The sequence below is a fragment of the Populus trichocarpa genome, chromosome 12, assembly GCF_000002775.5.
Source record: "Populus trichocarpa isolate Nisqually-1 chromosome 12, P.trichocarpa_v4.1, whole genome shotgun sequence".
NCBI lineage: Eukaryota > Viridiplantae > Streptophyta > Magnoliopsida > Malpighiales > Salicaceae > Populus > Populus trichocarpa.
The window spans coordinates 8,347,898-8,419,986 of record NC_037296.2 but is presented as its reverse complement, the minus strand read 5'-3'; the positions used below and the strand labels follow the sequence as shown (position 1 = coordinate 8,419,986).

General features: G+C 32.3%; 4 protein-coding genes across 5 annotated transcripts in view; 2 read left to right on the top strand and 2 right to left on the bottom strand.

Annotated features, from left to right (window-relative positions):
• Positions 1-5,087, bottom strand: part of LOC7484728 (PLASMODESMATA CALLOSE-BINDING PROTEIN 3) — a 12,183-nt gene extending 7,096 nt beyond the window's left edge. Inside the window, exons 1-3 of the mRNA XM_024581763.2 lie at positions 4,913-5,087; positions 4,215-4,451; positions 4,072-4,105 (exon numbers count right to left, since the gene is read on the bottom strand). Of these exons, the coding sequence (XP_024437531.1) occupies positions 4,072-4,105; positions 4,215-4,451; positions 4,913-4,964 (323 nt within the window). The 5' untranslated portion in view covers positions 4,965-5,087. The remainder of the gene's footprint in view (positions 1-4,071; positions 4,106-4,214; positions 4,452-4,912) is intronic.
• A 14,108-nt stretch (positions 5,088-19,195) lies between these two features.
• LOC7487124 (protein LEO1 homolog) lies at positions 19,196-25,027 on the top strand. The gene is made up of 11 exons (XM_052445929.1): positions 19,196-19,446; positions 19,716-20,053; positions 20,217-20,352; positions 20,459-20,644; positions 21,440-21,616; positions 21,696-21,827; positions 22,582-22,761; positions 22,852-22,983; positions 23,081-23,182; positions 23,392-23,622; positions 24,633-25,027. Exons 1-11 carry the CDS (start codon positions 19,333-19,335, stop codon positions 24,765-24,767), a joined length of 1,863 nt encoding a protein of 620 aa, XP_052301889.1. The 5' UTR covers positions 19,196-19,332; the 3' UTR covers positions 24,768-25,027.
• A 14,434-nt stretch (positions 25,028-39,461) lies between these two features.
• LOC7484727 (protein Asterix) lies at positions 39,462-47,786 on the bottom strand. Of its 2 annotated transcripts, none has more exons than XM_024581932.2 (3): positions 47,546-47,767; positions 47,359-47,459; positions 39,462-39,862 (listed from the first exon to the last, which is right to left on the bottom strand). In XM_024581932.2, the coding sequence occupies exons 1-3, from the start codon at positions 47,702-47,704 to the stop codon at positions 39,799-39,801; spliced, it is 324 nt and encodes a 107-aa protein (XP_024437700.2). In that variant the 5' UTR covers positions 47,705-47,767; the 3' UTR covers positions 39,462-39,798. The 2 variants fall into 2 exon arrangements, with proteins under 2 accessions (XP_024437700.2, XP_002317962.4); XM_002317926.4 differs by lacking the exon at positions 39,462-39,862 and adding an exon at positions 46,362-46,668 and having other exon boundaries at positions 47,546-47,786.
• A 6,830-nt stretch (positions 47,787-54,616) lies between these two features.
• LOC7487123 (uncharacterized) lies at positions 54,617-57,136 on the top strand. The gene is made up of 5 exons (XM_052445784.1): positions 54,617-54,784; positions 54,890-54,972; positions 56,229-56,332; positions 56,530-56,584; positions 56,668-57,136. The coding sequence occupies exons 1-5, from the start codon at positions 54,674-54,676 to the stop codon at positions 56,753-56,755; spliced, it is 441 nt and encodes a 146-aa protein (XP_052301744.1). The 5' UTR covers positions 54,617-54,673; the 3' UTR covers positions 56,756-57,136.
• The last annotated feature ends 14,953 nt before the right edge of the window (positions 57,137-72,089 follow it).

Sequence of the window (72,089 nt, the reverse complement as noted above, 5' to 3'; positions counted from 1 at the left end):
ATCTCCTCTCTTATCTCTCTATCGTTACGACTCGAGAATCACAGATGACACTTGTTACTCATAAATTATTAATGTCATTTACAACTGTTTAATCTAGTGTTATTTCTCTAAATATTTTTTATATTGTATTTTTTTTAATTTAACACGTTAGAATCCCAAAAAGAACTGCATGCCTCATTTGTTACACACGCTTATTCACAACTTTTTACCATGGAGACAGACTCACGTTTTGACGAGCATAGATTTATAGTTTCGATAGAAAAGAAACCATCAAGGCATTGTAGACTGATAGTTAAAAAAAATTTCACATGACGGAATCTCCATCGCGAATTGCTCGTTTTCTTTTAACTGAAATAATATTACAGTTTGCTAAGTTGCAGTTTAGTATTGTGATTGCGGGTAAAGTTCAATTACAGCCATAAATATTATTATTTAATATTGCAACAAAAATAATTTTTTACTGGTAGGGCCCACCATCAACTGTGGTTGTGCCACAGATTTACAAGAAGTAGCTCTTTGCTGCTTCTTGTGCGGAGAAAACCCATGAACAGTGGAGCCATGCTCCACTGTTCCGGTCGGACCGGGTATGGTTCAAAGCTAAAAATGCATTGAACCGGGTCCGACCCAGCAAAATAAAATATATATATATTTTTATTTTTAATTGTGTTTTATTCAAAAAACTAGTGTAAAACATTATTCAATGACACCACATAAATTAGACAGAGATCGCTTGATGACGTAGCATTTGCAGAATTTGATCGCAATCCCAATTTTGTTCCTGATTATATTTTACCTAATGTTGTTGCGCTCTTAAATTTTTTTTTTGAAAACTAGTCCTTATCGGATGTATTTCATACGTGATGAAATTGTAGATAGTTTAATGAAACAATAAAAAATATTTTATATAAAGTATTATTTATTTCATGATGTAATAGCAATAGTTAAATCTACAATATTTAAATTAAAAACCATCAATATTAATATATATATTTTTAAATTATTTTATAACCTCAATTTCAAAAGCATTCTTAACCAAATACATTAAACTACTTTTTATTCAACCTCAATTTCAACCACAATTTTAACCGAATATATTTTTTTCAAACAAACTTCAACTAAAAATATTTTTTATAAAATAAATTTTTTCAAACTATGGCAGTACCATTCACACTTCTAATTAGAAAGTAATGAGGCGGTATGTTTTTGAGGTACATTATTGTCCTTGCATGTAATGTCTTTTACATTGAGATGCTATCCCCGTTACGTTCCAGTGACATTTTAACTTTATCGAAGGGCATTCGATCTGAATTATTGCAGCACCATGCTTTTATCGAAGTGAGAAGAGTAGCCAGCAATGAATGGTTAAAATGAGTTCAAGAACATCATCATTCAATCTCAATACGGGCCAGCATGAAACCAAAAAATCACTTGAAAAATGATCAAAGATGAGACTTCGAGAGTAAGGAAAAGAAGGGCGTCACTGGCAAAAAGCATCAGCTGAAAAATTCTTTGCGAAAAGATATCTTTCCCTACCAGCTTATGAAGGAAAGATGCCATTCCTATGAGAATAAAAAGAAGGGTCTCGTAGATTTTACAAACAAAAAGTAACTTCTTCAAGAAAGCAGTTCATAGACACTCAAAAATCCCTGCAAGCACCTATTGAAATTGAATTGAAATTGAATGATGATGTTCTTGAACTGTCTTTCCCAGCCAGCTATGAAGTAAAGATGCCAGTTTGATAGAGACTCGAAATTCCCGCGAGCACTTACCTTTCCCCGAGTGATAAAAGGAAAGATGCCCATCCCACCATGGAAAAAAGTTCCACTAACCAGTACCGGAATCTAAATAAGAGTTGCTTTTTTATTATTTAAAATTTATTTTTTATATCATTTTTAAAAACAAAAAAACAATAATTTGAAGTAGAAAAAATAAAATAAAAAAATTCTTTTTTTTCCAGCTAAAACAAATCCTTTAAAAATAGTTAGCTCTCGCCTGGATTTATTTCTACACTTTAGCTCATATGTTTTGAATAAACACTAGACTCGAATTTTTGCTTTCACTCTCATATAATTTCAAGTACGGCATCCAGCTCGGTTAAGCATCTTAAACTTTACGGTGTCAGACCATCAACTCTACATTAATTCTATGAACAGCTAAGATTTTTTTTTTTATTTTTTTTTTGATTTACGTGGGGTGTCCGGACCAGCTTACGCGCACCACGACTATTCCCCACAGCCCACCAAACATATATCTACAAGAACCAACCAACCCGGGTTTGACCAAGCCCAAGTTCTTGATCTCAAGTTGACTATTGAGCAAGGGATCAACTCAAGTTATGATTTTAAACTTTTTAGCTCTTATTAATTATTTGATCCAAACTTTACCACGAGCAGATTTTTTTTTTCAACAAATTTGAACATTTTCAACTTAATTTTTTACATAAAAAATTTGTAAGTATGTAAATAAAAAAATTTATATACACATATAATTAAATAAATCAAGATCTTGTATCAATAAAATAAAAAAACAAATCATTAACAACTAAAAACATAACTGGAAAAATCAAGAAATAAATATATATTAAAATATTTGATTTGCAACAAGGGTTATTTAACTGATTGTGTTCATTGACTATTTATTAAATTTAATTTTTAATTTAAATAAACACATGAAATTGATAGAATTAAAAAAAATATTATATAAAGTTACACTTATTAGAAACACTATCCACAAATAAAATTCATTTATATTAAATATATATATATATATAAATTAAAATTACATCTTCAAAAATTAAATACAAAGTCGCTATTTAAAAATAGCTAAATAAAAAAGTAATTCATAAAGGTGTGTAGATTTAAATATAATTTTTTTAAAAAATATATTTTAAAAATCTAAAAATAAAGTTTATTTATAGAAAACATACAAAAAAACTTATAGATAAATTAGAATAATCCCTTCAAAAATTAAATACAAAGACACTATTTAGAAAGGCTAAATAAAAAAAGTTAGAAAGGTGCATTAATTTAAATATAAATTAAAAATAGTATTTAAAAAAACATATAAAAAATACATTTTTTAAAAAGAAAAATTATAAAAAACCCAGATGACACATAGTATGCTTCTTCTCATATTCTTGCCGCGGTGGTGATTGAAAAATTAGAGCTCATGGTTTTCTGACCTAAAACACATCTAGAAAAGATCCTAAACACCCTAATAAATCCATCAATGACTATAAACCTATAAACTGCAGAAAAACCCAAAATCAACCAAAAACTCTTGTCAAGCAAGGTAATTTTAAAGTGAAAAAACAACTAAATACAATTTCCCTCACCAAATACAACCTGTTAAAACTAAAATCGACTATTTTGGTAGCTAAAATTAGTGTAAACGCTATAGTGTCGAAAGCCCGAACACAAACAAGCTCACCTCAAAATCCGACGATCCATCTTCAATCAAGAACTCAAAAATAATTAAAAAAAAAATTATACCAAAATTAAGTTGAAAAAAAAATAAAGACCAAATGGATATAATTTGAAAAGTAAGACTAAATTGAACTAATATATATTAAAAAAAAAAACCCTTAGTAGAGTTTCGAGTCAATGGATCATCAGTACATCAGGTCGGTGGGGTTTTTCTAATAACACTTTTTAGAATAAACTAAAAACCAAAATCACGGAGGATGGAATTCCATGACCTGGATTCTTGGTTGACGTCCCAACATATTATATTAGATAAAGTTTGCATGAAGTATGTGTGCTTGCTTCTTCTTCTTTTATATATATTTAATTTTAGTGGGGGATGTTGGGGAGCTATAGAATAAAGGGTGGCCAAATCTAATCGTAGTGTATTCATCTAATTAAGACAGTTCTTCACCTAAAATAATCTTCTAGTAAAGGCAGTCTATAAACTATTCTGCCTCAAGGAATTTTATTTGAAGAAGTTGAGGGCAGTCTATAATCTTCTAGAAGAGATCACTAGAGAGTGTTGCACCTTATCTGACTTCGGATTGATTGCTAAGAAAATAGTCGTTGAACACAAAAATTCTACCAGTTAATTAAAGCATATTACCTGACACTGGAAGGATAAGAGCAGCCATTAATGCCTAGATCAATTACAAAAAAAGAAGAAGAAAGAAGAAAAAGTGAGTCCATGGGTTTCTTCACAAAGAAACAGGTAAGATTAATACGTGAGAGAATTGGAGAATCGCTTACTAGGATCAGATGCGGAAACCGTTGCAGTGCCTTTAAAATCACAGGTGCCTTGAGCCTGACCCTTTCTTTGGAAGTAGCTGTTCACAGCATAATTGCAATGAGCCCTGACAGTATTGGGTTGGAAACAAGCGCCATTTTGATGGACAGGGCCACAATCAGCCCCAGCTCCACAAGCATAGTCTAGAGTCTGCTGGAGGACTGAATCGCTCATTTCCTTGCAAACACACCATGTGCAACCTAACCACAACAAGATTACACAATGAAATGAATGAAACATTTGTATCCAATTAGCCATCTGAGAGAAGTCACAAAAATGAAGCAACATCTGGTTTAAAGAGAGAAAAAATGATAAAAGGAAGACGCTCTCCATTTGGAGTACAGTCAAAGACGGAGATGAACAGGAAACAAAAAAGGCACAACAGGCTAAAAAAAAAAAACAAAGTAATCAGACCTTACTCCACCAAAAATAAGTTGAAGAAGAGATTGCATCGTCGAAACAGTATTTGCCTAAAACCAACTATTAGCAGAATAAAAAAAAACATTTTATTTTTTTTAAAAAAGAAAAGGTTATTAAGAGAAAAATCGGTAAAAGGAAAAAAGGATGGAGAGGATATCCTTGTCTAGAATGGGATGAGATTTAGTGCCCGTGGCTTCGGTTGTCAGCTGACAAAAAAAAAAGGGATAATATCATAACTTACTTGCACGACCAGTCATGGCCAACATGAGCATTGCAAGCACTAAAAGAGCCATTATTGATTGAACAATGCGGAAAGAGCGTTAGAGATATCAATGGCGGACAGAGAAATGTTGCAGTTTTACAGAGAGAGAAAGAAAGAGAGTAGAGTGTGGTGTTACAATTTGATGCAAATGCAAATGTGGTGGCTATCTATTCTAGAAAAAAAAAAAAATTGATTGGGGGGGGGGGGGGGGGGGGGGTGAGGTGGCCCAGTCTGGTGTCGGCTCGTGAGTGCTTTTTTGTTCTTTCTACATGAACTCCTATTTTAAATTTACTACTTTTTTCTCTATCCTTGTCTTCGGCCATGCATCAAGAAAAAAGCAAACAGTTTCACGGGAAGCATAGTTATCAACCTATAGTATACGGCCTCGTGGGTTAATATGAAACCCGGATGATCTCTGGGCTTCATTAAGTCTATTTTATTTAAAAAATAGGTTTGTAATTGTTTAGTAAAAAACCGGTTTACTTGCCAGGTTAATCTGTTAATCTGAAACCTGAGTGACCCGACAAAATCTAATTGAGATCAGTTTTTTTAAAATGTGGTTTTTCTTCTAATTAAAGATCATTTTTTTTATATTTTTCAGTTGGTTACTAACCCTTTTCAAAGTTTACTATATAAATACTAGAAGAATGTTTTATTTTTTCAATATGGGATTTGAAGCCTTTTAGTATCTATATTTTATATTCACAAGAAAAAAGTTATGTTTTTTTCAATATGAGATAAAAAAAACCTTTTAAAATAATCTTTTAAACTTCATTATTTACAATATGTATAGCTTATATTCATATGGATTGTTTTTTAAATTTTTTCATATGAAATATTAAAATCTTAAATATTTTTTAAATTTTTTTGAGTTGACCCGTGTAATTCAGGACCCAGCTCCTTGACCGGGTCAACTCCCGGACCAGGTTTAATAACTATGATGGGAAGTTGATAAAACTTTTTTAGTTTTTTTTTTCCATAGTAGCACACTATAAAGGAATATTTATCAAATTATTACAGTTGAGACAAATTTTCCAATCTAGCACTGCTCACTATTTATAGTTACGTGTAGTTACCATCTACACCACTACTGAAATTACATTTTCATTAATCCAGCATCTTTCTCTTTCCGCCTCTCCACCTACTACAACAAGTAGCAATGTCACTGTTGATTAGTACTTAAAAGTGTATTTTTATCAAGGTTTTATATCATCATTTTGCACTTGAAGTATCAATAACTCCTTAACTAGAGCATGTTTTATAATAACATGTCTAATAATATAAAATACCTTTAATTTATGGTAAATGTTCATCTTAAATGCAGGCCTATCACATAAATCAAATGATTGATTAATGAGTTTAACTACTGAAATTGAGAAGACAAAAAGAGGGCTAAGCTTAGAAAAGATATGTTGGTTCAGTCCAAACTGGAACACCATTCGGTTATTGGATCATAACTGGAGTTGTAGAACTTGGATTTAGGTCTTGTTTATATGTATGGAAAACTAATACATATGCCTAAAACTTTCATGAAGAGTCCAAGATTTAAAAGTGTTATTTTCGAGTTCAAATGGTAGCAACAACAGAGAAGTCGGAATCTGTCTTGCAACCCAGACATTGTTCAGTGTTCAGCCCATAACTCGAGTTCTAGAAGTTCAAATGCGCCGATTCTTGTTTTGTTGGAAAGCTAAGACAATTTCCCAGAACTTTCATGAGAACTATCTGTTCAAATTCTGATGTTAGTAATGACGTTTTATTCAAACAAGAAGATAAGGATTGTCACCAAGTCAAGATGTGGTCACCCACTCAACAAATAGTCATCAAATCAATAGTTTCAAATTTTAGCCTATAAAAGGAGGCATTTGCCATGCATTTAGGCATCTTGGTTTTCAGATCAAGATCATGTTCTTGCTCTCTTTCTTTATATTTTTGTAATGCTTAAATTTTGCTTTCATTAATCTCTTGTTTATACCTTTCATATCCTTTACTATACTTATATAATCATGTTCTCCTCTTATTTATTTATGTTTCTCTTCTTCATTATGTTTAACTAAGTTTTTTTATGTCAAGGTGAAAAGGTTTCATTAATGGTGTTAGGATAAGTATAATATAAACTCAATATGGACTTCAATGATTATATCCTAAACAACTTGCTTATCATTTTTATCTTATTAATTCTTAATACCTTACTTGTTAAATGGTTAATCTAAATTTGTGTTGTATAACACTTGGTACAACAAATGCTTGGCACTTTCATAGCCAACCATATGGTATAATCTACACCTATGCTATGAAAGGAACTTGATTTGTTGTTAACATAAGTTAGCATCATGAATTCCTGACAATATTTAAAAGTTTGGTGTTACTTAAATAAGATAATTAATATGATCATGTTAATAATTTATAATGAGCTATTAATGACAAATCATCCGATTAGAACCTCCTTTGTGTGTGGTTTCCAGTTGAGTAATAAAAAAGAATTTATATTATACTTATTTGAAATACCATTAGTGGATCCTCTAACCTTGACAACTGTTTTTATCATTGTTTAATCTTCACATTAATCTTACATCTCAAAGTCCTCTTTAACTCATCATCATCATCATCATCATCATCATCATTATTTATAATTTATATAGTTAACCTCCCTGTGGTTCGACCCCGTCTTGTCGGGTTATTTATTACTTCGACACTCCTATATTTGGGAGAAGACATCAATCTTTTGGTCGTGTCAACTGTCACCACTCATAACATCTTTATTTCATCAATTACATATATAATCCATTTTTTTCTCTTTTAATTTGATTTTTTTAAGCCAATTTATGAGGTTTTTTTTGTTTTGTTAAGGTTATATGATTTAGTTTAGAGTTTTGTGTTAATTTTGATTAAATTAAGATATTAACTATAAATTATGTTTATAAGATATAAAATACATTAATTAAGTTTCAAAATGGTATTATTGAGGGCCAAAATGATGATATGTTTCTGTTGATTAGGTTTGAGTTAGAATTGCATTTTGTTAGTTTATGAAATTTTTGATTTTGGTTAAATTAACTATAAATTATGTTAATAAGCTTCAAATTACCCCAATTGAGTTGATAAATTATGTTATTTAGGAAAAAAAATTATGAATTATTGTTTTGTTAAGTATGTTAAGGTTTAGGGTCTTATTGATTAAAGTTTCATCGAAATGGTGTAACTCGATGAATATGCAATATTAATACACTAGCATTGTGTTTTGTCGTATTGTTTCATAGAATATATCTTCTAGAATGAGATTATCATGTTATTATAATAATATCACTTATAATAGAGGAAGCAACAAGTTTCATAGTTTGAAATTAGACAATTCATTTGTTAAACTAAAAAAGAAATCAATATGTGGAGGTATTGGGTGAAGTTTTTTTAAAAATTGAAGTTGACATTACTTGAAAGATGCAAACTGAGTCCATCCAAATTATTATGTTGGTGTGCCCTTTGTTAGTGATGTGAGTTTTAGGGACTATTTGTTTTACGTTTTAAAAGTGCTTTTAAAAAAATTTGGCATTTTTATTTTATTTTTTTCTTTGCTTCAAATTAATATTTTTTATGTTTTTAGATCATTTTGATGTACTGATGTCAAAAATATTTTTTTTAAAATGAAAAAAATATTATTTTAATACATTTCTGAGTGAAAAACATTTTGAAAAGCAACCGCAATCACACTTTCAATCACACACCAATTAATGTTATAATTGGGTTGCCCATCAAAAATGGGTTACAAACGTTAAGACTTTACTTGGATAATAAACCTACACGAGAAAACTCCTTTAGTACAGAATTCATTCGGGTCCCAAGTTACAGTCAAAAGACCACAAATGCATCATAGACAGTCGATTCATCTAGGATAGGTAATGATGCAATGAACTTAACATTGGCTCAAGAAATTATGCATATGAAAGCTTAGTTGAGTATGATAACTATTTTATATCGCTGTGATGGATTTGAACCGGGTAATGATGAAGATGATCATCATGTTGATGATGTAGTTGAGGAAGATGAGTTAGGTGAGCCAATAAACTAAACCATGGACACTTTCATTCCTAAATTTAAGGAAGCTAATGAGTCTACTCATATGATGTGCAATGATTAGGTTAGAGTCATATAAATTCAGGCTTAATTACTAATTTGAAGGTTGGCCAAACTTTCTAAACAAGTCTACTTTAATTACTATAGTTAAGTAGTGACATATAAAGAGTTCATTACAATACAAGGTGTAGCGTTCAACCATAATTTATGTGTAATTATAATGTAAGCATGAATCAACATGTTAATGGTGTTTACATAAAGGATATTATAAGAATTCTGGTTCATTTAAGATATCAAAAATGAAAGAGCCCCATATATATCATAACCCAATGGTTTTGCAAACTCACTAACAAATTAACTCATATTTTATCTTTAATATAATGTTTACCATTGTCAAAGTTGAAATAAGTATTAAAATTGTGAACATTCAATCTATCATACATAGAGATTTTTTTTGTATAATATCTTATATAAAAAGGTGTGGGTAGCTAAATAGAAAGTATTGGAGTGGTTGTTAGGTTCATATAAAAAGTATTTTCAAATGTCGTCTAGAATTTTATTAGTTCTCAAAGAATAAAATCCTGGTAAAGTTTTTTAATAGGATCACGAGATGATGGTGATATAACAATATTAAGCAGAGTATTTAGGCATTTGGAGCTTCAATTCAAGGTTTTTCATCCTATCATTCACTAATAAGCATTGATGACACTCACATGTATGGAAATTACAAGGGAAAGATTTTGATTGGAGTTGCTTATGACACGAATAATAAGTTTTCCTTGTTATGTTATACTCTGGTAAAAAAAAAAGATGAATAATATGTGGACATAATTCTCAGATCTAATTCGCTGACATGTCAAAAGTGGGCATACTAGATTGTATATAATTTCATATAAACATATAACAATTAAGAATGTCATAGCATAAATATGACTAGAGTAAGTTAGGTATAATCGTTATTGTTCACGATATTTTATGAGTAACTTCAATAAAAGATTAAAATATGTGGCATTGAAGAAAATTTTAGAGAAGATGTGCCAAGAACTTAGAAGAAGGAGATTTGATATTATATATGCTAATATGATTGACAAGGATGATTGTAAACCCCGGTTGAAATTTTGGCAAAAAAGCAATCTAAGTGCTTATATAATGAATTTAACGGAGGTACCAAATAAGCATTAAAACGAACAAAAAAAAAAGAGAGAAATCTTGGAAATGAAAATTGACCCGATTGATTAGGGGAAATGGTCATGGAAGAACACAGGAGGGCATTAAGATTTAAAACAAAGCTAGCCAAACAAGACCTAGGATAATTAGAGGGGGGTATAAATAGATTAGGAGATAAGAAAATTGACTTTTCCTTTCCCTTTTACCTTCACTTCCAGAAGACTTTAACAGGAGAAAAAAAAAAAACCCTCCTTTACAAAAATTCTCAAGCAAATTCCTTTGCATGTCACCATTACAAGATAATAGCATAAGGGAAGAATGATTGTGAGGAAGAAAAAAACATAAACTTTAAGGATTTGGAAGAGATTGGGGCTGGCCAACTCTAGTGGCAAGCAAGGGAAGGAAAAACAAAGAGAGGGGAAAAGAAATCACCAAAAAACTTCTAATCTTTGGTAGATTCTAGTGGTAAGAACAAACTCTCACTCTTTTATTATTAAATCGTTTTTGTTAGGGTTCAAAGAAGGAAAATCCTAAATGATAGGAATTAGGGTTCTCGGGACTATTACAATGATCAAATAAAATATTGGCTAAAAGTTTAACTGAAAGAGAGATGGGCACTCTTATATAATATGGTCATTGTTATGGCAATATGACCACTAATTTATTAAAGATTTTCAATAATGTCTTGAAAAATATTTGTGACTTGTCTTAATAGCTATAATACAAATTAACTATTATAGGTCCAGTAAATATTTTATTAAGCTAAGAGCTAAAGTTAAAGATTTCATTAGGCATGGTGTATTGTGGCCTCTGTAAGTACGAACCGAACTACTTGCTGATGCAGAAAATCAATTAAAACCCCCTTTACAGCTGTTAGTCGAAAAGCGGTTTAATCAATTATTAACTTTGAAAAAAAAAAGTTGTACTTGTTGAAAATGACAACTATATTATCGATTACATTCGCATCTCATTACATGTTGCTCATTGCGAAACATTAATTTTGAACAATTTATTGACCTTTTCTTTTCTAACAACAGTTACAAAGATTTATTGCGTTTTATTTTCAACTCTTACTTGGCCTCCCACTCTGGCCTAATTATACTTGGCTAAGGGTTGAAGGATGTCCAACTAGATTAAGGGTGAAAAAGGTCAACATAGATTCACTCATCTACATAACAAGGTGAATGCTAAAAAGGGACATATACAAAATAAATATGCTTTAAATGGTGAAAGGGTTATAATAGAAAAACATGTTAAGTGGATAATGTAAGTGAACAATTATATTTGTTTTCTTTATGTATTATTGTGCATTTATATCATTTAATCAGTATAAATTTAGGTTTGATTTTATTGTAATATTAACAACTTATTTTTGACAAATACTCGTCATAGTGTGAACTAGAGGAGGTCGATCATCTTTCTCAGGACATTGTTGCCAACAAGAGGATGAGTCCTTATTATGTATTGGTCCTAATTAGGGGTGAGCAAAAAAACTGAAAAACTAATTAAACCGAGAAAACCGAAAAAAAAACCGAACCATGAAAAAAACCAATTAAATCGATTAAGATTTTGAAAAACCGACCGATTCGGTTTCGGTTTTATAAGCTTGCAACCGAAAAAAACCAAACCGAACCCAAACTGAAAAAAAAACCGGAAAAAACCGAGGCAAACTGAAAAAACCGAGGCAAACCGAAAGAATCAAGCCAAATTGAAAAAAACCGAGCCAAAACCGAGCTAAAACCAACTTGAACTGGTTTTTGTCCAAAAAAACCGAACCGAAACCAGTCAATTTGAACCGGTTTCGGTTTTTTTTTAAAAAATTTTGGTTTGGTTATTTTTTTATAAAAACCGAACCGAACTGAACATGATCACCCCTAGTCCTAATGATATATTGGTGTTATGATTACAACACAATCACCGTTCCACAAATATATAAGCTCGGCGAGTAAGTTGACTTGTATGTTTATATAACACATTCATATTTAAGGGCATAATCATTTTAATAATTATTTTTTAATTTGATTGATTGATTTTTAGGGTTGTCCGGTTACACTTTGGCAACGTGCATTGATTGACTTAGATAAACATGTTTGTCTTTATATCATTGAGGCTGATTTTTACAAGATTAATAAACTTTAAATCATAAATCTTTATCATGATTTGATTGTGGTATTACTAGAGTGAAGGGGGTGTGATACTCACACGTTCCACTTACATGTTAGGGAGATGTCACCCACTCTGCAGGATGTTGTCATGTTAATTGGTCTTTCCATAGACGAATCTCTTGTTTGAAGCCAACATATATTTTAATAAAGATGAATTATGTCTCTATCTATTAGGATAGGTGCCTTCACTTAAGGGACATAAAGGGATTTATATTAGGTTAAAGTTATAGTAAAAAAATTTTAAAATCCCGCTAGATGACATAATAGAGGTTGTGTTGGATTATTATGCTAAAGCATACATAATATTAATGCACATTTTTAAGGCCTTGATCTTTATAGGTTTTGTTGGCAATATAGTGTTAATTTACTTTCTACCACTGCTAGAGGACTTTGATAGCATTCATAACTATAGTTACGGCTCAACCATGCTTCCCTATATTTACCACTAGTTATGTCACGCATGCATGAAAGATAAGAAACAAATCAACAAATATTTATTATCGTACATGTATAATTTGATATTATATTTTATTTGAAAGCTTTTATATAAATATTAACTAATATTTTCAATTATGAATATATATATTAGCTCTGGTATGGGTGTTCATTTTCAGTTTGGTTTTTATCAAAAAAAGTAACCAAAATTGTTTTTTTTTAACCGAAACCGGTTCAAACTGACTAGTTTCGGTTTGGTTCAGTTTGGTTATTTTGGGAAAACATCGGTTCAAACCGACCGGCTTGGTTTTTTTCCGGTTTGGCTCGACTTTTCCCGGTTTGGCTCGGTTTTCCCGGTTTGGCTTGGTTTTTTTTTCCGGTTTGGTTTTTTTAATTTCAGGCTTATAAAACCAAAACCAAACCGGTCAGTTTTTTAAAAATTCTAATCGGTTTTTTTTTCACGGTTCGGTTTTTTCGGTTAAATTTTTTTTTCTCAGTTTAATTGATTTTTTAGTTTTTTTACTCACCCTTAAGCTCGAACAATGTAAATAATAACTTGGAAAGTCGAAAATCAAGTTTGATAGAATCTTGTCCCAGAGGTAATCCTGTACCTAAGAACCCAAGGTATTGGAAAAAAAATAGACCCGAAGATAACATTGTATCTAAGAACCCTAAGTATGCGAAAGATGCTAAGAAGCTAGTTAATCTTCGATAAGTCAGTGTACAATCTTTGTTCGTTTGCATGCATAGTTGGCATAAAACTATATACAATACTCGATCTTGTGGTTGGTTCATGCTCCCGGATGGGATTTGCATCTAATTCCAACTACCTCGAACATTTTGTTTTGCCACCATTTCCAATAGACAGTGATGATTCCCCACGTGGTTCATTTGGTTTACTAAAAGCTGCTCTCGTGAGAATTAAAAACAGAAACCATATCATCAGAATTGTTCTGAAAGAATACCAGAATTATTATATAGTCTAGGCACAGACATTAAACTATGCTAGTGTACTCCAGAGGATTTATTTACTTTTAATCACAACATCAATCGAGTAGAAGAGGAAGATGATTGATTCATTTAAAAATTAAAAAAAAATTAATTGAACACAGTTCTGTTCACAAAATTCTTAGCTGTCACTGAAAGGGAATACAAATACCCTTAGCAGAAAAAATGACAAAAACAAGAATACAAAAGCAAAGATAACAAAAATTCCAAAATCACTAATCTTTCTTTCTTTCTTTTTTGCTGTTCTTTTTTACAGTTATAGTTGAAATCTTACAACAGCTAATCCATTGTACTTTCCTCAACAACCACAAAAGACAAACACGATTAGTACTTTTAAGCTAGGATTACCTGGATTGGGAGGGTTCCGTTTGGATCGGCAATTAGATTGGTGCCTATTCTTCTTCTTTTCCTTATCAACACTATCCTCACCCTCCTCAACCACCATTACTGCCGATTACTCACTCAAACTTCTCATAATTCCTCACTTTATAATTAAAAGACTAAACAATTAATCAAAAAATAATGAGGTGACAGATAAGGAAAACCCTAAAACCAAGGCACCTTCCGATTGTTAAAAAATATCACGGAAGAACCGATGATAATGGGATATAAAATTAAAAAGAAAATCAAGAAAGAGAGAAAGGGAAAAGAGATGATAGGGTCTTATAAATAGGTAGTGTGGGAAGTTAAAAAGGAAAAGGGAGACGTGATTATTGGTCAGCTGAGACAGACTCTTATAACGACGTTGTTTAATGGCTGTTAATATTAAAAAAAAATAGACCGGGTCTCACCCGGGTTTGACCGGGTGGACCGGGTCACGGGTCGACCCGCCGGGTCGACCAGGTTTCACTGGGCTAACTCCCAAGCGGGTTTTTACCTCCACCCGGACCAGTCCCAAACCCGGGTCGCGGGTCGACGCGCCGGGCCGGTCCGGGTTTCAAAACACTGGTTCTGGTACCTATAATTACCCCTCTGACCAAAATTATCACTATATGTTTCCCCTACAACTGACAATTTTGGTGTTGTCTAAAACATTCCCCATGTCTTACAGACACATCTTCAAAATCAACATCACTCATTTCCGTATTATCAGCCACAAACTAATCCACATTAGTGTTAACTCGCATAACAACCCTTCTAACATTAATTTTTTTTTTCCACTGAGGCCTAATTTGAACCTTACCATGATCATTAACACATTACTTCTCCAACCTATCTCTAAATTCATTGCCTATTCGATCCATCTACTAATTTATAATGTATAACTGAATTACAATTTCATTGTCTCCTCTCTATGGTGCCATGTTGTTGCTTGCCTTAGACATCTTTGAATTTGAAAAATTGGTGAGTTGACAAGAAATATATATTCCTCATCCACTTTCTCACTTGTTTACACTCCTATCATGTTTCACTCAAATATAGGCTTTTCATTCAAATATGCTTACTACGCTATTTTCCTCTCGTCTCACCTTTTTTGACTCTTCCGAAGCTGAAATCAACACCAAATATAACAACTATAGAAGTGTATCCAAATATGTGTATATAACTAAAGAAGCAAGAAAAATATGAAAACAAGTAAAGTAGAAACTGCGATTACAATTTCGCGAGTAATAAACAAATTTGTATGAAAAATGGATATTTCTGAAGACGCGAAAGAAAAAGAAAAAAGATAAAAAGGTTATACAAAAAAAAATTAAATGAAACCTAAATATATCAATAATGATGCTATTATACTGTAATAATTGAAAAATAATAGCATCAAAACAAGTTTGAATTATGGACGCGAATCAAACCAGTTATGACAAGTTACAATCCTGAATTTAGTTACTTAGCAAACGAATTCCAAATGACCTCAAATTATATATGGGGTGCGATCAGAACCTTAAAAGACAGTAATAAAATTTGAGATTTTTCTGAATTTATTTGACCCAAAATTACCTTCTGATACGAATCTGACTAGTTATAATAAGTTTAAACTTGACCTTGGTTACTATAGCAAATGATCAAAAAATGAGCTAAAATTTCATATGAGGTGCGATTAGAACTCCTAGAACTATTATACAAAATTTGAGAATTGTATGAATTGGTTTGGTCCAAATTCTCCATTGTTTGTGTATTGTGGTAGATTAAAAAAAAGTAATTTTTGATCGTTCTTTTCATTTTTTTAACTCTTCATGCTACTGATATATTTTGAGACAACAACAAACTAAAACAAAATCTTTTTTAAGAAACCCTAAACGCAAAATACTAAGCTCTAGACACGAAATAATAAAATACTGAATCAAAGACAATTAAAGTTAAGGAAGCCAAAACTAACAAGAAGAAAATAAAGGATATAACCTGATTTTTGGAGCCTAGCTTTAATACCAACTAATGTGAACCTCTTGATCATATGGTCAAGCAACCCCTAACGAAGTAGAAATAACCCGAAAAACTAAAAATTAAGTTTGATAGAACCTTAACCCAGAGAATACCTATACCTAAGAACCAAAGGTATTAGAAAAAGACTGAGACCAGAGATAACCTTGTATCTAAGAACCCTTAGTATGTGAATGACACCACAAATCCAATTAATCCTCATTAAGTTAAAGTACGATCTATATCCCCACAAAAAAGATTGTTTTTCCACAAACAAACAAAAAAAAAACTCACATTTATTCTTTAACTTGTTGCTGAAATTTGCAGCTAAAAAACATAAAATAGTCTTCTGCTGAAATCTAAAAGGCCTAAACTAGTAATCAACTAACATAAGTCTAATAATGAAATAAACACCTAAATAATATCTAATAGGTTGGAACAAACCCAAAAAAATAATAATTACTCAACATTAAATAAATAATAGGATAATAAAAATAAAGTCTTTATACCAAAATTCCTCCATGTAGCCTGAATCTCAAACACGTCGTTCTCTCTCGTCTGAATGAATTACTGGGCCTACCATATATGGTTGGAAAGCTTGAGATGTCTAGTTTTCAGAATAACTTAAATCATTGAAACATACCACATGTAGCTCCAGATATGTCATAAATAATACATAAACATCTAATGTGGAAGATTTGACAAGATTTGTCTAGTAAATTGACCCTCTAAAATAATATGTTACCAAACTTCATTTGACCTAAACATTTACTAAAATATAGTTCCACGTGTCTAGTATCTCCTTGTAAAATCTTAGCTCATTTTGATGTACAATTTGAGAGATATGTTCGATCTCGCAAAACTTGTTAGAAGACATTTTAAGGTCAAATTTGGACATGACTTGGTTTGCATCAATATCCATATCAATTATCTAGATGTTTAGAGAAACATGATGTTGGACACGATTACGAGAAGGTGACTCTTAGTTGGAGCTCGATAATAATATTTTTTAATAAATTACTTTTAACATTTTAAATTAAATGACAAGAAAAAATGAACTTAACTACTTGTCATATCAGCTCGTTTGGGTATAAGTCTAGTCATTTTACCTAAAATCTTACTCAATTTCATAATTTTTACCAGGACAAGTTGATTCAAATAAGCCTTAACAGGTATGTTTGAGCTTAATTGTTTTATTTGTATTGTGGCTTTATTTTTTGGTGTCAGTGATGCAACCATATTATTCAACAGTTTTACCAACGTTTACTAGTTTTTTGCCTATGTTTCTTATACAAAATGCCTTGATATTCTTTGTTTTATGTTTTAAAGCCACTTTTGGATCTAAGATTCAAAAAGAAGTAAATTGGAGATAATTGACAAATTTGACCTTCGATCAATGTTTTGTGTAGAGCTTGAGCTCTGGAGGTCGAAATGAAGTGATTCAAGTGGAATTAGAAAGCTAACATCCATAACTTTCTATAAATATATGGAAATAAAAAAAAAAGAAGAAAGAGCATGGAAATCACAGCCTTCAAAGACAAATGTTGTATTTTGCCACTAATGACCTTCAACTATTTTGACTTGAATATCTTAAGCTGGAGAAGTTCATTTGATGAAAACTCAATTTTTTTGGATTTCTGATTCGGAGACCTATCAGACTATCAAATTTCAATAGAAAAAAAGCTCATATGAAAGATATATGATTTTTCTAAGAAGACACATGAATTCTGTCAACAGACATGTTTTATGAGTAAACAAGTCCAAAGTACTTCCTAAAGCATCCAGACCAACATCCAAGTCTTTATTTCAGCATTTTAGCTCCTCTAAGTCTAAAGTCAAAACTTGTAGATTTTATGCAAGATTATTTCTCTTTTTTTAGGAAAATAGTTATTGAAATACTTAAATGTAAATTGTCTACTTAGAAAAGAACAAATTTGTAGGAAAGGGGGATTAAGGTTTTCTATAAAATAAAAAGAAAGAGACATAGGAAGGGAAGTCTCTTTTAAAAGAGAAAAAAAAACGCACCATTTCCTCAAAAACAAAAAAAATAGACAAAACCTTGTTTCTTTTATGATTTTATTTTTATTTTTTATATAGATAAACTATGTTTTTGAAAATAAAAAATATTTATTTTTAGATGATATTCTTAATATGTGTAGTTTTACATGTTATTCTCTTTTTTATTCAATCAATTTAAATGTCTTATTTTTCAAGATTCAATATCTTTTTTGATATTTTTTAGTTTATTTGATTACATATGTGTGTAAACTTTTTGATTTGTTATATTTTTTTGAACTACCTAAAATGTTTTAAAAAAACCTGCATAGATATTTTTTTATGAAAAATAAAAATATTTAACCCGATGAAGTATGGGTTACATAACTAGTATACAGTAATGTTAGGTTAGTTAGATAGGGATTTCTTTATTTGGACCTTTTTTTATATATAAAAAAATAGATCTAATTTTACAGCCTAGTTAGACATCTTTTTTTTTTTTTTTTTTTTTTGTCTCTTTCTCATTTTTAAGAGGATGAAAACCAAGTGATGGTAAGTAACTTATCCCAAAAGAAAATAATCTTATGTTGTCAATGATTGTATATTTTTTTTGGTCCATGAAAAAAAAATCTAGTATAATTGAAAAAAGAAGAAGATTAAAATTACTTTGATAAAAGCTCCTTAAACAATATTATTATTATTATAATTTTTAAAAGATCTATTAAGAGTAACGATGTAAAAGAGAATAGAAAAAATAGAAAGAGAGAAACAATTTCTCCTTTTATTTTTCTATGAGAAAATTATTTATATTGCCAATGTTCTTCTGATCCATGAAAGAAAAGTATAGTGTTAGTGAAAAAAGAAAGAAAGAAGTTGAAAGTACTTTTACGAAAGCTCCTATTGTGATTTTTGAAAGAATAAAATTTAAAGTTGAGTTCTTTTCATACCAAGTTGGGCCCAATAAAATTTATTTTTGTCGAAGTAGATGAAATATCCAACCCATTTGGCTCAGGGGAGGCCCTATCACCGATGGTTCCTAAATTTACACGGCCTTTCATAAAAGCTCAAACACGGGAAAGAAGAAAACGAATTCAAAAGAAAGGGAGAGGATGGCGCAGTAGCAGGGCAGCAAATATATCCCCGATAGAAAGATATTAATAAATAATCAATCGCAGGCACTGAGACCTTCAGACTCCGTTAAAGATGGGGGAGGAGAAGAGGCATCAGATGATGCAGAACTTGTTCGGCGATCAGTCCGAAGAAGAAGAAGAGATCGATTCTGAGCACGAATCCAATCCCCAGCCCAATTATGCTTCCGTAAATAAATACTCAGTTCACCCTTTCTCCTATATATATTATATATTATTCTCAATATTATCTTTTGGATTTGTAGCCTCGCTGTACGTAGGGTTTTTTTCCTCTTAAAATTAAAAACCCTAACTGGGTTGCAATGCATTGCATTGTTGCTCAATTGAACTACCTAGTTGATTGAATTAGAATGCTGCTGCTATTAGGTTTTGTTTGAAATTCGCCAGGGTTTTATATTTTAATAATTTTATCCTTGTAAGGGTTTCCTTCCTTTGCAGGATGAAGCTGAGGGAGAGCTGAGGAATGACGGTGAAGGTGAAGGTGAAGGTGAAGTTGACGGGCAGGAGGATGTACATGTGGAAAGTGAAGGTGAAATGCGTGAAGTAGAACCTGATCCTGGAGAAAGTGAGGGTGAAAGAGAACAAAGTTCCCAAGAGGTAGATATCGGTGATCAGAGGGATGAAAGTGATGCAAAAGATTCTGACAGTGATGCTAAAGAAGAGTATGGTCACAGAGTGGCTACCAGCCGCAGACGTGATGTAATTGAAAGTGGTTCAGAGGAACATCATTATGTTGATCATGAAGATGAGGAGGTCGATCAAGCTAGAAGTCCAAGGTTATTTCCTCACCTTTTTTCTGTCATCTAGAACTTTCTGCAACCTATCTATCCACCACTGTAAAAAGAAGTTGTTCTTAAAGATTAGCCACAAGTTCCTTGGATGTCTATTTATTTATGTTCTCCTGTATTAAACCTGCTGAATATTCGAATTTCTTAATAGCAAATCACCTGAGGAGGAGAAAGATCAGGCTCAAAATGCACAATCGGCTCCTGCGATTCGTGATGTGTTTGGGGACTCTGAGGATGAAGAAGAGGATGCATATGCAGTTCGTAATGACATTGAGCAAGATTCTAATGTGTGTATACCATGTTTCAAATGTTTTTTTCATATATGTTAATTGCTTGGTGCTCCCATTCACACTAATGGCTCCAAGGGTCACCCATTTTGCTCTCAATCCTCAGAGGTCTCCTATGGAAGAGGAGGAAAGTTATGAAAAGAACCTGAGACCAGAGGATATGCTAGCTGACGAAGATGCTCAATATGAGTCAGAAGAGGAGAACCGAGAGGCTAAACCTAAAGAGAAGCCACTTGGCCCCCCATTGGAGATAGAGATGCCATTTTGCCCACCTCCAGCCGATCCTAAGAAGGTGTTCTCTTCTTTGTTCCATCTGCTTCTAAAATGTTAACTAACTCATCATTTCTTTGGTGCTTGAGTTCTCCTTTGCTTGATATGCATGCATGGTTTTTCTTCAAGTTTCAATAGCAAGTAAACAGAATATAGAATAAGTTTAAGTGGTCTACTGGCCTCTATTGGAAACAACTTGAAAGTAGTTGTTTAGATTATATAGGATCTCATTTGTGTATCTCTTTCTGTTTTTTAAAGTGTCAAATTTGTAGAGTTGGGGAGTGTCTTTCCTTCTTGAAGATACTGCTGGAACAGTTTTGGATGTGCTTTTCATCCCTGCTCTTCTTGTTTTTGGAGGGGTTATCAGTGCTGGCAAAAAATTCTTCATTGTTTGATTGAATACTTGTCAAAGTATATTTTACATTGAAGAAAATGTTCCTGATCTCTATCAATATATCTGATGGTTGGTTAATTACACGTGGTCTCTAAATTTGTAGATTTTGGTCATTTTAGGGTTGAGAAAATTTACAGTTCTAATTTCTGGTCTCTAAACTAATGGTTTTTAGATGCCTGCATGTTTTGCCATGTGTACACATGAGTGGATGAAGGGACCGTGTGACCATAAATTGAAAGTGTGAGAATTAGCATGCCTGAAGTTGTGGTACAGGGGTTAAATGATCAAAATCTAAAACTTGGGGAGCCACAGGTGTAATTTACCAGCCTGATGGCTGTTGTTGTTGATGATGTTTTCTGTTCTTTGCTACTTTAGATGTATAAATGTTCTGACTTGTGGTGATTGTCTAATTCTTATATGTAGATGAACATGATTAAAGTATCCAATATTATGGGCATTGACCCCAACCAATTTGATCCTAAGACGTATGTGGAAGAGAAAACATTTGTGACAGATGAATCTGGAGCTCAAAAACGAATACGCCTAGAAAACAATATTGTACGATGGAGGACTGTTAAGAATCCTGATGGCTCGAATTCGGTGAGCAGATTCTTCTTCTTCTTCTTCTTCTTCTTCTTCTTCCAATTAAAAACTTTTTACATTTGTGTTTGATCTGTAGGTTGAAAGCAATGCACGCTTCGTGAGATGGTCTGATGGTAGTCTACAGTTATTAATTGGGAATGAAGTTCTTGATATATCTGTGCAAGATGCGCAACAGGATCAAACACACCTTTTTCTTAGACATAACAAGGTGACATCTCAAGTCTGTGTATATGTGATTGGAAATGATGATATTTTGCTTGCTTTATCTTTTAGTCTCTCATTTACCTGCTTAGAGTTGGCTTAAGTTCCTAACATAATGATTGCATAAGCCTGATTTTTTGACATGAATTTGTTGAAATAATTGGGAAATGGCTGCAAGTTAGAGTCCTTGATTATGGGACTTATATTCTGTAGTTACTTTTTATGGGAAGGTGATGCTGTTAGATATCTGGTATCGTTTAACATGCTGTAAAGCCTCTGATAGTGCAGTCCTTGATGGTAATGCTACTTCTTGCTGAGGGATTTGGCATTTGAAATTGTTTGCGTGCCCCTTTATTGACCTATTCTCCTTTTCCTTATTTTTATTTGGTGACTAAAGACTACTTTCTATCCTGGGAACAGGATGATAATGAATAATACAGCAAAAGGATCAAAGTTGGTTGTTGGATGTAAACTGAAGTTTAAAATTCCTTGATGGTATTTCTTTTTTGTGTAAATTTCATAGCAGTCACAGGAGCTGCTATTACAGACTTCATTTCATGCATTTATTTACATTCAAAGTTCAGAATGAATACTTTTTGGTTTTTGATTCTGGTTGTTGTCATAGTTTTTTCGCCTCCAATGTGAAGTCCTTTTGTGAAACTTGCCGTTTGCTTCTTGAGTCAAAATATTCTTTACGTCTTCGTAAACATCACTCAAGTCTGAAACTTTGTTTGGGGAACTTAACTTAATCTGTATTTCAGTCACTTCTTCAATCACAAGGAAGAATATTAAGGAAGATGAGGTTTATGCCATCATCATTGTCATCAAATTCCCATAGGCTATTGACTGCCCTTGTTGACTCTCGCCATAGAAAGGCTTATAAAGTTAAGAACTGCATCACCGACATCGATCCTGAGAGAGAAAAGGAGGAAAAGGAAAAGGTAACTAACTAGTTTACTTAAGGATACAGTGGCTTGTATTTGGTTTGTGGTTTCATGGTTTCTAGTTCTGTTGTCTGTATGGTTTTATAGGCTGAAAGTCAGACAATAAGAGCAAATGTACTTCTCAACCGAAAGAGGGAAAAGGTGAGCCGGAAATATACACCAAATGTAGAGAGGAGGCGCCAACTATCACCAGGATTTTTAGAGGGTGCTCTTGATGAGGTCTTTGTTAGAACCAATCAATTGACATTCTGTGTGCAAATCCAATTGAAAGTTTTGCCTATCCTATCTAGTTTTCTGACTCTACTGTTTTGATCAGGACGATGAACCAGATTACTATAACTCTCGTCGTTCTCGCCGCTTTGAGGAAGATCTGGAAGTTGAAGCTCGAGCAGAGAAACGCATTATGAATGCTAAGAAGGTCTTTTAATCAGTCAAGTGGGACGATTTGAACCAGATTACTATAACTCTCGTCGTTCTCGCCGCTTTGAGGAAGATCTGGAAGTTGAAGCTCGAGCAGAGAAACGCATTATGAATGCTAAGAAGGTCTTTTTAACATCAAGTCAATTTGTTATTTATTTATTTTTTTGTTGAAAAACCTAATTTTGACATTTGCACTAATACCAATAGGGACAGAGAGACATTCCGCGGAAGTCTGATATGTCTGCTGTGAAATCATCAAAGCGCCCAGTGGATTTCTCTGATAGTGAAAGAGAGGAATCTGAGTATGAAACTGATGGAGATGAATATGAGAGGTCTCCAGTTCATAAGAGGGTTGATGAACCAGAGCATGAGTATGAAGAAGAGGAAGAACACTATGAGGAAGACACAGAAGTTAATGGAGCCTCAGAGGAGGAAGAGGTATGTGAATGTATCTTACTATTTTGTTTGTACTGCTTGTTTCATAACCACTGCAGAGAAGTGTGTCTGCAAATTGTAAATGTTCCTCAAAATAAGTTTGGTGCACAAAATACAATACAATATTTGTTCTTGCTGTCTTTTGAGTTTTAAAGTCTAATGATTCAATCCTGTATTCTGTGTCACTATTTACAGAATTGGAAGGATTCGTCTCCTTTAATCCATACTAAATTGAATTGTTGGTCCATGACAAACTTTAAAGGAAATACCTAGTCATATCGAGGAACATCAGCAGCTAAGATTTCATGCCTATATACTAAGGGGTTGCCTGTATTCTCTGCAAGGTTGTTTAGATGAAAATTTTCTAGTGCTTCCTATCTGAAAAAAAAAAAAAAAACGATTTTAATGACTTTTCTACCGAGGGCTGCCTGATGAATGCAGGATCAGCATAATGTGCATTTTTTAATTCCCAGTACCTGATGTGTCCAGTTTCCTGGCTGTCTGGCTATTCTATACCTGTTGTGAACTAGACAGAAAAGCCAGAAAGTGTGAAAGCCAACACATTAAGACTGGAATTAAAGATTATTTTCCTCTCATTTGAGTGATGCAGCCCAAACATTGATAAATTTTTCTGTCATGAGAAATTTGGTTTCTTCAAGATTGGGCAGGACTTATGTGAAGGACATGCAAATTACTGGGATGATGATTAACATTTGGTGACAGATACAGAAGACATCGTGAAACCTTAGGAGAATAGTTATTGGATATGATAAGACTGATGTGTAGGTAAAAACTAATGTGTAAGATGGATAAAATAAAATGATTTGGAGTGTCTTTTCTTTATCCTTTTTCTATATTGTTATGGTGTTGGCATGTGGGGAGGAATCTGCTCTGCTACTGTAATGGGTTTTCTTATGGTAGTTTTCTAGTTATGATGCCAAACACCATAAATTTCTTTTTATCCATTTGATGTTGAGCATGATAATTTCTAAATTTTTTGTTTCTTTTTGCAGGAGCCAAAGCAAAAGGGGAAGGAATTTGGCAGCAGTCGCAAGAGGATTGGGTTTGAGTCGGAAGAGGACTCTCCTCCAAGAAAGATTCAATCGGGTCGTCGAATGACAGTGGTGTATGATAGTGACGAGGAATGAAAACTAGGCTGAGATGAATGCTATGTGAGATAATGCATCCTCAATCAAAACTCTTCCTCTTCTTGTTTTTTTTTTTAATGGTGTTAGACCTTGTTTGTTAAGGGTTTTTTCTGATGAAGATTCTAGCTTTCAATTTGTATTTTAAATCACATGATGAATGCTTTTCAATTTTATTTTGCCACGCAGTATAATCTTTTCTTGTAACTATAAAGATCCTCAAATCGAATGATCAAAAATATGCCTTCCATACGTTCCAATTAGCAGTAGTCTTGCGGATAAATTCCCCAAACTTTGTATTACATCTGTTAAATGTGTTAATATTAATCTTAAGCATGCCCAATTTTTTTCCTCTGTGTGCTCATGTGTATATTGGAATCAAGAGCGTACAAGGTGTTCTTGTAATCCTCAAATAGCTAGCTGTAAGGTGGTGTTCTTTTGTTTACATCGTTCACCTTATACCCAAATGATCGTTTGCTTTCAGTTTCGTTTTCACTCTGGTCCGCGTTATTTTCATATCTAGTTACGTTTAAATCCTAGCTAGGATGCGTGGAACGTAAATTTACGTTATGGAATTTAGGATAGAAGAATATGCCCTAGTTATTTCGCCCTAATGCATTATCATATGCTCACTGTTATATCCAAATTTGGTGCATGACATTAGGCCAAGCTCATGACATAAGCTAATGAAAGAAAAACAAAAGAAAAGAAAAGGCTCAAATCACATGTTGAAGATAACTCACTCGTGCAAATTGAAGACATGGTTGTAGAGTTGCTTCATTGTTCTATCTGGTTTCCTTTCATATTCGAAGTAGACTATTCAAGACAATGCACATTATGAATCATGTTTGGCATGGTTCCGATCCATGCATATAATAATCCTAATGTGTTAATGTAAGTCTAAGCTTTGCCCTTTTTGTTACTTTGTTCTTAATGAATTGAAGCTTGGAAAAGGGAGCAATTAATGATGATAAATTAATTATTTTTTCCACATGGAAAGCAAACATGCATGTAGACTATTTATGCATGGAAAGGAGGAGGCCAAATGTTGTACCTAAAATTGGTCCATGACAATAGGCCAAGCACCTTGATAACCTCTAGATTGAGGATCATAATTTAATGAAAGAAAAACAGAAGGAAAAGCCTAGATCTCATGTTTAAGACAACTCACTCATGTGTAAACTGAAGAAATATGATGCAAGGAGAGTGTCTCAACTAAATACTGAACATGGATATAGGCAAAAGAACATGGAAGGTTAAACAAATGGTTAATGGGACAAGAACATATACTCCATAAGGAAAACTAACAACAACAATATACAATCAACAACTTAATTGCAAATTAAAACTACATTCGGTGCAATCCTTTTCAAGTTTCAAGCATATTGAAAATACAAGTTGTAGATTCAAGGAAAGGGTGAGAAGAATAATCGAATTATTTAGAATATCCATAGAAATTGACCTAAAATTAACTGAAAATTGAAATGGAAAGACCCAGACCAAACCAAAAAAACCAAGTATATATAATAAAAATGAGGTATAAATGCCGACCCTAAACCTAAACACCCCCAACTCTCTTTCTCTCCTCTCATTCACTCCAACTATTACCCACGTAATTATTAATGTATATGCCTTGTAGAATCGAGTGATTATATATGGCACTGACTTTATTCATATAAAATATATACTTATATTTATAAATGTATCCTTTACCTTTAATTTTCATTTAAGTTTGATTATTGAGTCTATAGTAAAAATAAAATTCTTAGAATAAAAATTTTTCAAAAAGAAAATTATAAAATGATTATAATTACGAGAACTTTTATTGCATCAATGCTATATTAAAATTGGATATTAATTAGAGTTGTTGAGACTGATATTTTTTTTCTTATTAAAGGAAACAACTGATATCATAAGATGAGGTGTGGGAGATACTTAAAACTAATATGTATTGGGTTTCCCAAAACTCTTAGATAGCGAAAATGATAATTTTAATTTATTTTTTTAGAGTTCCAAGGACCCTGTTAGACAATCTAGGGTTGTTTAGAGTTTGAGTAAAGATTACCTGAAAATTAGATCTTCTTTCTAATGTTTGTTCAACTTCTTCAAGGTTGAGTTGTCACATACTACAAGTCGTCCAAGTGTTTATTTTTTAACAATAATTCACATGAACCAGTAGAGATAAATCTCCTAAAACTCTTATTGGAGAGAGGGATTACTATGCTTTTGAGTGCTAGGTTTTTGTTTTTTTGTGTTTTCAAGTGTTTCTCTGTATCGTATATGCTGTAAAATCTACATAACTCTCACAAAATATGAGACATAACATTCTATTTATAAAAAAAAATCTAATAAATCTATAAATGATAAAATATCAATTTGCTTACTAAATAATATCACATATGTTAATTTAGGATAATTTTAGATATTTATTCAATCAAGTTCCTATTTGATTTTTCTAGGTCTAGAATTGTAATCCCTTGTGTTAATTACATTCTAGTTCTTAAGTTATAAAATATATTTACAATCAAGTCACACTTGATTAACCATCATAATTTAACTTATGAAAAATGTTTCTTAATGTATGTGACCCATTAGATTTCTAATAAGGTAACCCAAATATAAATCATATTGTAACACCTTGTAAATTCTCAATGTCATAATAAGTCTACGAGCCTTAATCTTCAGTAGAACAGGGTAATTTTTTTCAATCATGCAATGACAATCCAATCATATAATCACTTTTATGTATTATGCTTTTAATAATCTTATTTTGATAAATTTTTGGTAAAGTCTTTTCTGTTTGAGTCACTAAAAATATATATATTTTTCTGGATAACCTGCATAACAACTCATATGGAGATTCAATTTCCATAACAAATCAGCCCATGCTTACACCCTTCTACATGATCATAATAGCCCCCTTTTGGTTCTCATAAGCATGTTGTTGAAACAACCTTCAAAATGCACCAAGTTGTTGTCCAACAATAGCCCTTATACTCACTTTAATATGCTGTTGGAATAGCCCTCTAGCTAGACACATCAAGTTGTTGTCTACAAGCAAGCCTTAACCTACATCAAGTTGTTGTCTACAAGCAAGCCTTAACCTTAGACTCATTTCAATATGCTGCTGCTGAAATAGTCCCCACTTTTACCTATAACGAGAAGCCAAATCAGCCATTATTTTTACCTGCAACAGGTTACAAAATAGACACCGTCCATATCACAAATAGGTTGTCAAAACAATCACCCATGAAAGCTTCAAAATCCATTCAATCTTTATGTTAAGTGTGTCTATCATCTTGTAAATAATCCATTTGTTAGTTTCTTATAGAAAATAAATTTTATAATCACGTGATCTTTTTTAAAATGTTTTATTTAGTCATTGAGAAAAACAAAGCTATTTCATTCTCATAAAGTGTAGACAATTTCTTGCAAAATTCCAATAAATAAAAGATTTGTAAGTGCATTTGATTTGTTTCAACAACCATTCAATTGTTGAGAAATTCCAAGTGATGCATATTAGTTAATTTGAAAAAAACTTACTTTATTATTACAAAATTCAAATAGCTACACAAAATCATATACAATTCTCATATAAAAAATCTTGCATTTTCAAATATATAATTTTATGACAAGCAAAGAAGTAACAAATGAACTAGTACATATGCAAAATAGTTATATAGAGATGAAAAGGCACCAGGTTGTTTAGCAATGCTGGCACCTAGAGAGTACATATTCAAAAATGATTTTTCTAAAATAAAACAAAGAAATTTTTTTATGCTAAAAAAATTAGTTAATTGATCATAAAATAGTTTAGGATGTTAATAATAATTTTAATATAATTAATTTTCTTATTAAATATTTAAGAATATTTTATAATTTAAGGACCTACCACTGTGTGAAATAAAGTTTAAAAAGTTTGGGAAATTATCAAATTGAGTTTTATTTAATGTTTTTAAATGATACAAATATTATTTTAAAATTGTTAAATAATTAGAATTTAAACATGTAATATATTTATTGTGCATAATAGCATGTGTTTATACACGATGGATATTTATGGACATTAAAAAACCAATGTGATTGTGTTTTTCAATGTTTGAATTATTGTAATACTAAAGAGAGTTTGTGTGCCTTACCTTTTCTCTATATTTTTGTTCAATGATGTAAGATTTTTTTCTTATCTAATTCTCCTCAAATATAACTTGAGGTTTCTTAATCAATAAAGTAAATGATATATAATTGGAAAATATAGAAATTTAGATAGAAAAATTAATTTGTAATCCAAGACAAAGAAAGAATGGCAAAACAAGGATACAACCATGATTCTCGCTAGAACTTATAAAAATTGACACCAACTACCTAGGTTCTCATTCGATGACTCAAAAGAATTATTTAAAATATATCCATAATCATCTCATTAGAATGACATGTTAGGAGTGCATGTCTATATATAATTGTTTTTTTTAATAATATATCAAACATGTCATGGAATGAGACCTAATTAATGAAACAAATATCTTGTTAATATATTAAGTACATGTTGAAGCCAAAATTTGTTGCCTTCTAATTTCTCATGTATGAAATCAGTGTTTCATTCATGAATTACTTATTGAGCTACTCAAGGTCACTTTAAATAGAATATGTTTAATGCTATAGAAATTGGATCCTACTTAACCAAACTTATATGATTTGGATGCTTCATTTATGATTATATAAGATTAGATGCAATAACTAAGTGAAACATATATGATATGTTTAGATAAAGAGTTGTCACCTATTTAATCTATGAATCACATTGAGATGCGATTGATAAGCTATGTTATCCATCTAATTTTTTTTATTTTATTTGTTAAGCTAATGAAGATAAATTAAATGGGATCCTAGCTCACTAGGAGATCTATGCAAGATTTTCCAAACTAATTAGGAGGGCTACTAATTTGTATGAAAATATTGGGAGACTAAATTATTATTAAAGATCTTATCTAAATATGATTTTAAATACATATGCATGAAACTAATACTTATTGTCTTTACATGAATATATTGATAGATCAAAATGAGTAGCAACATATCCTTACATAGCATACTTGATGTTAACAAATTGACTATACCAAACTTCTTGAACTGGTATCGTAATGTGAGAATTATTCTTAAGTAATAAATAATGTTATATATGTTCTTGAAAATCTAATTCTTCATACCTCTTATAAGGATGCTGATGAAAAAGTTTGAAATGAATATCAATGTCATATTAATGACGATGAGTAGACTATATATGTGATGTTGCCCAGCATGTCACCTAAACTTTAAAGGTAGTAAGAGAATATGGATGCTCATATAATAATTATGCATATTAAAGGGCTGTTTAATGTGGTTCGTAGGACAAAGAAGTATACGGACCTATAAGGAAATGTTCTGCTACAAAATGATAAATGATTTCTCTGTTTTGAAAGTAATTTGCTTTATTGAGAAATTAGGTTAATTAGACTTTTTCATGGACCATGACTTAAGTGTTAACTTGGTCTTGAAATTCTTACCCAAAGCTTTTGAGATTTATGATGAACTATCTTATAGAAAAGTTGGATAGTACGGTACCAAAATTGCTTAATATGCTTAAAATTGCTCAAAAGGCCTTTTAGTAGGAAAAAGGCTATATGTTTCTTTGTTAAGTATTTCAATAAGTCTAAGAAAAAGAAGAATAAGAGTTTTGTCTTTAAAAAATAAAAATCTACTGAGGGCATTAAAAAAGTTTAGTTGGTTACATATGACACTAACTTTATTCATGTAAAAACATATTCATGATTGATATTTTTTATAATTAATATTCATTTATGTATGATTAATGAGTTCAAAGTAAATATAAAGTTCTTAGGACAAAAGTGTTTTGTAAGGAAAATTATAAAATTGTTATAATTATAAGGATTCCTATTGTATCAAAACATTGTTTATAAATATTTCTAGTCAATACTCTATTAAAACAATATATTAATTAGAGTCATTGATATTAATACATATTATGTTATTTTCTTTATAAAATGAATGAGTTTTTTTATAAGCGAAGGTATGAGTGATATTTAAAACTAATATATAGTTGCTTGTCAAATAAAATGTAAATAAATTTGACATGGTGTATAGCATGGATAGAAGTTAGGGTTCTCAAGCACTAAAATTATATACCTAAGTTGTAGAGAAATTTAGAGAAAACTCTCTAGTATTTTGTTAAAAATCAAAATAGTTTGAATATGAATCTCGAAATAAACTAGTTCCTTATTTATATTAGTTTTATAATTAACATCATTTATGAGAAAGTATTCTTAATTTCTAATTAAAATTTAAATTCTTTATAGAAAATGGTTTTAATTAAAACCTACCTAAATAATAGAATCTATCTAGTATTAGGATTCCTAACTAGTAAAATACTAATTAAATTAAAATTTCTAATTTAAATATGAAAAAGAATCTAAATACAACAAGGTAAAGAAAGATTATCTTGCACACCAACTTCCAAGCCTTATTTTAAGGTATTTCTAATCTCTAACATCATAAAATTTTAATCCAATAGGAGAAAGGGCCTTCATAATCTTTTATCAAAATATCAACTCGATCAAATGGTTAGATTAAAAGTTATACTTGATTTACCAAACTATATCTTGGACTCTTTTTAAACCCATCAAAACAAAAAAATCTTAATCATTAATCAAATAGTGTAATAAAGATTATTATGCCAAGAATAATGAAAAAATTTCCCTACATTAGAATTGACCCGCATTGAGATTTTATATAGATAGATCACTTGTGTCTATAGAAATGTTTATGTGGTAGTTGTGTAGAGATATTTAAAGTTGAGATGACTAAGTTATCTTATATAGGGAATATTATATTTTGATCTAGACTATATGTTGCCTTAATAAAGGGTAACAAATGAGCAAATATTATATATAACATGAATTATATAAAGATATTTCAGTGATTAAGAGATTATTTATTATCCTAAATGAATTAAAAAAAATATTTTATATGTTTACAGATAGTATTGATTGTGAAACTTTTGCGCAAGGTAAAATAAGATTTGAAAAGGTTTAAAAATCTTATTTAAAGAATCGATGACTATGATGTTGAAAACATACATGATTTTACAAAGTAGACATATTTAATGCTCCAGTGTCTAAATCAAAACATTATTAATGAATAGATAATAATTATACCGAGAAACTAGTCGTTAAAAGGTTAAGCCATATTGGTTATAAATTTTCTAATGTTTGAGGGATCATGACACTTTGTTAGTCACTACACTTGATCTTCAACTATAAATCAGTTAATTTTTTAATTTATAATAAGTTAAATTATTTAATCTTATTTTGATTATAATTGTGATTTATATTTGATCTAGTATATTAGGGAGCCTAATGAGTCATATACATTAAGAACCAATAGTAATAAATTAAACTGTTATGATTAATTAAATATGACTTTTTTATAAACAAGTTTTCTAAATTAAAGACTATAATGTAATTTATAAAGGAGATTATAATTTTAGAACTAGAAAAATCAAGTTGGGTTGATTGCATATATTTTTAAAACTATCCTCAAATAATATATATGATATTTTTTAGGGAGTGAAGTGATAATTTATCATTTATAAGGTTAACAAATTTTCTCTATACACAGGTTATGTCTCATATTTTCTGTCAATGTTCAACGTTGTGGTAACTAGGAAAAAGAACAAGTATTTGGTGTTCTTTGGGAAAATGTCTTGTTTTTTTATTTTAAAAAAAAAAAGTTGTCAACTAGCATTATAATCACTAGAAACCATAACTAGTATGTAGAGATCTAAAGTAAGAAATTAGTTATGCTAAGGGAAGATATTATCACTATTAAAACATCATATCTAAGGTAAGTTACATTGTTGGTCTTATCTTAAATTGTTAATGGTCTGGTTATGTTTAAAGTAATGATGATCTATTTATTAAATGAATACAGATTTACAACAAAAAGTTAAACCCTGGTAAAAACTTTAACACTTAACCATTCTAAAGATCTTGGCCAAGTATTTTAAATTGATCAAACTAAATCAAGAAGCCCTAAAAGGTTTAACTTATACTATGGTACCTCAAACATTCATAAATCCAGTGAAGTATGTCCATGAATGCACGAAGAGACTTATATGGGGTCTTTGTAAGCTAGCCCAAGTCATATGGCATGTCAATGAAATATGCCTTAAAAGGGTTTCCTTGTACCTAGGGAAGGTTCATGGTAGGTTTTGTAAAAGGTTTCACCTATCCTATGGTACCTTAGATATTCTTAACTCTGGTGTTATGGGATATGACATTGAAAATATCCCTATTTGGTGAGTATTTCAAGAAATTCAATTTTACCTTTAATTAAAAAATTCATCATTACCTTTTTTAGGAAATTATAGTGAAGGACTAATCATTCTAATATTCAAATATTAGGTCACTATGAGTCCATACACTTAAATATTAAAAGTGAATAATAAAGCTTTCTTTTAATTGGATTTTAAAACGGGCGTTGGACCCGTAATAATTTTCAATGAATAATATTTTAAAAATATACACATATATCATCAATAATATTTTCAAAATCATGATTTAAACTTACAAGTTTGTCAAGAATTTATAAATCTAACAATTTTAATTTACACATTTATAGATGTAACAAATTCAAAATCAAAGTAATGGTGCTCATCTATTTTTTCAATTCTCTCACACATGTTTAATAAAGATATCAAACTCAAAATCAAGTTATTTATTCATCATTCATCAACTTAATATCATCCAAACAACACTAACAATGTCAATAACACCTTTCATCATTATGTCAGCTTTTAAGAGAATGGTTATTTGATTTTTATGTAGGTGAGTTTTGTAATTGGTGAAAATACGTGATAAGATGACCTGCTTTTAAAGTAAGAGGCTCGAGTGAAAGCTTGGGATTCTATTGAGAAAAATTTATCTCCTTTTATGAGCACTCATTTTATCAGTATGAATAATAATGAGTAGCTTTTTCGCGATGTTACGACTCTTATGAAAAAGTTCTTTGTATTTTGATAGCGCCACTTATTAGTTCAGGTTGCTTGTTTATCTGATTAGAAATGATTTTTAAAAGCATGTAACATAGGTTATAGCTCTTAACTATAAAAGAAAGGGATCATAAGCTCAAAGAGTGTTTCAGCGTTTTAAAAACTTAGAATCATTGTTATTTGCTTGACTCTTTGTATCTTTTTAGTTTTTTTTTCTTTAGCCATATTTCTTTTATTTTTTTATATTGCTTTAGTGAGGTATCCTCATTTATTATGATTTTTATTTTGTCATTTTTAATTTTTGATTTAAGCATGCCTTAAATGTTTGAGTTTCTTAGGCTCTATTGGTTTTTGGCTTTCTCATGGCTTTTCATCAACTTTTAATCTTTGAATTTTCACTTGCCCCTAGTATAAAGTGTGATCTCAATCAAGGTTTTTATGAAGAAAATCTCTCTCAAACTCAAAAGGGATTGTAAGAGATATATTTATTTTTTAATGTGAAAGGAATAACAAAGATGGTCTTTTATCTTTTCAAGCGCAAGCGGTTAAAATTGATAAACTTTGACCTCATCTAGTATAATGGTTTGGACTTGTAAAAAATCATGTTTTGTGAGTCTATGACTATTGAATCCCCTTTAAGTCATTATGCATACAACTAAAACATGACTCAAAAGGCATGGCGTGAGGGTAACTACACATTTTTCATTTTATGTCTTTTGGCTTGAGATTGTTTAGTCACCTCGGGATGAGAATTGCTTGAATGATTCATTTGTCACCCTACAAAAAAAGATGTCAAAATGTTTTGAACAAACATCGAATTATTTCCAAAAAAAAAAAAAGCAAATCCAATTTTTCAAGATTATTTTAGCAAGTGGTTTTTCCCAAAACTGGTTTAGTAATAATGTTTTGAACCATGGTTTAGTAATAATGTTTTTGTAAGAGATATATTTATTTTTTAATGTGAAAGGAATAACAAAGATGGTCTTTTATCTTTTCAAGCACAAGCGGTTAAAATCGATAAACTTTGACCTCATCTAGTATAATGGTTTGGACTTGTAAAAAATCATGTTTTGTGAGTCTATGACTATTGAATCCCCTTTAAGTCATTATGCATACAACTAAAACATGACTCAAAAGGCATGGCGTGAGAGTAACTACACATTTTTCATTTTATGTCTTTTGGCTTGAGATTGTTTAGTCACCTCGAGATGAGAATTGCTTGAATGATTTATTTGTCACCTTACAAAAAAAGATGTCAAAATATTTTGAACAAACATCGAATTATTTCCAAAACAAACAAAAAAAAGCAAATTCAATTTTTCAAGATTATTTTAGCAAATGGTTTTTCCCAAAACTGGTTTAGTAATAATGTTTTGAACAGAGACACCATATTAGTTACGAGGTTCAATTTTATGAGTCTCAAAAGGTTAGGGATTGCCCTTTAATTTCTTACATGGCACACATTGAGGTTCAATTATTTTTACCATTATATGTATCCAAGCGTAGACAATAATAAAATATCAAGTATTACTTTTAAAAAAAAGTTCTTGATTTCGAAACTACAAAAAGACATTAAATCAAAAGAATGTGATGTGATGCCAATTCATATGAAAAACATACTTCAAAACAAAAAATACAGAATAACAAAGTTTCATAACAAAAGGATTGACAATGCATCACCCCTTTTTAGGTTAGCTTCCTTGTAATATTTGTGTGTTGTTAGCGTTTACCAACCACTCGGTATGTTGAATATGATCTAGTGACAATGTGGTAGATATCATTATCCTTCACAAACTCAATTTTCCCCTTACTCACTAGTTTCTGAACTTAATACTTGAGATTTTTGTAATTTTCAATTAAATGGCCTAAGATTCTTTCATGATATTAACATTTCTCATTTGGATTATACCATTTAGGGTATGGGATCTAATGAAGTTGAGGCAATATGTTTAGTGTTCAAAAGATGTTAGCAAACATCTTTGAGTGGTATGCCAATCTTTGGCAATGGCACTTGGGCAGTTGGTGATGCAATGATATCTGATTGGACAAGATTCCCAATCTAAAAGCTACTTTATGGCTCATCTTTCATCATGACTCTAGAGCTTATAATTAAACCTTTTATTTTCCATACTTCGATAGCCCACTCAATCCTCTTGATTACAATCACTAAGTCAGTAAAGCATTAGGTTGCACTTACAACAAGACACTTGAAGTAGAGTGTCTTAAAAGTGTTGGTGAACAAGGTGACCATCTCCTTCTTTAGCAGTAAAGGATTCACCTGAGCAGCTACTTCATGCCACCTTTAGGCATACTCATGGAAAGACTCCTTGTTACCCATTTCTATAATTTACAGGCTCACTTTATCAGGTGCAATATCCATGTTGAATTTATACCGCTTGACAAAGACACCCATTAGGTCTTTCCACTCTTAATCTTGGTGTTATCCAACCACATGTACTAACTTAAAGCAGTAGCACTTAGAATGTCTTGAAAAAAATGGATCAGTAGTTTCTTATTATAGACCATCTTAGTCATTTTATTATAGTACGTCTTGAAATGAGTCATTGGGAATTGTGTACTAGTATACTTAACAGACTCTGTTACTCTAGATTTCTTTGGAAAAACCATATTGGGGGTCAAGCACATTCCAGTAGCTTTTACAAGATAATAGAGATCTGCCCTTTCCATTACCCTCATTCTTTCTTCGAGAGCAACCAATTTATCAGCAGTCAAGTCTATAGTTTGTGGCACTTATGTTGAGGGAGCGGGTTGAGTGAAAGTGATGTGGGCAGCAAAATGAGATTCAGACAAAAAGCCATATGCCCCTAGATTTTGTTCGAATAGATTGGTGAGTTCGTATCTGACAAGGATTCTTTCCTATAAGGATGTAGGATTTTATTTTAAGAATTTTCTAATTTTACAAGGATCTTTAATGAACTGCAATATAATTTTCAAATGTGGCAATGATTCATTAATGTTCAAAAAAACATTTATACAAAGATACCTTATCCATCCTTGCTACACAAGGAAAGAATGACTTGTGGTATTTAATGACAAATTTGTTAGCTTTTTTTAGAGAGTTTCTTAATTTTATAAGGAAGGTTAAAAGAAGGCAACAAAGATTTTCATACTTTGAGATGATTCTTTAAAGCTATAATTAATTATCTTAGACAAACAAGGAAGCTAAAGGAAGGACAACTTCAACAATCAATTTTCTAGCTTATTTTGGATATCTAAAGGTGACAACAAAGATCCTAATATTTCTAGATGAAAATTTCATTCATGACATTATTTAAACTATAGAATTTATCTATTTTAGGATATGTTGTTTAATTAGGTGCAACATCTTTAGTTTATGTGTCAAATTTGTTATTTTTGTTATTTTTTTCATGCTTGAGCTTAGTTAACATACTTTGGGTTTATTGTAAGTGGATAAATATTAACCCACAAGTTTTGAGTCCATTAGGGTTATTAGTTGAACTATTATATAACGTTTTGTAAGTTAGATTTTTCAGTAGCCATGGATTTATGAAATAAACTAGTATTTTGCATGATGCAACACGTTTTCTTTGCTAGGACAAAGAACAAATTTGACTTATCAAAGACTAATTGTTTTCGTGGCGTCATCCTATACTTCGTGAATTGCTATTTGTTGGGTGAGAGTTTCAGATTCCAATAATGTTGATGTCTTGGAATGGGTTTTCATTGCGTCACACTCCTATCAAACTTGATTCTTGAGCTTTTCAGGATTTGTCTTTCTTACATATGGGCTGCGTGATCACGTGATCACGAGGTTCACGTCATATCCTGAAGTTTAAGGTTTGTGCTCTCATAAATAAATAAATAAAAAGTGATGCATAAAGGCATCAATCCATATCCAATATACATGCATGAGCAATTATGAATAACATGCATGCTAAAACAATAAATAAATCATCCATATAATGAAACACAACAATCACATAGCAATTATGAGACAAACGCCGTAGTGATCGAGAAAAAGAAGTATATGTTCTTCGGAGAAAAGGTCTTGTTTTTTTAAAAAGTTATCACCTGGTATTATGATAACTAGAAACCCTAACTGATCTGCAGATATCTAAGGTAAAGAATTTGTAATAAGAAATTATATTATCACCCCTAAAGTATCATACCTAAGATAAGCTGTATTACTAGTCTTATTTTAAATTGTTGATGGTCTGGTTATGTTTAAACTAATTATGGTTTATTTATTGAATGAATACATGTTTACTACAATGAGTTTAACTCTAATCAAAAGTTTAACACTTAACCATTCTAGAGGTCTTGACCAAGTATTCTAAGTTGGTCGAACTAGATCAAGATGCCCTAAAAGGGTTTATCTATACCTAGAAAAGGTTCATGAAAAATGCCTTGAAAAAGGCTCACTTGTACTATGGTACCTCAAACATTCCTAAGTTTGGTTAAGTATTCTAAGTTGTTCAAACAAGATCATAACTTTTGAGTTATGTCCATAAATATATCAAGAGGCTTATGTTGGGTCCTTGTAAACCAACCCAAGTTCTATGGAATGTCTATAAAAGATGCCCTGAAAGGGTTTGCTTGTACCTAAGAAAGGTCCATGGAATTGCCTTGAAAGGATTCCTCTATCCTATAGTATCCGATGTACCATGAAAGTTTCATGAAAGATGCACTGAAAAGAGCTCACCTATCACATGGTACGTTAGATATTCCTAATTCTAGTGTTATGAAATATAAAATTAAAAATACCCCTAATTGGTGAGTATTCTAGGAAATTTAATTTTACTTTTAATTGATAATTTCATAATTACTTTGATTTGAGAAAATTATGGTGCAGGACTATTCCTTCTAATATCCAAGTGTTGACTTGTTATGAATTTATATATCTAAATATTAAAAGTAAATAACAAAAAAAATTTTGTTTTAAAACAGTTATTAGACCCGTAACAATTAACAATCAACAATATTTAAAAATACACACATATTATCAATTATATTTTCAAAATCATAATTTAAACTTACAAATTTGACAAAATAAACAATTTTAATTTACGAACTTACAAATTTTATTTTTTTAGAGTGAGAGGCTATTTTTTTTTTTTTTATCAATCTCATGATTCTCTTATCCATTCTCATTCAATGAGGAAGGTTTAGAGGGAAAGAGAATATGATTAAAGGGGAGAAGTACAAAAAAAAAAAAATTACCCTCACATCAAGTAAGGATAATCAAGATGACTTCCTCCACGTCAAGGCAATCCTCTACCTGAGTTATATCCTTTCCATTACCCCTGAGAAATAAAACTAACTAACCCTAAGTCAAACGGTCAAGAAACTAAGAATCTCATGAAGAGATTCTAACTCAAGATGAACATTGGTGGCACGCTGTCAAATAGGAAGTGGCGTTTCCAGTGGAGGACATGTTAAGGAGTAAAAAGAGGAATCCATAGACATTGCTCCTCTCTCAATTCAATATAAAGATATATAAAAAAAAATTAATATTTTACATTGCTAAAAAATGCTTTTATATAAAAGAATAAAAAATTATATTGTATATGTTTTTTCTTTCATTTTAAATACAATAATAAAAAAAATTATATTGGGAACATGTGGAAAACCTTTATATTTAGTTTTCCAGTTTTCTGAAAGAAAAATATTACTTGGACAATAAATTTCAATTTTACTTTTTCTGACTAATCTTACTAAAAGATCAGAGTTTTTTAAAAAAATTAAAGTGTTACTCTATGAACAACTCCAAAGCTTCTCAAACAAATCCAAATACTAGGTAGGTAGCTCATGATAGCGAAATTGCAAATCCAGGAAAAAGAAAGAAATTCAACAACGTTCTTCACACCAAATTTGCCGAACATGCACTTGACGTCTTATCCAATCCATTCGTCAAATTTGACTGCCAGCGATTATCATAATTTCCCAGTAAAAGACGACCATTCTGCCGTCACCATTTACTCTTTTGATCTCTTATTGATGGAATCGCTCTCAACTTTGGGAGGCAGGTCGAGCAGGGCCCAAGTAATTTGTAACCAATCCCATGATTGCAAACCTAGTTTTCGAACATTAAATTTGAAACCAGTTAGTAAAATCACGAAGGAAAAGAAATGAATTCAGAATCTAATTCACTGACTTGTACTGCTGGATCCATGCTAACAAGGGACGTAAAAAAAAACATCGGACCGTTACATGTAGCTTAATTCTATTTTCCTGACAGCATAAACTTGTATATCGTCAACATCACCTTGTCTTCTCAGCTAGGCTGATATTTTATCAAGCACATGTGCAGAATGACCTTGCTTTTAGAATAAGCATAAAATGAGGTCTGGGTACCAGCAATAACTACAAGAGATAAACACAGCTGCAGATGGTCCTCCTAAAAGGTTATAGGAAACGAAACTCCATTGATCATGCTTTTGCATTAGTTGTTGATAGGACAGAGAGAACCCAATAAAAGCAACTTGTAATGACTCACCACTCACCTAAACAGCTGTACCATTGCAGATGGTGATATCCAATTTTAAAACAATCTTATATGAGAATCCTCATTTTCTTCACTTGCTCAGAAAGCCCAGGGATGGAATCAGCAAGTGAAATATGTTATCAAGGTCACAAATCACGTGCATGTCCAACCTTACTTGACCCCCCTTCAAACTACATTATGTTCTTTCAAAGGGTTTGATTGTTGAAAAGTTCAATCCAGATAAGAAACAACCAATGTTAAAAGGCATTCCGAATTCCTTTCCGCTAAACTCTAATTATAATCAATGACAACTACTTCATCCTAATGAAACTTTGAGCGCCTTTCTGAGGATAGACATGAAATGGTTGTTATTTTATTAAATCTATGGGCTAATCCAGGGATGCATGGAACATCTAAACTAATAGGAACATCAAGCTATTCACTTTAAAAGTGAAAAGGTTAGGCCAGAACTCCACTTATATACATCCAGGTAATTGATAATTTATGTTCAAAAAAAAAAATGTTCATCGTTTTATTTAAAATCACTTGGTAGCAATTGCAATATCGCAATTGTACTCCTTTAACTTCAGAAAATTGTAGTCAAAGTATAACTATAAATTGAAAATCAAATTGGACCACATCCAGCCAGTTTAACATAAACCAAGAAATAGATCACAGTACTAGAACTTCTCCTGTTTTGTATCAAATTAAATATGAAACTACAAAAAGAAAAGGCATAAAATGAGACAAAGGAACAGTAACAGAAAAGCCTTGCAAAACTCTACTTGACAATTTCCAGAAAAAGAAGCGTGTCATACTCAATTCACAAAGGATAATAGAAATATTCACTAAATGCATCTGCATCCCTACTGTCGATACACGACGTCGCGCGACGACTGCACTTTTGTTATTTAATAAAAGGTTTACTCGATTGGGGGAAATGAAGATTTTATTGGAGTCGTCATCTAGTAATCTCAAATTAGACACTGGTCCCAGAAATTCAGGTACTTGGTTAGTTATGATTAAGGGAAGGTAGTCACCACCCTTTCAAGAGAAAGGTTACCCTTACTTGTGTATTTTTTTTTTATTTGATTCAAATGCTATTACATTTTGAGCTTATTTGCAATTTGCTTTTTAAAGATGATTAACGTCAGTCCCTAAAAATAGAAGACACGTCAAAAAATAACACCAGTCCCTAAAAATAAGAGACTCGTCTAAAATGTTGACGTTTTAACCCTAAAAGGGAGAGTTACGTTTGAGTTACCAAAAAGAAACAATAGACATAATCCATATTTTGTATTTAAACTTTTGACATCGGTCCTTTTCTGTAAAAAAAAAGAAACGTGTAGACAAACAATGTTCATAGACACGTAAAAAAATGACATCAGTCCCTAAAAAATAGAAGACTCGTCTAAAATGTTGACGTTTAACCCTAAAAAGGAGTGTTACGTCTGAGTTATCAAAAAGAAATAATGGACATAATCCATATTTGATATTTAAACTTTTGACGTCGGTCCTTTTCTGTAAAAAAGAAACGTGTCGACAAACAATATTCATTCATAAAAAATTATGTTGGTATCGTTGAGAAATGGGTATAACCATACTTGAGAATTGGGCTTTGGACCCACGCACGATGACATGATAAGATGGGTGTTGGACCCGCGTCGTTATTCTTTTTATATTTATTTTGGTTTTACAACATACAAAGAAAATTTTACAAGTACTTATATATATATAAAAAAAAAATACCACTAGGAATCCCAAAAATTACCTGAGTGCCACCGTACATGTAAAAGACTGAAATACCCTTGAATTTCTCAGAAGATTACGAAAATACCCCTGGTAGCTTACGCGGGTGTAGCTCACGCGCGGTCACTGTTGGAGGGGGTGAAATTCTTCGGCGAGATTCCCGGCCAAAAAGGGTTGATTCTGGTAGATCCGAGGGCAAGGATTCTGATGACGGTGGTTTCGGTGGTCGTTGATGAGAGAGAATCGACGGTTTGAAGCTTCAGGAATCGACGGTTTGAAGCTTCGGGTGGTCGGAAAAGTCGCGACCTTTTTCCGGCCAGATGAGGCGGAGAAGGCGATGAACACTACCTGGGTTTTGCTTTAAAGGAGGCGAGTAACCTTTCTGTGATGGTTCGGAGGCTTTAAGCGACCGGAGGTGAGGGAGAATCGCCGGTTGGAGGAGAGAGAGAGCCTCTGAGATTTGCTAAAGTGTGAATGTTAGCATGGTAAACAGGTGCAGCTAAAGGTTGTGAACCGTTGGATTACGAATGAACTGATCCTTCGACTATGGTTGGCTTGATCTGCAAGTTGATCGGATAGTCCAGATGGACTAAGCTTTGTTGTAGTGTAGGGAGATGCACCGATAGCTTGATACACCGGGTTACGTGGCACGACAGAATCGAAGGGCAGATTGTTTTAAGGGCTGAGATGGATTTGGGTTTTGATCTAGTATGGTAAGCCCTATTAGATCCTATTAAATCAAAGGTAGAGAACTAAATACTATTAGATCTAACGGTTATGATATTTTTAGCATTTTCAAATTGTTTTTTAAAAAAATCAATATCTTACTAGTGTGAAGGAATAGTAAATAAAAGCTTAATAGTAATATCAAATCTCTTTCTTTTTTCTTTCTTTTATTTCCTCCTCCCCCCTTACTGGCGAATTTTCACTGCTATTTATAGCCAATGAGAAGGGGACATGAAAATCTCATGACGGTGGCACAAATCTATTTTAAAGAAAAATTACATCGCCCCAACTGCACCGCCTACTCCACCTATTATGACAAATTTCTGCATTATTAATTTTGTTTTATTATATATAATAACATGAGTTTCAGGCCATTTTGGGTCAAAACTGTTATTATATATAACCACCACAGAAAGTTTTTTTAGTGTTTCAACATAATTTTCGGTAATTAAAATTAATTTTTAGCGGTTGAAACGGGCTTTTTCTAATACTGATTTGAGTTTAGTTTTATCCATATAAATATTTATTATTATATATAATAAAACAAAATCAATAATGCAGAAATTTGTCATAATAGGCGGTGCAGTTGGGGCGATGCAATTTTTTTTTAAAATAGATTTGTGTCACCGTCATGAGATTTTCATGTCCCTTCCTCATTAGCTATAAATAGCAGTGAAGATTCACTAGTAAGGGGGGAGGAGGAAAGAAAAGAAAGAAAAAAGAAAGAGATTTGATATTACTATTAAGTTTTTTTTACTATTGCTTCACACTAGTAAGATATTGATTTTTTAAAAAAATAATTTGAAAATGCCAAAAATATCCTAACCGTTAGATCGAATAGTATTTAGTTCTTTACCTTTGATTTAATAGGATCTAATAGGGCTTACCACGCTAAATTAAAACCCAAATCCATCTCAGCCCTTAAAACAATCTGCCCTTCGATCCTGTCGTGCCACGTAACCCGGTGTATCAAGCTATCGGTACATCTCACTACACTACAACAAAGCTTAGTCCATCTGGACTGTTCGATTAACTTGCAGATCAAGCCAACCATAGTCGAAGGATCAGTTCATCCGTAATCCAACGGTTCACAACCTTCAGCTGCACCTGTTTACCATGCTAACGTTCACACTTTAGCAAATCTCAGAGGCTCTCTCTCTCCTCCAACCGGCGATTCTCTCTCTCATCTGATCTCTCACCTCCGGTCGCTTAAAGCCTCCGAACCACCACAGAAAGGTTACTCGCCTCCTTTAAAGCAAAACCCAGGCAGTGTTCATCGCCTTCTCCACCTCATCTGGCCGGAAAAAGGTCGCGACTTCTCCGACCACCCGAAGCTTCAAACCGTCGATTCTCTCTCATCAGCCATCAACGACCACCGAAACCACCGTCATCAGAATCCTCGCCCTCGAATCTACCAGAATCAACCCTTTTTGGCCGGGAATCTCGCCGAAGAATTTCACCCCCTCCAACAGTGACCACGCGTGAGCTACACCCGCCACCAGGGGTATTTTCGTAATCTTCTGAGAAATTCAAGGGTATTTCAGTCTTTTACCTGTACAGTTACACTCAGGTAATTTTTGGGATTCCTAGTGGTATTTTTAATTTTTTTTATATATATAAGTACTTGTAAAATTTTTTTTGTATGTTGTAAAACAAAAACCAAAATAAATATAAAAAGAATAACGACGCGGGTCCAACACCCATCTTATCATGTCATCGTGCGTGGGTCCAAAGCCCAATTCTCAAGTATATGGTTATACCCATTTCTCAACGATACCAACATATTTTTTTATGAATGAACATTATTTGTCGACACATCTCTTTTTTACAGAAAAGGACCGACATCAAAAGTTTAAATACCAAATATGGATTATGTCCATTATTTCTTTTTGATAACTCAGACGTAACACTCCTTTTTAGGGTTAAACGTCAACATTTTAGACGAGTCTTCTATTTTTTAGGGACTGATGTCATTTTTTTACATGTCTATGAACATTGTTTGTCTACACGTCTCTTTTTTTTTACAGAAAAGGACCGATGTCAAAAGTTTAAATACAAAATATGGATTATGTCTATTGTTTCTTTTTGGTAACTCAAACGTAACTCTCCCTTTTAGGGTTAAAACGTCAACATTTTAGACGAGTCTCCTATTTTTAGGGACTGGTGTTATTTTTTGACGTGTCTTCTATTTTTAGGGACCGACGTTAATCATCTTTAAAAAAACAAATTGCAAAGAAGCTCAAAATGTAATAGCATTTGAATCAAATAAAAAAAAACACACAAATAAGGGTAACTTTTCTCTTGAAAAGATGTTTTAAGGGTGGTGACTACCTTCCCTTAATCATAACTAACCAAGTACCTGAATCTCTGGGACCAGTGTCTAATTTGGGATTTCTAGTTCCCTCAAATTACTAGATGGCGACTCTAATAAAATCTTCATTTCCCCCAATCGAGTAAACCTTTTGTTAAATAACAAAAGTGCAGCCGTCGCGCGACGTCGTGTATCGACACCTATTATGATGCATCTCCCACCACAATCAATCTACTACGAACATCCACCACAACCACCAACAAGAACAGAAACTTGGACACTTCACTAATATTCACCATTAATGCCACTGAGGGGAGACAACTTAATCAAGAAAATAACTGCTTGACCAGTTTGCTAGCCTTCTTGAAGTATAGTATAAAAAAGAGTTAATTGTAAATTAGTCCCTCTAGTTTATTGAAACAAATTAATTAGTCCCTCTACTAGGATAAATTATTTGATAGTGTCCCTTGACCATCAAATGGCTAATAGATAAATTATTTGACATTGTCCCTTGACCATCAAATGGCTAATAGACCTCTTAGTTTTAACATTAATGCTCAAACTACCCTTTGATGCATGGATAAGTACTGGTTGACAACAGTTGTTAATGAATAGTGTTCAAATATAAGAACTTAATTGCAATATTTGTGACACTGTAAGGACTAAATATAACTTTTTGCTGAAAATTCCAGCAGCCTCCCACTGCTGCTGTCCAAGGCCAAATCACCACCCTCCAACCTCGAAACAACCCAAAACATCATCAAATCAATCATTTTCATCTACCAAACAACAGTTCAACTTTAAAAAACATTTCAAAACTCAAATTAAATGCAAAAATTCAGAATTTTAACTCCTAGATCCAATTTTTTCATGTCTTAGAACACATAAATTAACTAGTGTGTAGGTCCAAATTTGGTATCAATGAACTCTTGAAGATGAGGAGTTTAATTTGATTATGGTTTCACAAAAAAAAAAAAGGATGAAGAACCAGTAATTTCTCTCTTTGTTTTTTTCTTTGATTTTTCTTTGGTGAGCTTTTGTAGTGATGCTAGAGCAAAGAGAAGAGGAGAGGTGGAGGGAAAGGGAAGGAGAAAGGGAGGAGAGAGAGGCAGAGGAAAGGGCAGGAGAAAAAGTAGGAGAGAGACATGGAAGAAAAGGGAGAGAGATGTGAGGGAAGGGAAGTAGGTGAAAAGGAAAATTTGACAAAAAAAATAAAATAAAGGGTGTTTTCGGAAAACAAACTTATAAATTGAGAACAGCTCGTCAGTTTATTAACGGATAATTGACACAGGGACTAAGGTATTGACAGAATACAAAACTACAAGGATTATTTAATTATTTATCATAGTAGAGGGTAATAATAATTTGTTTTCAAACATCATAAGGACAAATTTATAATTAACTCTATAACTTATGCAAAAAAAAGAAGCCAATTGCATTCAAAACAACAAGGTTCTGGTATCCCCCATTTAACATTCCAGTTCAGCCTTCTCAGGAGAAACAACATCTAAGATATCTCATTTCCATTTGAAGTCCTTGAATTCAATCAATCTTCGAAGGAAACTAAAGGTTGTAACCACTGGTTCTCAACAGAACAATGCTCTCAGTCCTGTAGATGACACCAATCTATGATGAGTGACATTTCAGAAATCTTGCCAGAATTCCGTTTCATCTTGGATAGTTTCATAGTGTGAAGATATGAGAATCAACAAGGCTATAGTACTACCAATTAGCCTTGTGCAAGAACTCTTGTTATAATAAGCCAGTATCTATAACTAGTTTTTCTTTGAAAACCAACCAAGCACCAAGATTTGGGTTCTTATATAAATTGTGATCATCTTTTGGTGAGAGAGCTCTCTGGGATGCAATATGTATTGTTCGAAGTTCTCTAGCAAAATACATTAATGGATGCAAAAGAGCAGGGTTCTCTAGCAATCCAAGGACTTTACATTGTTTTTCAGCTGTTAACTCGTTACATTGTAGCAAGGAAGGCAGAACTTAAAGCTAGAAAGCATATCTAAAAAGTCAGATGACTCGCATAGCTTTTACAGAAACAAACCAACTTGTCATGACCATTTCGTGAAAAACAGTAGGAATGTGTTCCATAAATAATGATCCCTGACAACTGTAGACAAACCTTTCCTACGATTAGGCAAAGATCTCCAATTATATGATAATTACATTGTGCCTTTCCTAAATGCTGTATATGCTGTATCTCGATCTATCTGTCTATCTAGAAACAGTAAGAAAAAAAAATTCCATAATCCAAACAAAATAATAAAATCAAGGGTGAACTTACATGGATGCCATGGAAATCTGCTTAAGATCATTTTCCATATTCCTCATGTTTGAAAGTGATTGGGCACAGAATATGAGAGCAAGCCACGAGCAAAGCTTGTACTGCCACCCAGCCAGCACCATACATCAATCAACTTGTTAATATCTGTATTAGATGAATAAATAAATAAATAAATTTAATTAATTACCCTGAACATGACGCCAGCCACGCCAAGGATAACCGCAACGAAACCTGAGTAATCAACGGGTACATCCTGTGGTGAAACCATCGGTGCCAGGAACGATTTCGACGCTGACGGCTGCCGTGGATCGTTCGCTGACGCTGGGTTGTAGTTGTGTGACGACATCTCTCTCTCTCTCTCTCTCTCTCTCTCTCGATCCAGAGAAATTAGAAACAACTTTCTAGTATGATGGCTATAAAAATCGTAAATTCAAAATGGATAATTGGTCGAGAGCCCCCAATCTTTAGTTCAAATTCAACTAAGCTCATAAACTTTTAATTGTTTTATTTTTATCCCTATTATTATCAAATCTATGTTTGTTTACGCCGCCACTTATTTTTTTAATTTAATTTTTATTAGTTTTTTTATTAAAAATAAATTTAAAAAAATAAAAAATATTATTTTAATATATTTTTAAATAAAATATATATTAAAAAAAACTATTATTACAATAATAAACCTAAACTCCACTTCTAAACCCTAACCGGAGTGAAACCCGTGGAAACTCATGGTTTGCAAACAAGATAAAATAAAATAAAAAGATAAAAAATAATTATTTTTATTAATTAATGTCCTGAAAAAAAAAATATCCCCCCTCCTCTTTTATTTATAGGTATATCTATTTCTCCATCTATTTTTTTATGGTAATTCTCAAAATCATAAACTCCATAAGATTATCCTATTAGAAACAACCACCACCATTATAAAAACAAACTAATATCACTTGATTTTTTAGATTTCAAGTTTTAAAAATACTATGAGTGCACGTTTTTATTTTATTTTTTATATATTTTATTAATGTGGATGTTCGGATTAACTTGTGCGTATCTTAACTAATTTCACAGGTCTTAAAATTCATGATTATATAAACCTCTAATAACTATCATATTAGTAATTATAGAGCTTGAATTTTACTAAAATTAGAAAAACAATTTTTTTAGTCCTAAATATTATTAGACGAGGGTTGAATGAAAGTTTATATTGATTCATGACATCATAACTTTTACTGTTGCTGATGTACCAATCAAAGGTGTGTTTTCGCTTGATTCATTGCTTGTCTTTTTTGGTTGTTGCTGGAGTGGAGGAAACGGCAGCGTTTGTGATCGTTTTATCATGAGATGCTGTTGAAGATGGAGCCTGAGAGAGAGAGAGAGAGAGAGATGAAGCAAGGGTTATTATGACCTAGAGAAAGAGGGAAGGAGATTTTCTGAAGCTAAGGAGCCATTGATTTTTTTTGTTTCTGCTTGGCGTCGGCGTTGTTGTCAATGAGCTATATACTACTAGCAAAGCTGAGGGCAAGGATTTACTAGGAGAGAACAAAAGCCGAGAGAGAGAGAGAGAGAGGGTTTTCTAAGTGTATATATATATATAAACAAACAAAAAAAAACTAAACGGCTATAAACATTATTTACCTGATAGTGTAATTATATTTTCCCTTCCTGAAAACCAATGGCGTTGGTCATGGAGTATTTTGATCTTTTTATAAAATTTATTTATTATTATCATTGATGAGGGATATAATTATTTTTTTATATATTTTAAAATATAGTGTAATAATTCAAATACTTTTTAAATTAAAATGTTTAACATTGACATCTACGAGCTCTTTACCTTTTTTCACTTTTTTAAGTACAACAAAAGCAAAATTTTTACAACTTGTGTCTAAGGTTTTTTTTTTTTACTTTTATTATGATTTTTTTTGTTATTATTAAATTAAAATAAAATAATTTAATTTTTTAATAAATATAAAATATTATTTCAATAAAAAAGTTATTATTGTGTAGGACATGCCTGTGACATTTTGGTAGAACATGCGACACCTTTTATTAGTAAAAAATTATTTTATGTCACGTTATTAGAGTTGTCGTGATATTTTTTTCCTTGTGAAACGATCCATGACAGTAGTGGTGTGATTTGTTGCTTATGAGATTTTTTTTTTCTCTTTCATCTACTTTTAAAATTCACGCTGGCAATTTAAAATTTTAGAATTGTCATGATGTCCTTTTAATTATTGATATTTCAACTTCAATTTTTATTCTTTTTATTTCTAGTTTTTGTTATTAATCTTTTATAAAAAAAAATTATTTGTTTTTAATCTCATCTTTCAATCCCAATTGTGATATTTTTTTTAATTTGGTCTTTATTCTTTTTATTGTTTTTTTGTTTATTTTGTTAAATTGATTTTTGTTTTTAATTTCACCCTTTAATTAAGAATTTGTAGTTGTCATCAAATTTTTTTTTTATTTCAATCTTGATCCTTATTTTTTGAATTGCTATTTTTGGTTTTGCTTCCTTTTATGTAAATGATTTTTTAAAAAAAAATTTATCATTTAACATTTGATTAGTTAAGGATTGAAATTTGTGGTTTTTCTAAATATGATGCTTCTGATCTAATGATTCAGGTTATCGATTTAGTATTAAAGCATTAATATCAAAATTTGAACATCATTAAAAAGTTTGATACAATATTTTCATCCCAAGCACAAAACATGATCAAATAAGACTAATGTCTTATTAATTTCCAACACAACAATAATTCTTTTTCTTGTTCAAAACTATGAATACATAATTTTTCTCAAGAAAACTTAATTATTTTTAATCATCACTAAAAATCATTCTCCATCTTTTCTAGGATGTTAAAAATCATAGTGATCAATATTTTTTTATTTTCTTACCTTGAATAATTTCTTTATGACAATTACGGCGTGATTTATATATCTTTTATAGTATAATTTTCATGCCTTATACCATGTATTGTTTTTAAGCTTTTAAACATCTTAAAAACTCTATTGAAAACATGTTGGATCAAACCTTCTCTGATTTTGAAATAATCTTTTCAACATCCTCTTGATAATAATCTTTATTTTCTTTAATTTTATCAATAAATAAAGCTTTAAAACTATTGGAGGAAATATATTTTATATTAATAGGGAAGATATAATTGTGTTGGAGGAATTATTATTGATTGTGTATTTTTGAAATGTGAAGATTCATTATCTTTAAAGTGTTATTTTCTACTATAAAATAGTTGCTAATGGGTTTAAAATAATTACACTTCTAGAACTAATACAAAGAAATCAAAAGTCTTAGATAACAAAACAATATAAATTTGGTCCTTAAACTTTTAAATTCCTTTTACTTTGATCCCTAGCTCTTTTAATATTATAATCTAACTCATGAATTTGATTTTCTTATTACCTTGAATTCAACAAGTTTTTCTAATACCATATTCTAAATTAGGGTCTAATCTTCCTAAAAAGAATTTCAAATGCGTGTTCTTCATCAAGGCCATTCTAGTCGTCACATCATCAAACATTTCTAAGTAATCATAAAAATCACTATTATGGGCTAACTGTTTGAAATTTTTTAACGGGTATCTTTTAGCCCTTCTTCCAAGTATAAGACCTCGTTTGTTTGCTGGAAAATAATTTTTTTTTGAAAAATGAATTCCAGAAAAGTGAATTACAACTTGAACATAATTCTCTCAAGAAACAAATGACAACCCTCTCTTCCATACCATAAAAGGATTGGGTCCACCTAATACCCTTTTATTCCATGTGCACTTTTGCTAACTTCATCAGTAAATGGATGATATGCAATCTCAATCACCTTAAAGTATTATATATCTATTCAAACACATTATCTCCATTGAAATAAAAATCTATTTATAGGAGTTTGAGAATCTAGTTAATACTCATTCTACTTCCTATAAGAATTTCATATACATTTCCTAAAATTATCGCACCACTTAATTTTAATCAAGATTATCAGTTTCATTCCTTTCCAACTAGAATCGTTGATATATTTCGTACTATTTAAAAAAATAAAACAAAATAAAATAAAATTTTATCTTACTCAAGATCTCGAATTATTCTGGGTTTCTCATTCAAATTTCAGCTGAGATATTGCGGGTTTATTTATTCATTTCATTTTGGATAAAAAAATTTTCTAGAATAAATATAAACATGGGTCACCTTAGCTTCTCAAAAGTTTGGTGTGGCATAAAGTGGTAAAGAGAATCTTCAAGAAAACTTTATTAGCATGTGGTGAAGCCACCTCCACTTCTTCAATCCACTGGATTCACTAAATTTTTATTTGGTATTGTATTTCAAACAGGAGTGGAATAAAATTTAATTTTTTTTAAAAAAATTAATTTTTTATATTTTTTGATCGTTTTTATATGCTGATATCAAAAAAAAAAAATTAAATAAAAAAAATTTTATTTTGATGTATTTCAGAGTGAAAAAACACTTTAATAAGTAATCGTTACCACACTCCCAACACACTCTCTAAAAGTCAATAACACAAAATTTACTAAGGAAAGTTTCTAGAACAGAAAATTTCAAGCAAAAGGTAAAGCAATGATCATAGCTAAAAATTACCCAACATATTTACAAGAAAATGAAGTTATATATTTTTGTAAGAAATAAACACACTCAATTCCTAACAAAGATAAAGATGTGCAAGAAAAGCTATTAATTTGGCCAAGACTAAAGTTACAAATTATACAAGTTAAACTGGGTGACCTAATTAATTTAAAATAAAATTATTTCAAGATTAAAAAAATAAAATAAAATGCATTTGCATTGAAAAGGAAAAAACTACATCAAATTTTGACCAAGTTAGCTTATTTCTATGAAATTTCCCTATATACCACCATAAGATTAAGATTATTATTTCTATGTTAATGATAGATATGATGTTTGATTATGTTTTTATATTAAAACCTTTTATTTTCTTAATATTTTAGCATTTTTTTTTTGTGTTGAATTACTTTAAATTGAAGTTTTATTTAGTCTTGACTCTTAAGAATATTTTAAATTTTAAAATTATATTTAGATGTTTGATGTTATGTTTGTATTGTATAATTTGAAGTTAATTTATTTTTAAATTTGAATTGGAATCATGAATATTAAATTATACACACATAGCACAGGACCTCAAAATAAAATGTCAAAATGCTTTGAAATCAAAATTTATCATTCAATATATTGGGATTTTTTAGTTTCCTTTAGTTTATGTTGGGTTTGGTCAGTTTCATATCCTTTAAAGCAAAACTGAACCGATCGAATAATTCTTTTAGATATTTTCAATTAGTTTTTTCTTAGTTTCTTTGGTTTTTTCGATCACTTGGTTCTTCTATTCACCTCTAGTTCTAATCAGGTTAACAGTTGAGTTCTGTTATAGAAATCAAAAAACCATGGTCGTTTTCAATTATGGATGTTAAGATTTACAAGCCCAATAAACCTGATCAATCATTATAATATTATAAATAAAGCTACATGTTTTCCCAAGCCCATTAGCATTTTTATTTTGCTTTTTTATATTTTTTATTATTGATTTTTTTTTATAAATTTAGTCTTTATTGATGAGTTTATGAAAATTTAGAGTAGATAATTTATTTTAATTTGTTTTTATATGGTTATTATAGATAGTATCAAAAAATATCTCGGCATCAGGTTAATATCAGAAAAATATCTCAACATCACGATATGGTCTATTTAAAAAAAAATAGTTAAATAAAAAATAATTTTGAAAAAAATGAGGTTATTAAACTTTGTGAGGTCAATAACCCGGTTTGCAAGTTTGACAAGATAACCCTAATTGCCCTTGTTTGCGGGTTTAACAGGGTGCCTTTTTTTTTAAATTAAACTCAATTATGTGATGGTCTATTTTTCTTTTTATTATATAGTTAAAAAAATAGTTTCGAAAAAAAACACATGTTATTAAATTAGAAAGTCCATGGCCCGTTGATGTTATGCCGAGTTTAACTTTTTTTTCTTTTTTATATTGTTTTTTCAAATTCATCATTTGATATTAGACTATTGATGAGTTTCATAATTTATTTTGTTTTTTTATGAGGTTATTATAGTCTTAAAATAAAGTTTCAGTATTGGTTTGATGCTCGATTTTGCAATCGTCTATTTTTGTTATCATATAGTTAAATAAATAATAGTTTAGAAAAATAAATTTATTAATTCTAATTGACCCGGTTTGTGAGTTTGACGTGTTGACCTGGGTTACTCAATTCATGAGTTTAGTGGGTATACCTATCAATCTTGATATGTTTTTGTTTTTAGTTTCTGGCCCTTTATTTTTTCTAATTGTTTTTTTTATTTCACTCTTATTCAATATTAGATTGATTGAGAAATGAAATTCATGGTTTATTTTTTCTACTTTTTCTATAGGGTTATCATGATTTCAAATAAATATTTTTTTAGGGTTGATGCTCGATTTTGAAAGTATCTAATGTTATCATAAAATTAAATAAAAATAATTTACAAAAATAACAAAGTTATTAAACCTATTGAAGTCCATGATCCAGGTCACAGGGTGATCGTGGTCGATCCAATCTGACATCGTTTTAATATAAAAAAAATATTATCGTCTTAAAGCTTTTTTAAAAGTTATGTCATGTTTTTAATGGTTATTCAAGTTGTCTTCAGATCCATTAAATTAAATAATTCATTTTAGATCAGCTCTCATATGGTTTAATTCGAAACTCGAGTTAGGTAAGGAACCGGGTTGATAGGTTTTAAGATCAAACTGTTTGATTGAATTTAATAATACTACCAAAACATTTTTCATACTCAACATTATTTTTAAACTTTTTTTAAAAAATTAATCCAATACGAAACGGAGCGGATGAATGTGCTAGTATACATTCAAACAAAGGGAAATCTTAGATTAGTCTCCAATCTATCTCCATTCTCTCAATTATGTTCCAGCATATACTTTTTCTTAATAAATTAGGTTCAAGAACTATTCAGAATTCCTTAATTGAATTCTTCTATCTAAAAGCATTGTAAATGTTTGACTGAAAAATTTACAAATTTTCAAAAACCTGTCTTTTAATTTTATGTAATGGTAATTTGGATGAAAAAGGGGTCGGGAGATTTAATTGATAATTTCAAAAAAATATTCTTTGGGGATCCAGATGAGGAGAAATATTCTTCGCGGACCCAATTGAGAACCAGTGTATATATTGGGCACTTAATTGTTGTTACTAGCAAAATTTGTTAAAGGTCAAAAACAAATTGTTTAATATATAACAAGTGAAAGCGGAAGCAGAAGCCGAAAAGAAAAATAATAATTATGGCTTCACCGCAAGCAGCAGCAGCAGCACCTCCTTCTGTCTCCCAAACCGTTCCATCTCCGCCGCCGCTTCCCCCACCACCACCGCCACCGCCACCAGTTGTCTCCAAGGTACAGTACACTCTCTCTCGTATGGATACATGCTTTTTTTTTTTATTTCGTTTTTCCCGTAGTAATAAAATATTGATTGCAAGTATTTTGGCAATATTTTGTTAGCTGGAGGAGAAGAAGCCAAGTGAGAAGGGTGTCCTTGTCCCCAATGCAAAACTGGATGAACAGCCTGACATTTCACATTTTGAGTCAGTTCCCTTCTTCTTCTTCTTAGCTGAGAAGGAATTGGCATTAAATTTTAACTCATCATAAATAAATCATTCTTGTTTTCGTGTTTTCCTGTTAATTTCTCTGCAACCAAACAGGTTGCATAAAATTGATAACTCCTTACCATCCATTTCCCCTTTTTACAGATTGAATTCAAGATTGTGATTATTAATTTCTGTGTGTTTTTGTTATTAGCAGAAAACAAAGGGATTGTTTGTAATATTTCATGGTATTCGTATGTGTTTAGACTGATTTTATTTATTTATTTATTTTTGACATCTTGATTGATGAATGTCTTCACGAGTAATAATTTGACGGATACTTAACAGTCACATATGGTCGTCTTCACAGATCATTCTTTCCTTCTTGGAATTTGTTACATCTTGATTGACATGTTAACCATTGCACAAACTATTATAGCCTTGTAAGTTGAGAATTTAATCATTCACCAAGTGTCATGTTGTTCCATGATCAACTCTTTAATTTTGAGGAAAGGAAACCTTCAATGGCCAAACTGAGGTCTGCAATCATAGTTTATTTTATTTTATTTCTTTTTATCCACGCTTATATATCCAGCCATTAGACAGTATAAATTGTTTGGGGAAGCATGGACCTATTTTTATGATGGGATGGTTGCTCATTAGAGATTATAAGTAGCCATCTAGGAGACGGGTAATTGCTGCTTGGTATGATACCCAAGGATAGACAGTAACAGTGGGGAATTTTAGCTCAGTTCAGTGTTTTCAAAGACATTATCTTCATGTTGTTTGGTGTCCTCGTTTTATTTTAATTTATTCTCTTTTTCTGGATTTCTTTGATTCCACTTTTCTTTTTAAATCATAGACTTAACTTTTTCTCTTTCAGAAATCATGCATTCCTTTTGTTTTCTTTGAAATAATTCGAACAAGTTTTGATGGATTCATTGAAAAAAAAAAAAAGAAACCTCCTCTCTGTTACAAAACTCTCTTTTATTAAGGATCACCTCTGTTTGAGTCTGTCATACGGTGAACCATTTAAGTTTTTAGAGTTATTAACATATGTTGCCTTTTTATCGGTTCAGCTATGAGCATTATAATCTGAATTAGTCACAAGCAATAGCATTGAGTAAACAAGTCCATTAAAATTAAAATGTCATTTGTTTCATCCATGAAACATATGAAGTCGCATCAGTAATGATTTACTCATTTCTAGTTTCCTGATCTGCATGGCAACATAACCAATGTCCACCCATTACTAGGATTCTTGACAGTGTGGAGTACATTGACAAATGCAAAAAATATGAAGCTGACTACACCCAGCGCTTGATGGCAAAATATTTCTCAAAGAAAGATCTTTATGGAGGTAAACAGTTTTGCCAATAATTCATGCTCCACGTGTTTCAACAATTATTGTACTTGCAAATGATTCGAATGACAGTTGAATATGCTGTCGATAATGCTATTACTGTTTTCTGATGTTGAGCCTGTTCTTTTTTTTTTTTTTTTTTTCCACTTTGATAACTATTATTGCTGTTTTATTACATTGACTCTTCCTTTCAGGCAACATATTTGATGAGAAAATGACTATAGATAATGAGACAATAATGTCAAGCAAGTAAGAGAGTAAATTTCTATGGTTTTATTGTGCTTCGCATTGCTTATGTTGTATCATAATTTAACTTTACCATTTCTGTATAGGTGGCCTTGTACTCTATCATTTGCAGACCCAGTAAAGAGTTTCGAGGAACAGAGCAACACTGGTTCAACTTCAACATCAGAAGCCTGAGTAAAATCTCAAATGGAAGTAGCCACTGATGTAGAGATGCTGGTGAAATAGTTTCTTCCCAGCTGCCAAATATGGTACTGTATATGATATATATGGATGCTGCTGACAAAATACAGGAGAATGGTAGTCATCGATGCCTACAATCACAACAGCAATGCATGCTCAAATTTGATCTCCAATTATAATGCTATTTAGGACCACTGAATCCATTATTGATCCAAATTTGTTGGCTTCGGAAACAAAAAGTTGATGTTGAGGATGCCCTGTGAGTCCTGTCTATCTTTTGTCATTTGATACGTGAGAGTAATGCATAGCTTTATGATGATATACGGTAGAATGATTTTCAAATGCCGTACATTGGGCACTGAGAATTCTGTTTAATCAGGTTGCAATCATCTCATGCCAGCAACACAGATCTCCTTTTTGGTAGTCCATGTAAACTAGTCTTCTTGGCGGATGCAACGCCTTAAGCTAGTTAACAAAGAAAATTACATGGGGAATTGAATTAGAACAAGAAATCATAAGCCCACTGAGTGGATAAGCCATCCTGGAATTTGATTCAAGGCTTCTCATAGATTACATGCTAAAATATACAGTGCCCTGATCGATATGGCTTTCATGCAATAGTGTAATTTATTTTTTTCGGTCAATTATAATGACGGAGCGCACATTCATGTCACAGTGGGGATGCATATTCAATATTGTGCACTCATTTTTTCCCAGTTTTGGATTAGTCCACGGTGCTAGTACAAGTCTACGGCGAATATCAGATGAAGGAATTTCTGGTTATATCCCACCGACCGACCATCTTCATTGAATCAAAGATCAATTTAGAGTACATTCCTCTACTCAACAATATATTAGAATGATCCCATCCAATTTAAACAATTAACAGGGCGATACATTCAACTGAGATTGATAAATCTCAAACAAAAGCAAATATTTTCGAATTAAAGATTATTTGTCTACTTTCATCGTTCCTAATTTTAGCAGCCGCTTCCAGTACCGAAAGTACATAACTCCCTCTAGTTAAGTTATGATGGGTGGCGTTTGGTGTCACTTTCTGTTTTTACCTTTTGCTTTCCTCCCATCAAAAAAAGGTTTTTTTGTTTGTTTATTATTTATACTTTCTTAAAAACTATTTATTTTTTTAACAAAATTATTAATTGTATACAAAATTTATTTTAATTTAAGAAAAATAAATAATAATTAATTAAAATAACAAACAAATAATATAGTACGCTTTATTAAAAAGGTAACATTGTGGTGAGTGTCATGACATTAATGTGCGTTTGTCTACGCGGCAGCATTCATGTTTTCAAGAAACGCAATAATATAACCGTTTGGTTACAGATTGTCTAAAAAATCAAAAGCATGGGTCCCACCATTTATATGCGGCAGGACCTCGATCATCAGAAAGTAGTAAAATATTGTTTTTTGCAAGTTCAACATGTGGTTGAACTTTCTAGAGATGAGTTATGTGGAAATTTACCAAAAAGCATCCTGTTATCTTCTTGTTTAAATTGTTTTGTTACCAACCTTGACAACAACTGACAAGTGCCCTCTTTAAACTCAACCTAATCTTGAAATATTCTTGCCTTCACTACTTTTAGTGTTGATTAAAGAATTTGACTTACAAATTAGTTGTCATGTAATTCCAATAAAAAAATATATGGTAACAAAAAAAATATTAATATTATGCATAATGGGGCCATATCAACATAAAAATAAGAAACAATAAGTGAAAAGATAATATATTTTTTTGCGTTGATATAGGAATTTTTTTTTTTGCGAATGGATTACGTACGTGATGGGATTACTGCAAGTTTAATGATACAATTATAAAATATTGTTCCAATATGTTTAGGTCTATTTGCAAAAATTTATTGGTTGTAATGTTACTTTTATTTAACTGTTCATTAATATTATGAATGGAGTCCTTTTAGATAATTATACCATAACATGAAATTGAACCACAATTTTTAACCAAATACATTAAACAACTTTTTGTTTAACCTCAATTTCAATCACAGTTTTAACCAAACATATATTTTTTTAAACCAACCTCAACTAAAAGCACTTTTTATAAAATTACTTTTTTCAAACCACAACCACAACAGCTACCACAATACCAAACAACAATAATTGATATAATTATAATAATGACAATAATTTTTATACTAATATAAGATTTTATACTAACACCATAGAATGTTGATGATAAAAATTATAAATATATTTGCAAAGGTTATAAAGCTAGTGATAGAGTTAGTGATGATGATGGTGATAAAATTCACGATAAAGATTGTAGTTTTAAAATAGAGGTTGTAATAACTTGATTTTTGATCTTTTTTTTTAAATTAGAAAAATAACAAAAAACAAAAAAAAATCCAATATGTCTATATATATATATATGCATTGTTTTTGGCATTTTCAGCGTCTTTTCAAAATAATTAAAAATTAAAAAATCATTCTCATCGAGTCGACTTTAATGTTGCTTTCAAAAAAAAAATAAAAAACAAAATAGTTGGACAAGGGGACTGAAAGAACAAAAAAGAAAAGAAAATAAGGGATCTCACACACAAAGGGGGGATAAGCATTAGCAAAAAAAAAAAAAAAAAGAATTAGTTAGATACTCCCTCAACAACCAAAAAAGTCATACATAATTACCTCTATCTCTCATAAATCAGCTAGCACATAAACATGACTCCCTCGTAATCTCTCCCCCATTCACCAGCTCACATACAACACAAAAACAAAAACACCAAGAACAAACCAAACTCTTTCCTTTCTTCTTATCAACTAAAAATAGCTTCACACTAGAACTTGTTCCTCCAAATCCTAAAATCTCTCATCCTTTTATCCAAGGACATTGAAATTAACCCAAATGAAAATCTTCTCATTAATCTCTATTGAAGACAAAAATAGCCACCCTCAAATTCATTTTTCTCCCCAACTATCTGATTATCTAGCCTCTGCCACCATCAACCATGACCTCCATCAGCGCCGTTAAGCCATGAGTAACAACAATAAGGCCAACCACCGTGAACAGCAGCGGACTCCACTAACATCTCTTCAGCACAACATCACTAAATCTTCTCCGTGAGCAGCAACAAATAAGGAATTTCCACCATGTATAACAATTCCACCGTATGCTTCATCTCTCTTCAACAACCACAAAAGACAACTACAAGGCGACCCACCGTGAGCTTTATCATTGATTCAACAACAAATTCCACTAACGCCTCTTCAACCCAGCTCCACCGTGAACTCCAACAACTCCAATCAGCACTGTGACAAAACTCTCTCCACCTGTGACAGTGTTGGAGATAACACGGACTTGTTCTCTGGAGAAAATCATGATAGACATCAAGGAGAGAATCAAGGCTAATATCTAGAAAACAATATGTCAAGGAGATAATTACTGCAATGTAAAGAACCATAGATATAAGAATTGATTTGTTCTAGTTATAGAATGTATAGTCATCTTTCCTTGTATAGCATGTGTGTCTTTAAATAGTCTGTAAAAGTTTCTATATAATTGAATCTTCCAGCCATATGCAAGACGTTGTGGTTCTTCATTACTATCTAAACCTTCACTTGGTATTAGAGAATTCATAGGATTAACCTCCAACCGATCCTATGGCCCCAACCAATTCTTCATCTACTTCTACTGTAAACACCCAAAAAAAGAGAGAAGTAAAGCCGAAATGACTCCACCATCGTTGTCGATTTCAAAAATTGGCAACGACACAATTGGCCGCCGATTTCTGAATCGACAACGATGCAGTTTTGCTGTTGATTTTTGAATCAACAACAACGCATTTATTGGCTGCTAATTTATGAATCGACAGTGGCGCAGTTCTCGCTGTCAATTTTTGAATCGGCAGCAACACTGTAAAATCTAACAAAAAATTAGTGTTGGACCAGCCTATCCTAGGGGAGAATGAGAATAGAAACCAGCCCAAGGATAACCCAAAAGGGGGATAAGGACAACCTTGGTCCAACGTCTAAACACCCCTTTGCATTTAAGAGGGGTATAAATGCAGCAGGGAGAGAGAGAAAGGGGCACTCTTTCCAAAACAGGTTGCATGCTCTTGCCTTCTTCCTCTCCTTAAAAATTTGCCCGCAACAGCTGCATACCCAGCTGAATGCACCACCTTTGAATGCTGGAGAAGAAGGGTGACCAAGGGAAAGACAGAAGTGGCCAAAGCCATGGAAGAAGGAGTCCATACCCCTTCCCCATAAACGGCCAAAGCTGTGATTGCAACAACAACCACCCTCTCAAAGAAGAAGACCAACCTACACCAGCTGCATGTCCCATGCCTTGAGTGTTTGAAGAAGAAGAGAGCTAGAGAGTTACATTGATGACTGAAACCATGAGAGGATAGGGAGTGTGACAGACTCGCTATACAACAAAGATGGAAGAGATGGAAAAATCGAGATGGAGGAAAAAACCATATCACCAAAACCTGCTCTAAAGCTGTAAAAAACATGAGGTAAGAGCAGTATTCTTCCTTGGCTGGTTGTTGCCCCATAATTTCAGAACAAGGAGGGTATGAATACCCCAAAGTATCAGGTTTAGTGTTCATGCACACATAGTTTCAGAAATAATTAAATGGAAGATCTAAGTGGAATGATGCATATAAGAAATCATGTGTAGACTCTTATCAAAGAAATCTAAGTGAGTATGAGTGATTTTAAGGGTGTAAACCTAAGAAGAGGACCGACCAAGTTGGTGAACTAAGACAAAATTTGTATTGATGTTAATGTCTGGACTTCCAATGAATGATTGATGAACTTGAATGAAATGTGGAATGAGATGAAGAAATGCAGAAATTATGACCTTGTTGAACTCTTAAGGACACACTTGAACTAAAACAGAATGCATGATGGCGTTATTATCTTGATTCTTACATGTATGATAGAAGAACTTGTGTTAGAAAGGGTTATGTACAAAATTGTGAAGTCATTGGGATCTTAGACCCTGCTGAAATAAAAAGTGGAACTATGTTGGTGTTAATGACATAAATTTCTGCTTGTGTTTGATGAAATTGAATAATAATATGTTAAGATGATGTTATGTGCAGAGTTATATTGTCTGCAGTGAATTAGTTCGCTGTCGATTTATGTTATTTTCGCTGTCGAATTGTGTTGCATACAGTGAATTAGTTTCGCTGTCGAGGGTGTTGTCTGCAGCAAATTAGTTTCGCTGTCAATTTGTGTTGTCTGCAGTGAAAGAATTTTTGTTGCCGAATTGTGTTGCCTACAACAAATTAGTTTCGTTGTCGAGGGTGTTGTCTGCAACCAATTAGCTTCGCTGTCGATTTGTGTTATATGCAGCAAAGGAATTTTCGCTGTCGAATTGTGTTGCCTACAGCGAATTAGTTTCGCTGTCGAGGGTGTTGTCTGCAACAAGTTAGTTTCGTTGCTGATTTGGAGTGTTTGCAGCGAATTAGTTTCCCTGCTGATTTGTGTTGCCTGCAGCGAACCAGTTTCGTTGTCGAATTGTATTGTATGCAACAAATTAGTTTTGCAGCCAAATTAAGTGGCCTGCAACGAATTAGTTTCGATGTCGATTTGTGTTATCTGCAACGAAGGAATTTTTGCTGCCAAATTGTGTTGTCTGCAACGAGTTAGGTTTCGCTGCCAAATGGTGTTGCCTGCAACGAAGGAATTTTCAGTGCCGAATTGTGTTGTCTGCAGTGAATTAGGTTTCACTGCCGAATGGTGTTGCCTACAACGAATTAGTTTTCGTTGCTAAATTGAGTTGTCTGAATTGAATTTGCATTCGTTGCTGAAATTGAGTTGTTTACAACAAATTTATGATTTGATGCTGAAATTGAGCTGTCTGCAGCGAATGCGCGAATTAGCATTCACTGCTGAAATTGAGGTGGTTGCAGCGAATGAGCGTTCGCTGTCGAAATTGAGTTGTCTGCAGCGAATTAGCATTTGCTGTCGAAAGTGTGTGTTCTGCAGTGAATCTGTGATTTGTTGCCGAAATTGAGCTATCAGTAGCGAATTAGCATTTGCTACCGAAAGTATGTTGTCTACAGTGAATTTGTGATTCGCTGCCAAAATTGAGTTGTCTGCGGTGAATTACCTTTCACTGCTGAAATTATGTTGGCTGTAGTGAATTAGCATTCGCTGTCGAAATGGTGTTGTCTGTAGTGAATCAGCGTCCGCTGCTGAAATTGTGTTGTTTCTAGCGAATTTATGATTTGCTACTGAAACTGAGTTGTCACAGCGAATCAGCATTCGCTGCCAAAAGTGTTGTTCTGCAGCGAATTTGTGATTCACTATCAAAATCTAGTTGTTTGTAGTGAATTAGCATTCGTTGCCGAAGTTGAGTTATTCTGCAGCGAATCAGCGTTCGCTGCTGAAAGTGTATTGACTGCAGCGGAATTGTGATTTGTTGCTGAAATTAAGTTGCCTGCAGCGAATTAGCATTCACTGCTAAAAGTGTGTTGGCTGCAGCGAAGTAGCATTCACTGTCGAAATTGAAGTGCCTGCAGCGAAACAATTTCCGCTGCCGAAATGTGTGGCCTACAACGAAACAGTTTCTGCTGCCAAATTGTGCGGCTAGCAGCGAACCAGTTGTCGCTACCGATTTTCTACAATAGACTCCCTAATTAGAAATGACTTAAATGCTTCCAACAATTCATTGTATGATGGTGTAAAATGTGAAACACTTGAATGTGAACATATGGATTTGATGCAACCATATTATTCGATAGTTTCACCCACATTTAACTAGTGTTTTGCCTATGTTTTATATATAAAATGCCTTGATATTCTTTGTTTTATGTTTTGAAGGTACTTTTGGATGAAAGATGCAAAAAGGAGTAAATTGGAGATAATTGGCAGATTTGACCTTCAGTTGATGTTTTGTACAGAGCGTGAGCTCTAGAGGTTGAAATGGAGTGATTCAAGTGGCATTAAAAAGCTAACATCCATACCTTTCTGGAAATCTAAGGCAAGAAAATAAAATAAGGAAGAGCATGAAAATCGTAGCCTTCAAAGTCAAATCTTGCAATCTGCCAGTGTTGACCTTCAGCCATTCCAACTTGAATATCTGGATCTACAGAAGTCCAATTTATGCAAACTCAATTTTTTTGGTGTCATGACTCAAAGGTCTATAAACTCTCCAAATTTCATCCAAAAATGATGTCATATGAGAGAGATATGATTTTTCAAAGATGACATCTAAATTCTGCCAGCAAACAGGTTTCGTGAAGAAACAAGTCCAAATTACGTTCCGAAGCATCTAAACCGATATCCAAGTTTTTATTTCAGCAATTTAGCTCCTTTAAGTCAAAGCTTGAAGATTTCATGCAAGGCTATTTCTCCTTTTTCAGGAAAATAGTTATTGAAGTACTTAAATGTAAACAATCTACTTAATTGAGGACTATTTTGTAAAATAGAGACCTAGGGTTTCCTAGGATATAAAAAGAATGAGAGAAAAGAAGGGGGGCAGCCAGCCAAGAGGAGAAAAACACCCCCCCTCCTCTAAGAAACTCGAAATTATGCATTCTTCCTTCTTTTTAATTAGTTGTTCAACAAACATGCAAGGCTAAACACTTTTTCTTGGTTGCAAGGACACGGAAACCTTCGAATTTCAAGAATTGTGAGATTTATTTTACCTTTTCTTTTCAGTTTATATGATGAATATGTTTGTTCTCCTATGCTTATTTTTCCTATAATTGTTTATTTTAATTGCTAGAGCGGACTCTAAGTTACTATTGTAGACAATCTATTGCTAAGTTTGATATCAAAACCGGTGTTGTGGTATATGAACTTGTGAAGCAACTGAGTATAATAATTATGGCGGATCTACGTTATTAATCTTAGGGAGAACATTCAATCAAATCAAACATAGACTGCGGACAGTTATGTTTTCTTGATTAATCAACTTATCTAGTTCTTAAGGCTGCCATTGAATTAAATTACTAGTGCGGACACTGTGGTTGTTTGATGGTTAGGGTTAGTTATACGGCGAATCCGTTAACTAACAAATGTTAAGAAGAGATAAATATTCAGAATATAAATTGATGTTTTGTTTCCATGACCAGTTCTGATTTCTGTAGGTGGATGTGTGCTTGCAACCAAGGTTTGTTCTCTTGATAATTTTCTGATTTTATTAAATTTTGTTTGATAGTTTTCTGTTTTCTTTTGCTTTAGCCTAGATAACGTCCAAACCCCCCCAAATTGCATATCATCTAGCATAAAAATCTGACTTGAATCTTTCTCGTGGGATCGACCCCTTGCTTGCTCTATACTATCTTGTGTGTTGTGTTTGAAGCTAGGGTAATTAATTTGTGCGATCGCGACATCACAACAAATTTTGGCGCCGTTGCCGGGGAAGTAATTGTAGTTGATTCTTGTGCTATTATTTTTATTTGCTGTGATTGTTATTTCTTTTTCTGAAAAAAAAACAGAATTTTTGCTTGCTGCGGTACTGTTCATTACGGCAGCGGTACTGTTCAAAACAGATTTTTTGGTGGAATTAGGTATCGGTCTTTTGTTTCCTAAAGAGAAATGCTGTTATGAATAGGATTAGTGGTAAAACACTAGCCCCACCCTATCGAGGCCAAATTCCGCTCTTTTCTTGGGTTTTTAGGCAGTTTTAGTTTTCTACCGTAGGATTTTCGTGCAATTTGCATTGTTTTCGATCTCTTGTGTGGTTGGTTTCTTTTGAGTTTTCTTGATGATTTATGCCAGTAACCCGTTCTACTAACCACAGTCAAGTGCAGTTGGATCTCGAAATAGAAAAAACTTTATGCAGGTTACGAAAGGAAGCTCGTCTCAACACCATGGCTGTTGCACGACAACAAACACTCAAGGAGCTTGCTGCTCCTAACGTGGAAAATCAACCATTGTGCATAAACATCGACAATAATGTAAACTTTGAGCTCAAATCTGGTTTTATACATTTGCTACCAACATTCAATGGTCTTGCAGGTGAAGATCCTTATACTCATCTCAAGGAGTTCCATATGGTTTGTGTTGGCATGAAACCGAATGGAGTTGATGAAGAACAGGTTAAGTTGAAAGCTTTCCCTTTCTCTTTAAAAGGGGCAGCAAAGACATGGTTTTTCTCTATTCTTCCAGGTTCCATTGGCACTTGGAATGCCATGAAGAAGATTTTCCTTGAAAAGTATTTCCCAGCATCTCGAGTTGCCAACATAAGGAAAGAAATATGTGGGATTCGACAATCTCATGGAGAGACACTTTCTGAGTATTGGGAAAGATTTGAGCAACTGTGCATTCAATGCCCTCATCATCAAATACCCGATCAGCTACTCATTCAATATTTCTATGAAGGATTGATGCCTACTGACCGTAGTATCATTGATGCTGCAAGTGGAATGGCATTGGTAGATAAGACACCCGAGGCTGCACGCAATTGATCTCAAACATGGCAACCAACTCGAAACAATTTGGAACGCGTGGAGACTTCGCAAACAAACAAGTAAATGAGGTAACTATTTCTAACCTTGAAAATAAAGTTAATGATTTTACTTCTCTTGTGCGTTCTTTGGCTTGTGGAAATGTACAACATGTGAAAGTTTGTAGCATATGTTCCTTAAAAGGACATACCTTAGATATGTGCCCAACAATGCAAGAAGATTACATTGAACAGGTTCATGCAGTTGATGGAGGATTCAATGGACAGTCCCAACGTAAATATGATCCCTTTTCCAACACGTACACTCCCGGATGGAGGGATCATCCAAACTTATGTTATGGGAACCCACCTCAACAAGGCAATCAAGGCCGACAATTCCATCCCCATGGATTTCAGCCCCAACAGAATTATCAAGCAAGACAACCCCCTCCATTCACAAACTCCAATGTTATGGGGTCGTTATCCAGTGATGATCTTCGTGAGATGATGAAAACTTTGGCTTCTAACACTGTGACCTTGCAACAAAATATCATGTCTTTTCAACAGGAAACAAGATCAAGTATTCACAACTTGGAGAAGCAAATGGGGCAAGTAGCTTCAAGTGTGGGGAAATTGGAAGCACAAATAAATGGAAAATTGCCCTCCCAAGCATTGAATCCAATAGAGAATGTTAGTGTGATCATGCTGCGAAGTGGGAAAGAACTTGAAGAGAAAAGGTCGAAACAAATTGAGATAGAGGAAGAAGAAGAGATAGAAACCAAATTGAGTACAAAGAAGGAACATCCTCCTCCTCGACAAACTGAAACATCGACCAACACTCCAAAGGTAACTCCTCACTCAATGAATTCCAGTTTTAAAACAATTCCAGCCTTTCCTGTGAGTTCTTCTAGGTCAAAGAAAGAGGACAAAGAAAAAGAGATTTTAGAGGTTTTCAAGAAAGTAGAACTTAACATTTCTTTGCTTGATGCTATCAAGCAAATTCCCAAGTATGCCAAATTCTTGAAGGAGTTGTGTACTACCAAGAGAGCTTTCAAATTGAAAGGTCATGAAATGGTAAGTATAGGTGAAGTTGTATCTGTTGTTGTTCAAAAGAATATGCCTTTAAAGCAAAAAGACCTAGGTGCGTTTACTATCCCATGTGTTATTGGTAATGCTAGTTTCAAAAGGGCCTTGTGCGATTTAGGTGCATCCATTAGTGTTATGCCTAAACATGTTTATGATTCTTTTAGTCTTGAGCCTTTGAATAAAACTAGCATTGTAATACAACTTGCGGATCGTAGTTTTGTTTACCCACTTGGTGTGATAGAAGATGTCCTAGTCAAGATTGATAGTTTGGTCATTCCATGCGACTTTTATATTCTTGATATGGAACATGATTCTTGTGATTCATCAAACAACACTCCTATATTGTTTGGGAGACCATTTTTGAAAACTGCCAATACAAAAATTGATTGTGGTAAGGATACTTTGTCTATGGAGGTAGGAGATCAAAAAATTGAATTTAATTTTCATGATGCAATGACATATCCTTATAGCAATGTTTATTCTATCACATGTTATTACCAAGTTGATAAGTGTGTGCAACAAGTTTGTGATTTTGATAGTGAGGATGGATTAAGTGTAGCTTTGAGCTATGGCTATGATTTTACCAAGATAGAAGAGATGGAGAGGCATATATGTGTTCCCCAAAACGTGCATGAATCAGCATTGGCTTTGCAAGCTGTTCCCCAAGATGCAAGAGTCATTCACCCCATCATGGACAGTGAATGGGTGGCGCCTATCCTTTTGGTGCCTAAAAAGATTGGAATTACGTTGGAAGAAATACAAAATGATGCTTATAAGAATGTAAGGATTTACAAAGAAAAGACTAAGAGTCTCCATGACTGAATGATTACAAGAAAAGAGTTTAATGTTGGAGATAAAATCCTTTATCATTCGCGTTTGAAACTTTTTCTTGGAAAGTTGCGCTCTCGTTGGATTGGACCCTTTGTTGTTTCTAATATTTTTTCTTATGGTGTAGTTGAAATTACAAGTTTAGAAACCAACAAAGTACTCAAGGTCAATGGGCATCACTTGAAACCTTTCTATGAAGGTTGGACGACAGAACTCACCGCTTCTGCGGAGTTAGCTGAACCAATCTATGAAGAATAAGCATGCAACATGTCGAGCCAATGACATAAAACAAAAGCGCTTACTGGGAGGCAACCCAGCACAAAAAAGAAAAAAAAAACAGATTTGCTTTCTTTTTCCTTAATCTTTTATTTTTCGCATTTTACTTTATTTTGTTCATTCTCCTATATTCCTTTTCTTTTATTTCAACATTGAGGACAATCTTGTGTTTTAAGTGTGGGGGTATTGGGAGAATGTTGGTTTTCTTATTTTGGTTTTCTTTGTTGTTCCAAAAAAAAAAAACAAATTTCTATGTTTGATCTTTTGAACTCCTATTGGTTTATGAGAATGTGAGTATTACATATAAGAATTATGAGATAGATGGAGATATGAATCGAATGAAGGAGTGTGCATGCAAGTTTTAAGGTTTAATTGGTTTAGGGATTGACTTTGAGAATATGCCATGTTGACTTTATAGTGTTATACCAATGCAAGCTTTTGAGCCTTCAACATTATATTCTTTTATTGTGTCTTCTTTCAATGATATGTATCTCTAGAACTTGCTTCATATCTTGTTGAGATTACATTCACATTACATATATACATGAAGATGATAAAGGCATTAGGAATTTTAACCATTTGAGCCAAAAAGTCAACCTAAAGCATATTATCCTTAGTAAGCCCCTTTTGAGCTTGTTTGTCTTTTCTTTGCTTTATCCATGTATAAGCCTTAACTTTTTATATGTTTTCCTGTTTCCCTGGCCAAGGATTAGTAGAGCATATACTTATGATATCTCATGGAATTATGGTTGGAAATTATGTGAAAAGAAAGAAGAAGTGATGCTTGATGAAAAGATGGGCAAAGTTGCCAAAGGTAAAAAAAAAAGGAAAAGAAAAGGAAAAGGAAAAGAAAAAGAAAAAGAAAAAAAATGTTCTTTTATGTTCTTAAGATTTTATGTTGAAAAAGCTTGAAATCAAAAGAAGTTAAGCATTGATGATTAAAGATGGAAAATTTATGTGCTTTGATGGAATATCTTGTTTGAAATATCATTTTTCAGAATGCTCCACTTTCTTTGGTTTGAACCTTTTCTTTTACTCTCTTTTACCTCACCTTAACCTTAGCCCCATTACAACCAGAAAATAAGACCTTTTGATTCATGCATTGTTTGTAATATGTTAGTAATGGAGATGAGATTGAAGAGTAAGCTTATGGTAGAACATATTCATTGATTGAATTTGAGAGATTTAAACACATAAGCCTTAAACACGTGAGTGTTGGAGTGTATATCAATGAGAGGACCTATCACTTTGGCATGACATATATTTCATTTAAATCCCGACGATTAATTGAATTTTGAAGTTTGCATGTACATAAATTCATGAAAATTTATACTCTTTATCCTTCTTAATTGTGTTCTTGTTTATAATGCATATATTCTTGGATATTGATGGGAGAATAGAAGATTAGTCATAGTGATTTAATTTAATTTAACTGCAATTTGATTTTACCTATTCTTTCTCGAGGACGAGCAAGAGCTAAGTGTGGGGGTATTTGATGCAACCATATTATTCGATAGTTTCACCCACATTTAACTAGTGTTTTGCCTATGTTTTATATATAAAATACCTTGATATTCTTTGTTTTATGTTTTGAAGGTACTTTTGGATGAAAGATGCAAAAAGGAGTAAATTGGAGATAATTGGCAGATTTGACCTTCAGTTAATGTTTTGTACAGAGCGTGAGCTCTAGAGGTTGAAATGGAGTGATTCAAGTGGCATTAAAAAGCTAACATCCATACCTTTCTGGAAATCTAAGGCAAGAAAATAAAATAAGGAAGAGCATGGAAATCGCAGCCTTCAAAGTCAAATCTTGCAATCTGCCATTGTTGACCTTCAGTCATTCCAACTTGAATATCTGGATCTACAGAAGTCCAATTTATGCAAACTCAATTTTTTTGGAGTCATGACTCAAAGGTCTATAAACTCTCCAAATGTCATCCAAAAATGATGTCATATGAGAGAGATATGATTTTTCAAAGATGACATCTAAATTCTGCCAGCAAACAGGTTTCGTGAAGAAACAAGTCCAAATTACGTTCCGAAGCATCTAAACCGATATCCAAGTTTTTATTTCAGCAATTTAGCTCCTTTAAGTCAAAGCTTGAAAATTTCATGCAAGGCTATTTCTTCTTTTTCAGGAAAATAGTTATTGAAGTACTTAAATGTAAACAATCTACTTAATGGAGGACTATTTTGTAAAATAGAGACCTAGGGTTTCCTAGGATATAAAAAGAATGAGAGAAAAGAAGGGGGCAGCCAGCCAAGAGGAGAAAAACACCCCCCCTCCTCTAAGAAACTCGAAATTATGCATTCTTCCTTCTTTTTAATTAGTTGTTCAACAAACATGCAAGGCTAAACACTTTTTCTTGGTTGCAAGGACACGGAAACCTTCGGATTTCAAGAATTGTGAGATTTATTTTACCTTTTCTTTTCAGTTTATATGATGAATATGTTTGTTCTCCTATGCTTATTTTTCCTATAATTGTTTATTTTAATTGCTAGAGCGGACTCTAAGTTACTATTGTAGACAATCTATTGCTAAGTTTGATATCAAAACCGGTGTTGTGGTATATGAACTTGTGAAGCAACTGAGTATAATAATTATGGCGGATCTACGTTATTAATCTTAGGGAGAACATTCAATCAAATCAAACATAGACTGCGGACAGTTATGTTTTCTTGATTAATCAACTTATCTAGTTCTTAAGGCTGCCATTGAATTAAATTACTAGTGCGGACATTGTGGTTGTTTGATGGTTAGGGTTAGTTATACGGTGAATCCGTTAACTAACAAATATTAAGAAGAGATAAATATTCAGAATATAAATTAATGTTTTGTTTCCATGATCAGTTCTGATTTCTGTAGGTGAATGTGTGCTTGCAACCAATGTTTGTTCTCTTGATAATTTTCTGATTTTATTAAATTTTGTTTGATAGTTTTCTGTTTTCTTTTGCTTTAGCCTAGATAACGTCCAAACCCCCTCAAATTGCATATCATCTAGCATAAAAATCTGACTTGAATCTTTCTCGTGGGATCGACCCCTTGCTTGCTCTATACTATCTTGTGTGTTGTGTTTGAAGCTAGGGTAATTAATTTATGCGACCACGACATCGCAACAGGATTCTTGAAATAAGTATAGTGATGAATGTGATTTAAGGATGCAAATATAATGATTTGTGGCATTGATGTCTTAGGTGGTGTGGTCGGGATCAGACCATCATCAAGACAAGACAAACTGTAGGTGAAATAGGTAGATGGTTCCCACCTTTTTCTCGTATGATGTTTATGTTTTGAAATGATTTACTTATGATGATATATTATTAAATCCTTATTGAATAATGAAATGATGAAGGAGAGTTTGATTGAATTCTGGATGATTGTCAAAATGACTATGAAATGTCGATTGAATACTTGATGAATGTTGAAACAATGACGAAAATGTTAATGTTCTAAAATGACTTGTTTGAGATGGATATATTATCGTGCTGCGATGAATATTTAACTGATTATGAGATGTTGATTGGGCTATTATGAATTTGGGCTACTGACGAATGATTGTATGAGTATTATGAAAGATCTAGTGTTGTATTTTATTGAGTGCAAAGGTGACGAATAGTTGTATGAATATTATAAAGAATCTACTATTGTATTTTATGGAATGTAATTGTAACGAATGGTTGTATGAGTATTACGAGGGCTTTACTGTTGTATTTTATTGAATGTAATTGTGATGAATTTTTGTATGAGTATTACGA

Excerpts from the sequence above, each read along its gene's own strand:
- LOC7487124 (XM_052445929.1), top strand. The coding sequence starts at position 19,333 with ATGGGGGAGGAGAAGAGGCATCAGATGATGCAGAACTTGTTCGGCGAT. Across the intron at positions 21,617-21,695 it reads ATCCTGATGGCTCGAATTCG|GTTGAAAGCAATGCACGCTT; the intron begins GTGAGCAGATTC and ends TTTGATCTGTAG. Across the intron at positions 22,984-23,080 it reads TAGAGGGTGCTCTTGATGAG|GACGATGAACCAGATTACTA; the intron begins GTCTTTGTTAGA and ends TGTTTTGATCAG.
- LOC7484727 (XM_024581932.2), bottom strand. The coding sequence starts at position 47,704 with ATGTCGTCACACAACTACAACCCAGCGTCAGCGAACGATCCACGGCAG. Across the intron at positions 47,460-47,545 it reads TGGCTGGCGTCATGTTCAGG|TACAAGCTTTGCTCGTGGCT; the intron begins GTAATTAATTAA and ends GCTGGGTGGCAG. Across the intron at positions 39,863-47,358 it reads CAGATTTCCATGGCATCCAT|GTTTGCAATCATGGGATTGG; the intron begins GTAAGTTCACCC and ends TTCGAAAACTAG.
- LOC7487123 (XM_052445784.1), top strand. The coding sequence starts at position 54,674 with ATGGCTTCACCGCAAGCAGCAGCAGCAGCACCTCCTTCTGTCTCCCAA. Across the intron at positions 54,973-56,228 it reads CCTGACATTTCACATTTTGA|GATTCTTGACAGTGTGGAGT; the intron begins GTCAGTTCCCTT and ends ACCCATTACTAG. Across the intron at positions 56,333-56,529 it reads AAAGAAAGATCTTTATGGAG|GCAACATATTTGATGAGAAA; the intron begins GTAAACAGTTTT and ends TCTTCCTTTCAG.